At 51.1% G+C, this 70,359-nt stretch overlaps 1 protein-coding gene and 1 long non-coding RNA gene across 2 annotated transcripts; both read left to right on the top strand.

Moving 5' to 3' along the window:
• Nucleotides 1-23,284: 23,284 nt before the first annotated feature.
• LOC118143077 (uncharacterized) lies at nt 23,285-29,256 on the top strand. The gene is made up of 3 exons (XR_004727227.3): nt 23,285-23,422; nt 28,377-28,497; nt 28,765-29,256. It is a non-coding gene; the product is annotated as an uncharacterized LOC118143077 (long non-coding RNA).
• Nucleotides 29,257-37,161: 7,905 nt separating this feature from the next.
• CSF1 (colony stimulating factor 1) lies at nt 37,162-57,571 on the top strand. The gene is made up of 9 exons (XM_035252422.3): nt 37,162-37,368; nt 40,568-40,690; nt 42,364-42,426; nt 44,009-44,179; nt 48,830-48,977; nt 50,135-51,141; nt 51,728-51,780; nt 52,105-52,163; nt 55,803-57,571. The coding sequence occupies exons 1-8, from the start codon at nt 37,330-37,332 to the stop codon at nt 52,148-52,150; spliced, it is 1,650 nt and encodes a 549-aa protein (XP_035108313.1). The 5' UTR covers nt 37,162-37,329; the 3' UTR covers nt 52,151-52,163; nt 55,803-57,571.
• Nucleotides 57,572-70,359: the final 12,788 nt, after the last annotated feature.

Below are 70,359 nucleotides of genomic sequence, written 5' to 3' on the forward strand. Positions count from 1 at the left end.
GGCCAGCATACCTCTCATACCTTCAACATTTCTGGAGATTGTTATTAGTCATAGAGACCCCCAAGAGTGAAACTCACAGTACAATGATGCAGGGTTTAATGAGTACTGAAAAAGCACGAGTTTGCCAAATGAAGGTGTATGATTGCTCAACCACTAAGGGGTTATTTTCTAAACTTTCCTGACAATAAGAATTCCTTGGGATTCTTGTAATCTGTATTTTCACCAAATTTCCTAGGAGATTTCTATCATCCAACAATTTGGGGAAACTCTATTGTGAGGTAATCTGCAGGTACAAGACCGACAGGAAGTGATGTGTGAGTCACTGCAGCCTCCAGCAGGGGGATCCTTCGTACTCCCATCCTCACAAGGGGTCTTGTGGATATGGGCAAAGGGAATGTTCCTAACAGGCAAAACCTGGAGAGCCAGATTGGCCAACCAGAAAACTCACTCCTTGCCAAGGATGCAGTGATACTAATCAGTCACAGCCCTGACCTCCCTGTCCCTATCCAGCTGGATGTGGTTTAAATGTTGGACCAATGTTCACTGCATGTTGCTTCCTTGTAACCCAATTCGAATGGTAGCATTTACAATGGTTACTGTGTTTCCCACCAGCGTTGTGCCTGAGGCGTGCTGGAGTGGTTGGTGGTTGTAATAATCACATTACTAATGAGGGCAAGATCATGAGGAGCCACAAGAAGACTTGCTGACACACCCAAGAATCCTAAACATGGACTTGCCATCAAATGACCCTCTAAGTTAATGCTGACACCACTTCCATGCCCACCAAACTCATTTATTTTCTCCAAATACATAGAAATGATCCCAACATTTATTAAACATTCACTATGTGCTAGGCATGGTCTCTGTGCTTTCTATGTGTTAGCTCATTCAACTCTCCCAAAAACTATCCCATTAGGTAGGTGCTATTATTGTCCCCCAGTGTCCGCATGAGGAAATGGAAGCTCCGAGAACTGAAGAAGGCTGCCCAGGGCTGTGCAGCTATTAAATCGTGGAGATGTGAGCCCTGGCAGCACGACCCCTGAAACTGTGCTCTTCACCATCACTCGAAGCTGCCTCCTCAATGAAAAAGGGGAAAATAGAGCCGGGCGCGGTGGCTCACCCCTGTAATCCCAGCACTTTGGGAGGCCAAGGCAGGGGGATCACGAGGTCAAGAGATCGAGACCATCCTGGTCAACATGATGAAACCCTGTCTCTACTAAAAATACAAAAAATTAGCTGGGCACGTTGGCACATGCCTGTAATCCCAGCTACTCAGGAGGCTGAGGCAGGAGAATTGCCTGAGCCCAGGAGGCGGAGGTTGCGGTGAGCCAAGATCGCGCCATTGCACTCCAGCCTGGGTAACAAGAGCGAAACTCCGTCTCAAAAAAAAAAAAAAAAAAAGAAAAGGGAAAATAAAACAGTGCTGCCACATTTCAAAAGAAAGTAAACATTGCCATGAGTAAGAAACAGGAAAACTCATATGAAGAAAGGCTGCCAGCAAAAGCAGTCAGCAGGGAACAAACTCCTTCCAGATGGAAAGAAAGTAGCAGAGCAAGATGAAGATGGTTGCAAACTAAGCTGGTTTAGAATCCCCAACAGAGAAAAGAAGAGAGCCAGGCACGGTGGCTCACGCCTGCAATCCCAGCACTTTGGGAGGCCAAGGCGGGAGGATCACCTGATGTTAGGAGTTTGAGACCAGTGTGGTCTCTACTAAAAATACAAAAATTAGCCAGAAGTGGTGGTGCACACCTGTCATCGCAGCTACTCGGGAGGCTGAGGCAGGAGAATTGCCATACCCACAAGCAGCCGCCAAATTCCACAATTCTGCCTTTTAAAAATCTCTCTCAAATCCATGCACTCAGACTTTATCAATGAGAAATCCGCCTACTGACAGGGCTGCTGGCGACTCTCATTTGCTGCTGAGTGCAAACTGCAAACACTTTTCTGCAGGGAAATCGGGAAATATGTTTCAGTGACCTTAAAATAGTTATATCTTTTGACTCAACAATTGTACTACCCTATGAATAAGGAGTAGGGGAAACTAAAGTTAAGAAAAAAAAAAAACAACTAGGATGTTTAAATACTGTCATGTTTTAAAACAGTATTTAATAGAATGAAGTGCGGCTCAAGATAGAATGTTAAATATGAAAGGATATGAAACCTATAAACAGGACGGTTCTGATTTCATTAAAAATATATGTCCGATTCGACATTATTCAAAAAGGGAATGATCAGTAGTCTTTGATTCTCCCATCTTTGTTCTCTGGCAGCCAAATGCTCTTCCTTTCTGCGGATCAGGTGGGTGAGATTAGACAGTGACTGACTCATGAGCACGTGGGGCTTTTCTTAGTTCAGCATACAGAGTCCTGAGTGTGGGACAGTTTTCACCATCTTTATCTTGTGCTTGTTGTGACAATATAGACTCCCCCTTTTGTCAGATGCTGTTTTCTATTACTCTCACCATCATACAAACCCATACTTAACACGTGTTAATTTTTATCCCCAACACAGATCATGTTTTGGTTGGGTTTGACCATATTTGTCTATCTACATAAAAAATAATAAGTAAAGGAAACACTAAAATGTTCCTTCTGTGTAATGGAAGTATATTGATTTTAATACTCTCCTATTCCTTTAAATACTGTTGAGAATGAAATTGCTGATGGCCGCTTAGCATTCTCACATACAGGTCCATTCTAACTGATTTAACAAACTCTTACTCTTGAACATTTAGATAACTTGCCATTTTCCCTGGCTGTAAGCAATGCTTCGGTCAACACCTTGGTACACACATCTCTGTGCCAACTGGACCCTGCAGAATTATACAGATGTGAACCAAAAAGGTGACTGCCTTCCCCTTTTCTCCTTAGTAGGGTAGAGCAGACATGGTATAGCAATAACTATACTATGAAACATCATGTGTTAGGAGGAGGATTTCAGTCCAGGTAGGGACCAGGCTGCCTGGAGGAGGAGGCATTTGAGCCAGGCTCCTCAAGCAGAGAGCTGGGAAGAGGGAGCTCCTCTCCTTGGTAACCACAGAAAGTCCTTTCAGTGAGCGACTCGCGCTGTGGCTCCTGAGAGCTGGGAAAACAGTCCTTCGTACCAGAGCCAGAGAACCTGGGGTCCCAGTCCGCAGCCCTCTGGGGACTACGGCGGCTCTCTTCAAGGGGCAGAAACAGCACCTCTCCTCTGCAGAAGCCAGGAGATTTTCCCAACTTCCTTCCAGCTCCACCAAAATCACCCCACACTCAGAGCCCCTGCATTGGGTTGACAGCCCCCTGCAACCCCTGTCCCCCACCCTAAGCCCCCAGGGAGCAGGGCAGAGGAGCTATTTCCTGACAGCGCTGAGCCATGCGGCAGGCCCACAGGCTCCCATTCCTGCCGGCTCTCAGCGTCTCCTGCCAAACCCCAGCTCCTGAGGTAAAAGGAATGTTGAGCAATCTTTGGAATTTTTCAGTGAGCAATAAGTACTTTCGAATTCCGTTCAGGCCTCCTGAGTAGGGCACGCTGCCTGCAGCCTGGGGCCTGGAGCCTGCAGTGCCTGAATCTTCCTGAACCGGCATCAGGGAGCACTGGGGGACTTTTCAGTGTTTGTTTTCTCCTCCTGCTGGCCAGGCTGTAGGACACTATTACAATGAGGTCATGGGGCCCTGCCCCGCTGTGTCCATGGGTGGCTGAGCAGCCAGGATCTTTGCCTTCACAGGCTGGCTCGGGTGTGCACACGGGTATGCTGAAGGACGAGCGGGGTCAGAGCCCAAGCTCAGGCTGCACCCCTCAGGACCTTCCTGCCCCATCACTGCCAGGTCTTATTCCCTATCTGGGCCCTGGCCTAGGGTCTTGGCACCACACTCTGTATCTAGCCTCCTGGGGGCTGTGTGAGGAACCTAGTTTTGACTTGCTAGAAATAATCGAACAGTGCCCTGCAACATGTTCTCAGCTCAAATGGCACCTCCTCCGGGAAGACCTCTTGACACATCCTTCACAATGTCAAGGTCCTCTCTTAAAGATTCTCATGGTACCCTACGCCTCTCCATCTAAGTCCTTGCCTCTGTTACTGATGATAATAATTTGTGTATTTGCTTAATGTCTGTCTCGCCCGTAGGTGGTATGCACCATGAGGGCAGGAGTCCATCTTGTTCACTGCTGTATCCCCAATACCAACAGTAGCTCTTGACACATAGTAGGTGCTTTATGGATTGCATTATGCCAAGCAGAGTTTCTTAAGAAAGTATAAGGATTCTGCTGCTCAAGCCACTCCTGTCAGGACATGCACTCCTCGGGATTTTCTCTTCTTAAGAGTCAGGTCTCATTATTCTGCCCATGCTGCACGTGACCCACCACAGCCTCCTGTGTAGCTGGAACTACAGGTGTGCACCACCGCACCCAGAAATTCCTCTGGGATCTTGTACCAGATTTTGGTGGTACCTCCAAGCATGGACACACTGGGGGACTCAGTTGCCCTCTGTGTTCCAGCTACCCCAGTTTCTGCCTCATCTACAACCAGGTGAGCGGGAGACCAAAGGGTCACCATTTAACTGAAAGCAAATCTCCTTTGTCTGTGATCAGATTGCAAGTCCCCAGGCAAGGGATTCTGACCAGACAAGGGGTCCTGGCAAGGGCAAATTTTGCAGATAACGGTTCCGTCAGCATTCCTGGCTCTGGGGCGGGTCCTGACCCCACCCGCACACCTCCAGTTTATCTTAGCTTCGTGTAAGGTTTGAAAGTTTCCAAAGCCCGTCAGACCCGTTATTTCATCTGTACCTCCCACCAGCACTACCCTTCCCATTTTACAGAAGAGGGAACCACCCCAGAGAAGTGAGCTTCTCTAGTCATGACTAGGTAACAGCAGGGTAAGGGTTCCAGCTACAGAGGCAGGATGGGGAATGCAGGAGGCAGGTAGGAGGTGGGAGCTTGGGCTCTGGGAAGGCACAGGCCAGGCACCTAGAGAGTCGTGCCAGGACCTTGAGGAAGGAACACAGCCACCTCAGAAGGTACTGGAAGCAAAGCAGTCCCCTCTGCTTTGTAAGAAACCTGCACTTTGTAAGCCAGACAGTTTTTATGATTCTTAGGTTCTCTGTGTTAATTTCCCCGATTTCCTCCTTTAGCGGGAAGTAGGGAAAGCTCAAGAAAGTTCTAGTTGGCCTCAGCTGTGTAGAGGGGAGCCAGAGGAATGGGTCCACATTTCTGTGTTTGCCAGAGTGTTTAAAGTGGCCAGTATGCTGGGTGGAGCATTCATAAAAGGGAAGGGGCTGGGCAGACCTGGGGGCCATTGTTTTCATCATCACGCCGACCGTCACCCCAGACACTTGGAGAGAATCACAGCTTAAACATGGAAAACCTGGGGGTTCTATCATTAAAATACGTAGGCTGACTTAACAACCTCATAGGATTGTTGTGAGATTATATCACTCACACACAAACATTTTTTGAGTTCTAAGTGTCTAGGATACATCAGGGAACAAAACAGAGATTAAATCAACATATTACATGGGAGACTAGAATGTGCAAAGTGCTGTGAGCAAAAGGACCTGTGCAGCAGGCCGGGTGCGGAGGCTCACGCCTGTAATCCCAGCACTTCGGGAGGCCAAGACGGGTGGATCACCTGAGGTCAGGAGTTCAAGACCAGCCTGGCCAATATGATGAAACTCCATTTCTACTAGCCAGGCGTGGTGGCAGGCACCTATAATCCCAGCTACTTAAGAGGCTGAGGCAGGAGAATTGTTTGAACCTGGGAGGTGGAGGTTGCAGTGAGCCGAGGTTGCAGTGAGCCAAGGTTACACCACTGCACTCTAGCCTGGGCGACAGAGTGAGACTCTGCTTCAAAAAAAAAGGACCTGTGAAGTAGGTAGAGGAGTGAGGGGGTTCTGGGCTAGGGGTGGGCAGAGGTCAAGGTGCATATCATATAAAGGGGAGATTGAGTCACAGGTAATAGGGGCGTGCACCCCAAGCAAGGGGAGCCTATGCTGGTGTGCTGCGATTCAGGAGGAGGGCAGAGAGGCTGGGGCAGAGGAGCCAGGGGAGCATGGTGGGAATAGAGGTCAGGGCAGTTAGCACAAGGGGCAGATCACGAGCTGCCTTTCTGGCCATTGCATGAACTTCGGTGAAATAGGGAGCCATGGAGAGTCTGATCCCTCCGACTGCTGTGCTAAGAAAAGATCGAGGGGTCATTGGGAGACACGCCAGGACGCTGCAGCCATAACCTTGGTGAGGGACAATGGTGGCATGGACCCAGGCAGAGCAAAGGAGATGGTGAGAGCAGGTGGGGTCCTGGCCGTAGGGAGAGAAGACAGCTTTTGCTGATGGTTTTGGTGTGGGATGTGAGAGAGAGAGGAGTCAAGGATGACTCCACGGTTTTTGGCCTGAGTGGTGGAAAGATGGAGTTGCCATTAGCCTAGGTCATGTGTGTTATTCTAGCTACTGACTGCCGACTCTGGGCCAGGGCCTAGGTCAACCACATTGCACCCTGATCCCATTCAGTCCTCACAACCCCACGAGGTAGGAATTTGTCCCTTCAGCTCAGAGAAGGTAACGAGCTGACCAAGGTCACCTAGCACGTAAGTGGTGAGGCTCAGATGCCACAGGCTGGTCCGGCCCCACCAAGCAGATGTGTATAACCTGTCCCCAGGACTCGGGACACCAGTTCCCTCGCCTCACCTGACCTTGCCTGGACTTGCCCTTCACTCCCTTTTTACCCTACAGCAAGCTGTCTCAAAGCTGCAAAGCTCTCAAGGCCTGATGCTGTCCACAACGTCCTGAGGCTTCTCTCAGATGCCCTTTAAAACTCCTTATTTGGATATCTGAAATTAAGTAGAGGAAGGCCAGGACTAGGATGCCTGGGGACTTCCTCAGAGGCCTTGGGCAGACAGGTGGGCCGTGAGTCAGGGTCAACAGGTGGAGGAAACACAGGCAGCTCAGCTGCTGTAGCAGTAAAATCTGGGATTCTTGTAAATACAGTCAGCTACCCTCCCACCATTCCAGTGCCTAAGCTGGAGGCATTGCTCACCCACCCACAAGACTGATTTTGCTCTTTTAGACCACCGTATTTCCAGTTTAGAGGAGAAACGTGTGGGATCGAGGATTTGAAACTGACTTACTCAGACATGGAGGCAATGCTTGTGTGTGTGTGGTAGGGAGGGTGGCTTGGAAGAGTGGACATCCACAGGCACAGCATGACAGGCACAGCACGGTGGTGTTCAGGGGTCTGACCTCTGCCCACCCAGGACCTGGTCCTGTGCCAGTTTTAGCACCAGGCTGCTAAGAGCTGACTTAGCACCAAGCCCAGGCTAGGGGTTCCTAAATGTGTTTCTGGGCTTCTAAGTTGTGCTGAGGAGTTGGGGATACAGCCCCGCCACCTGCCTGGGTCACAGGGAGGAGGCTTTAAATATGAATAAGCACTTGCTCTGTGCCAGGCTCTCACACACAGGGCCTGCTCTAATATGCATAACTGTGAGGTCAGGACAACACTAAGTTCAGAGAGGTTAAGGGGCCACACAGCCGGGGACCCTGACTGTACCCTGACTATCTGACTTCAGGGCCCCCAGGACCCTGGGTTTTTGATGATTCTGGCACCCATAACTCAGGCTCCTCTGCACCTCCTCCTGACTAAGCCACAAGTCTGCTGAGGAACAATTCTGGGTCAACCTGGCTTTCTTACAAGAGGTCTCACCCTCGCTGGAGCCTCTTAGCCAGCCCTAGGATGTGGAGAAGCCCGCAGGGAAGGCTGAGGCCTTAGGATGGGAAGTGGGGGAGTTGTGCCGACATATCTTTGGAATTTTTCTGACTCCCTCATCCTTTGGGACAGAGAGTAGACAAGGACTGGGCATGTGGGCCAGAAAAGGGCATCCCTCTTCTTAGCAGGTGGTTCTGCGGCGGAATGGGGTAACATCTATCTCCACTGATATTCTTAGATTCATTCTCTCCTAATCCCACTCCTCAGCTGCTGCTCCAAAGCTCAGGACCGGCTTCCCAGGGCTCACCTGCAGCCAGCTGGAGACTTGATGCCTTTATTGGCCCAGATGCTGAACCCCTACCCCAGAGTGTCTCCCCTTCCCCAGGCCCTGTATTCCTACTCAGCTTTTGAGCCAGTTTCTCCCGGCTTGTTTGGTGGTTGGGACTGATGTAGCTGTCTGCATGATGAGGTCCTATAAGACAGTGCTTATCCCAAAAGAAGGAACTGCTAGAAAGGGGTTGACTGACCTCATGGAGGGATGCGTTGCATAGAGCCTGCCCCTGACGTTACCAACAGCAGGGAGATGAGCTGTCCTGGGTTCAAGGCTTCAGGACCTCAAGAGTCCAATTCAGAGGTGATTGGAGCCCTAAATTTCCAGGACTGACGGGTACTGATGAGGGCCCCCTCTGTGCCCTGGCCCTGACGTTTGGAAGGGGAGGGGTGCTGAGCTGTGATCAGAATCAGCGATCCGGGTTGTGATAGCCACAGACCTTCTCTACTTACCATGCTGCCGGGTATCCCCACGGCCAGAGTGCCCCCTTCTAAACTCCCTTCTAACCACCACTGACCACGTGTCTGGATGCTGCCTCTCCTCAGATTGCGTGTCTGAGAGCTGCTGCAGAGAAGCAAGGGACTCATACGTGCGGAAGCCCCAGTGGAGGCCAGAGACGGAGCCCGAGAGGGGGCAGGGTGGGTGCACAGATAGCCTCTGTTGGCCAGGAGGCGGGAAACAGTGGAAACTCAAATACTGTTTGAAAGGAACCACTTCAAGCCTCGAAGACAGCTCATCTTTGTTTGCCCTGGTTGGTGCTGATATGGCTTCTGCCCCGCCCCCTATCTGGGGTTCTTTTTATCTTGCCCACTGCAGCCGTGGACCCAGGGAAGTGGGGACAGGGGTGAGTTGAAGCCCAGGCCTGAGGCACCTGATCTCCAGACTCCAGGATTCGGTTCTGGCCCCACGGTCTCTCAGGTGTGACCCCTCTCACCTAAGGATCACGAGAAGCTGTGCTTAGGATCACAGGCCCCAGGCCCCTCCCTGCTGGCTTGGGCCTCTGCCTCAAGCCCGGCGGGTTCTCAAAGCCGTGTAGCAGTGAGGATGCAGCTCTGTGCCATGTCCCATCAGAATCCTAGAATATCAGGCAGCATCGGTGTGTGGATCAAGAACCTAACTCCGGAGATGTTCGGTAATTTGCCCAAAGTCGCACAGCTGGTGAGTAGCTGAGCTGGCTCTCCATGCTCTTGGAAGCACCCTCTCCCCATTTTTTCTCTGGGTTCCTCCCAGACCCCAGCCCACCCGGGAGAGCACAAGCTGGGCTGGGATGAGCTGTCTCTCCACACATGTGGTGCTTATCAAGCAAACGTGGCCTCGATGGGTTTCGCAATGAGCCTTGTGTTCTGGTCCCCCTGATGAGCTGGGAGCTCCAGGAGAGTGGAGGTCTTCCTTTGCTGTTCTCTTACTGCTTCCCAGGTTGCTGCCCCACCCACGCCCAGGGGCAGGGCCCAGCAAATCCTTACGACGGTTCAGACTCTTCTGTCTCTGAGGAAATAGAGCCGCGCGTTGTGCAGGAAGGCGGGGAGATGTTTGTAGGCTCTGGCTTAGGAACCGGACTTGTAAAACAGGGAGGTAGCCAAATTCATTCAGATTGGCCTTGGAGCAGGCCCCGAACACGGAGCCAACTGAAATATTCAGAACTGCAGGCCAGCAACCTCTCCCCAGAGGCCGAAGGAGGAAGGCCCAGCCTAGAGCCCACAGTGGCAGGATTAGGCTCAGGAGGCCCTGGGCTGGCAGAGGGTGCCAAGGGGAGGTTCTCCGCCCTCAGGGAGCAGGCAGGGGGGACTTTTCTGAGAGGCCTTCTTTCTAGGAATAATTAACCCCTCCTCCTCCCCATTCAGCCAGGTAATCAGTCGGCTTTCCCCTGAGCCCAGTGTGGCGCTAGAACCCTGCAATAGGGTGGTGGAGACGGACACTAGAAATATGAGTCAGTGTCTGCCTTCAAGGGGTCTGTAAAATCGTTGGAGAAAGTAAGCAAGCACGTGCAAATCGGACCGTGGTTAGGAGGTTAACTAGCAGCCCACAGGTGACCAAAGGCAATGGGGTGGGGACGTCCTATCCACTGTGCAGAAACACTGGCTTCTGGTCTTTTATTTTTTGTCTTTCCTTCAACAGTCCCCACCAGCCCACAGAGTCCCTTGCATAACAGGGCCAGCAGTGGAGGCTAGGGAACAATTTCCTAGTAAATCAGGGACTCTGTGAAGCCTTGGCAACATCTCGATTCTCATCTTGAATTTCTAGCCCTCACTGCCGGCCTCTAACCCCAGCGCACCACCAGTGTCTTAAGTTTATTGACTGACGGGCTGATTATCACCGGGCGGGGCGGCCAGCGCTGGTGGTTTGTAGAAAGATGGCATGCAGGCAGGAAAAAGCAGAGAGCAACTTGGCGAAATGCAACAAGCAGCCTCCCGTAGGAAGAAGGGAAGGAATTAGAACAGCTCTCCAGTGACTTTCCCAGAGCAGATTCTTTGGTTCCCACTTCTGAACCTTCACACTTTCCCCACAGCTGGAACTTCCCCACCTCTACTCATCCAAAATCTTCTCCCCAGTTTTGAAACTGACTTCTAGGGAAACCGACGGCTCTAGATCTCATGCCTGACTAAGCCCTTTGGACCTTCTCTGCTCTGTCGATTGAGCTCAGGCAGCCCAACGGTCAGTCTCTAGGGGCCAGGACTGGATTCAGGGGCTCTTATTGTGTCTACACAAGTTTTCTACTCAGTCATCCCTTCTGAGTGCCAGCTCCGTGCCTAGCCCCGGGCTACATCAGTGGGAGACAGTGGGGCAAGCCAGGCCTTGCTGCCTACAAGTTCACGGTCTCGTTAGGGAGGGAATACAGATCCTCACCTGAACAAGCTTAACCCCACAAGGCAGCCTGGGGTCAAAGTCCAATGAGCAGAAGCATCATGGCCTTCTTTGTTTTGCTTTGTTTGTTATTTATTCTGTTTGTTTATAGCAGTTCGATTTACAATCTCTAAAACTAGAAACAAACCACATATCCTTCAAAAGTCACTGCCCTTAAAAAGTTCAGGGGAGAAAGATGCTTCCGAGTGCTGGGAGATACCCTAGCCTTTTGAAGAATCTGAACTGTGAAAGGATGTGGGCAGGTGGAGAAGAGAGAAGAGCACTCCAGGAGGGGAAAGTGCCTGAGTCCAAGGGTGGAGGCTGTACGATGTGGGCATATCTATGGCACACGCCAGCGCTCTTCTAGGTCCCGTCCATGGCGGGCATTGTTGATGCACTTTTTCCCTCTGACTCACTGCGGTCATCGCCAATCCATCAGAACTGATGGGTGGGAATCAGGCTATCTGTCCTGGTGGTCCAGAGCGTTGACAATGCATAGGAAAATGGATCAGGCCGCGGGGGGAAAGGAGAAAGAACGTTTGTGCCATGGAGGAAAGGAGAAAAGCAAACTCATCGAGTTGTAGGATGACCGAGCAGGAATGGGCTGTGGAATCTAGTTTCTTTGTTTTAACTCGAGGTGTCTAATGCTAGGGAAAAAATAACTTGCCTGAGGTATGTGAAGTTATTGGCAGGAGTGTGGGAACTCAGGCCTCCTGACCCCTGAGCAACAGGTTGGGGCCAGGCGTTCAGAAGGGCCTTGAGCACTCAGCTGATGAGTTGAAACCTAATCTTCTGCAATCTGGAGTTGGCCACGCAGGAGCTAAGGCAGGACAGAAAGATCTTCTAAGCTCATTCTTTACTTCCAGACACCCTCTCTCCTTGCTGTCCAAACTCTCATTCTTCCTGTGCTGAGAGTCCAGGAGGGTGTCCTGGGAGCACCGAGGCGGATAGACAGGTAGACTCTCCTCTCAAAGGAAAGCACTTTCTCCCTCTGAGCCTACACTGAGGGACTGAAGCACCGGTGAAGAAGCCCCTCCCCTCACCAGTTGCCAGGCCACAGGCTTTGAGCGTGAAAGTGTTAAGATAAAGTGATATTTACAAAATAATAGGATAAAAGATTAATCTGTCTTGTGTCCTTTTGGGAGAAAATACCTCCTGTGGGACATTCCTGGATGACTTTGAAGCTCTGAGGAATGGGGTCCCCCTATGCATGAGGCTCCAAGGAACAGGGCACCCACTGGAGATGAGGGGGCCACTCGGAGGAGTTGAGCTACAGTGGAGAAGAGAAAGGGGCTTTACCCTCAGGAACAAATCCATGGGTCACTGAGGCCCCCAGGAGGCGACAGGATCAGGGCCGGGAGCTGTACCTAGCTACAGGAGCGTTGGATGGGTGTCAGGCTTCATCGCTCCCTCTCTGGGGTGGGCATGTTCTGCTTGTTTTGCTGTTTGTTTCCCTGAAGGAGATGTGAGTGAAGCACGTTGTGGGCTTGTCCTGGGAGGTAGAATGAATTTGGAGAGACTGGGGGCCCTCTCTGAAGGCAGGATCTGGGGATGAAAGCAGGAAGAGGTGGGAGGCAAACTCCAGGCAGAAGTGTGGGTGATGGCAAGAGGGGGCACAGAGGAGGATGCAGCCTGCAGGAGCCCTCAGGATCCAGGGGTCAGCCAGGAAGAACCCTGGTCTAAGAAGGGCAAGACCGAGCAGCAGCAATGCCTGGAGACCCCAGTCGCCCGTAAGCCTCCGAAGGGTGGGGACCAGACCCGCCTTCCTCATCACAGTCTCGGGCTCTGGAAACTGGATATATAAGCTTGATCTTGCTTGAATGGAATTGACTCTATCTGCCTTCCTGACTGTTCCCCAAATCAGAAACAGTTCTTCCACTTGTAGAAATGGGCAGGGTAGGGCAGCACGGCCCCTGCCCACAGAGGGGCTATCAGAGGGAAGGTAGAAGGAGTGGACTGGAAAGATGAGCTAATTTTTCTCTTCAAAGGTCACGACTGACGTCCTGTTTTCCAACTGCGGGCACTGCTTCTCAGCCTTCACCCCTCTGGGGCAGCTGACCGTGTTGCTCAACCTTCACTTCTTTAAACGTTACTTCCTTGGCTTCCGGCCTTTGCACCTTCATGGTTCTCCCTCGAGGGCTCCAGTTCTCCTTTCCTTACTTCTGGTTTATTTAACTCTTCTTCCTAAACCCCTTAAATCAGGTGTCCCCAAAGTTTTATCCTGAGTTCCTTCTGCTGGGACAACCCCATGCTCTCCCTAGGGACTCGCTCTGACGGTCACTTGCTTGATGGCAAATCCCAAAGCTACACCTTCAGCCTGATCAGTCCTTCAATTCTAGGCCCTCGTTTGTAACAGCCTGCTGAATAGGTGTAACTGGTCGTCCCCCACCATCCCTAAGCTCAGTACACCCGTTGTGGAGGTGCCTTCCACGGGACTTGGAAGAGCCTTGCTGGAGGCCACTCTTCAGTAGCCAGGCCTGGAGATGCAGCTTCCTGAGTTGCTGTACCTTCCCTTCTGCTCACCAGCATCAGCCCTGCCATCTCTCCACACAAGGCTGCCATCCCGCCCTCTTGTCTCTGGCCACTCCGCCTTCTGCTCTCCCCTGTTGACATTTGGGATTCAGATAACCCTGGCTGAATGATTGGTGTTGGGCCTGTAGGATTGACACCCAACTTGGGCACATCATTTGGTGCGTAAATTCTAAATCTATTTGAAAATACTCAGTTTTGATGAATGCTGTGCCCTGAGAGCTCACAGGAAGAGGGGACCTCCATGGCTGCATGGGGAGAAAGGCTACTCCCTTATTTATCCCTGAAGCATGAGCTGAGCTCCTAGTCTATGCCAGTGACTATGCAGGGGCTGAGGAAACCATGGAGCAAACAAAGTCCTGCTCTTCTGACCCCCACAGTCTAACAGAGAACCAGGCGTTGGCCAGGCCACGAGAGGGTGACGAGCGCTCCACAGGGGAAAAATACAATTGGAGGAGAGCAAAGGACAGTTCCTGAGACCCAAAGGATTATCATTAGCTAAGAGGAAAGGAGGGAGAGGTGGACAGAATTGTTTCAGGCAGCGGGAGCAGCATGCAGGAAGACCCAGGGCCGGAGTGGCACTTTCGAGGAACTGAAAGAAGCTCGGTGTGGCCGTGCAGCATTGAGAAAGGGGAAGAACGGCCCAGAAACAGGAGGGAGAGGTGAGCAAGGGCCGCATTAGGCAGGATATCGGGACCCTCGTAAGGATTTTGGATTTCTGAATTTAAACCAGTAGCAGCCATGCTAAAATATGAATTTAAATGAGACCATTGGGCTGTTTGTGGCAATCATGTGCTAGAGACCAGCAAGGACGCTGTGACAGGTAAAAGATGGAGTGGTCTTGATTAGAATGATGGCTGTTGCTGGAGAGAAGAGGTCAGATTTCAGGGATATTTTAGAGGATTTGGGAGCTAAAGAAGAGCAGGGGAGTCAAGGTCAACCTAGCATTTTTCATTGTCCAACGCAAATAAAACGGATAATTGAGTTTGTCCCATGGGAAGTGAGCTGTGGATATACTGAGTGGAACTGCTGGTGGGCCTCAAATAAAGGCGTCAAGTCATGCAGCGTTGCCAGATCAAACACAGATTCTCTGTTACAGCTGAATTTTAGATAAACAGCAGATCATGTTTTAGTATAAATCTGTCCTATTATATGGGGCATATTCATACTAAAAAAACGTCTATTGTGGCCAGGCACGGTGGCTCATGCCTGTAATCCCAGCACTCTGGGAAGCCGAGGTTGGGGTGGATCATGAGGTCAGGAGTTCGAGACCAGCCTGGCCAAGATGGTGAAACCCCATCTCTACTAAAAATATAAAAAATAGCCAGGTGCAGTGGCAGGTGCCTGTAATCCCAGCTACTCAGGAGGCTTTGGCAGGAGAATCACTTGAACCTGGGAGGCGGAGGTTGCAGTGAACCGAGATCATACCACTGTGTGAGCAAGACTCCGTCTCAGAAAAAAAAAAAAAGCATCTATTGTTTCTCCAAAATTAAATTTATCTGGGCATCCTGTGTTTTTATTCACTAAATCTGACAACCCTATGGGCAACTGAACCCATGGATTTGAAGCTCCGGAGCAGTCCAGACAGAGGGGTGCAGGGCGTGGCTTAGGGGCGATACACAGAGGAGACAGGCCTAGAGAGGTCTCAGTAACTCCGACACTTAGAGTTTGTTTGGGTAGAGGAGGACAAACAGGAAAGTGTCACGGAAGCCAAGGGTAGGAGAAAGAAGAAGTGACTCTCAGTGGAAAAATCAGACACACCAGGGTTGAAGTGTTCACTGAATGTATGGAGAAGGTCATTAGAGGTTTGGGTGCAGTTGATTTATATTTTGTGAGGGAGGAAAAATCTATCACAGTGGGTTGAGGAAATGGAAAGTATTTGAGATGTTTTCCTAGGAAGGGGAGGGTAATCCTTGGAGGAAGAGATAGAATCAAGGGAGGATCTGATTTAACATTAGAGACTTCAGTGTGTTAAATGACCAGGAGCTGACAGTAAAGTGGGAGAGGCTGAAGATAAAGGAAAAGAGGGGATGGGCAACATCCCTGAGATGGCAGCAGCAAGGGTTGGCATCCGAAAGCTAAGTGGCCAGGTTAGAGGACTGCATGCCTTCCAATGAAATCAGGAGGCAAAGTGGAGAGGACCAGTGTCGCCGGCGAATAGGAGAAGCGGCAGGATGGCCCAAGATCCACTGCCTCACACCTTCTGTTTCATCTTTGGAAGGAGTGAGTGATAACATCTGCTGAGAATTCAGATGGAAGTAAACATGTGGAAGGTTTGAGGAAAGGGATGCAGTCTACCACGGTGGTTTTTCCAGGACTAGAAAATGCATGGCAGGCAGCGCTGACCACCCAGCTGCGCTTGGTGGTCACAGCACTGGAGGACCTGGCCAGCTTGCTGCCATGGCCTAGTCCTGCAGAATCACCTGTCATGCCAGTGCAGTTCAGAGGAAAGGACAGCTGCTTCATCCACTGGTGGAATTTTGGCATGTGTTGCAACAAGGGGGAGTTGATGTTATAGGGGAGAATGAATAAAACTCTGAGCTGTGCCTCTTAGCTGTGAGAAAGGAGAGTGCAGGAGGAAGGGGGCTGCTGGACTGAAAGAAAACAAAGGAGTCTGTGGATAGAGCACCTGATGGGGGCAGAGGTCAGGTGTAGACAAAGCGATTGAGTGGAGAAGCTGAGAGGATAGAGAAGGCATCAGGATTAGTGATTTCAGTGGTGAGGGAGTTCTGGATGGTGACTAAGTCCAGGGAGTGGTGATGGGAGTGGGTGGCCAAGTCACAGTGGGGCAGAAGGTTGTCAGAGATGGGGAAAGCCAGCAGCTCAGAGGCTAGGGTGTGGGCTGCCACTCTCACGGACATAAAATCATCCCGATGATGAGGGGCTCCCTGTGCCCTCCACATCTTACCTCTCCTGGCAACACCCCACTGTGTCTCAGCCACATGGGTTGCTATGATGGTGGGTGTGTGTGGGGTGGTGGTAGTGAAAACCAGGAGGGCTCTGTGAGATCTTTCCATAATAGGAAGAGGTTTTGTCACTTGTGTAAGCTTTGAACAAAATGGATTCCTTGGAATCCTCTCATTGCTTGTTACCAAGATGAATCAGGATTGAGAAAATCTAAGATTCTTCCCCTGCTCACATGCCAGTGGCAGCCCAGAATGGAAGCACTCCTCCCCTTCCCTGACTCCTGGAGCCTGCTCCTCTCAGCCACTCTGCATGGATAATTCAGTTTTACTCCCATGTCCATTTGGTCACCAACTCTGCCTCTTTCTATTCCCGCTGTGCCTGTTCTGATCCATGCTATTGCCATCAGTCTCCTAACATTACATTCTTCTTAACTGATTTATCTGCTCCACCCTTTCCCCCCAACTTTCCCCAGCTCCCACTTCCCGGGGACAGAGACCAAGGAGAGGACACTCCTAGAAATGCACTCCAAAATATACCCTTCCCACAGCCATCAGCAGAGCCTCTGCAAAATGCGGGTTAGGTTAGATGACTCCTGGCCTGGAACTTTCTCAGAGGGTCTCTGTCTACAGAACAAAGACGAGACCCCGTGCTTAGCACAGTACCAAGACTCCTCACCGGCCACCCACATCTCCTCCCGACACTCCCAGTCCCTGCAGGCTTTTGTATGTCAGCTGTAACAAGCCATGTATGTTCCTGACTCATGCCCTCCTGTTTCACTTGCTGCCAAGAACCTGTGCATCCCGCAGGGCTTAGCCGCAATCACACCTTCTTTCTAGAGCCTTTTCTGTCCTCAGCCTTCAGAATTCATCAGCCCTTTCTCTACAAGAAAGCCAGCATGTTGCCAAATCTCTATTTAGCATACATTGTCAGCCTTGTATCGGAGTCAACTGTTTAGAAGGCATTCGTGTAACGCTTATCTATAAATACATTTAGTTGTGTGAGACTCCGAGGACACAAAGACAGAAGGCCAATCCCTGCCTTCAAAGTGCTCATGTTCTGGTGGCGGGGGGATGGGGGCATGGGGGCTGCTGCTAGGCTCCGGGCAATGACACAGCTCAGTGGTACATACGACGATGCTTGAAGGATGTCTACCCAGATGAGGGTCAGGCCAGACTTCCTAGGGGAAGGTGACATCTCAGCTGAGGCTGCAGGGAGGAGCTGCCTGGCTTTTCAGGTAATTCCACCACATAGTGGAATTACCAGTTTATTGTGGCTCTCTCTTCCCAGCTTCAGTCTAAATTTCTGGAGTTCAGAGAAGTGTTTTACTTATCGCCGAGTCCCCACGCCTCAGCCCAGAGCCTGGCACGTCTTAAAGCACAGTATGTGATGACTGTTAGGATGGGTCTCTAGACTCCTGGAAGGCGGGAGCTGTGTCTTCTCCATTCTTTCAATCTCTCCCTTCCAGTGCCTTGTAGTGATGCCTTGGCTGGTTGGGCGTTTGCTGAAATGAGTTAAGAGAGAGCTTCCTGGAAGCAGCAGGTGCTCTGGGGACCCATGAGCAAACAGTTGGCCTGGGATGTGTCCCAGATGCCAGCAAGTCGATGCTCATCCCGGCTGGGCTCTCTGAGGCTGGCTGACCGACAAGACCTCCCAGCCTAGGTCTGTTGTCCATCATTCTTTCCTACACGCAGCCAGGAAAGGGACAGGCAAGGGACACTTCCAGCAAGAAGAGACAGGGGCAAGAACTCTAGGGACCAGGCTGGAGTGACTCACCAGGACAGCGTAGAGCCACGCTGAGAGGCACCTGCGGAATGCCTCCTGCCCTGGCTGGGGATTGGACCCCAGCATGGGTTTGGAGGTGGCGGATTCAGCAGTCGTGGTGTCAGCCATGGAGACACTCATCTCAAATAAAGGATGGGGGGATTCTATTCCCTCAGTGTGATCCCCAAACAAGAAGCTGACAGGCAGCTTCTGAGCCCTGGGAAAAACTGGTTTGCTCTTGGGCTGGGTGGTAAGGGAGGGTTCTCCAGTGGAACCCCCTTCCTCCGCCCCACCCCCACCAATTTGTGTTGGGGAGGGGTTGGTATGCAGAGGGTGAAGATAGTTTCATAAAAGCAGGAAAGTGTCCTAAATTCCGGGGCTAAGGCAAGTCTCCCCGGGGCTTTACAGTTCCCACCAGGAAGTGGGGAATTCCCAGCAGCTTGCGGTGGGTGGTGGGGAGGTGGAAAGAGAGAAGTTTCCAGAGGGTCAGGACTCCCTTAGCCACGGCCCTCCCATCCTGAGGCAAGTCCCTGCTCATCCCCTGAAGGTAGAAGTGGGCTTTGGCATCCAAGGTGCCCTTTAGCTCAGGATGCAGGGCACTCGGTCTCACTCACTGGGCAGCCTCTTCCCTCAGGCCTCAGCAGGAGCCAAGACAGACATCCTCTTCTCCAGCAGCTGGCTCTTCCTCGGGCTCCTCCTCCCCCTCTCCTTCTCTCCTCCCCCTCTCCTCCCCCTCTCCTCCCCCTCTCCTCCCCCTCTCCTCCCCCTCTCCTCCCCCTCTCCTCCCCCTCTCCTCCCCCTCTCCTCCCCCTCTCTTCCCCCTCTCCTCCCCTCTCCTCCCTGCACTTCTTTATTCCCCTCATTGTCTTCTCGTCTCCCCACTGAGTCTAGGAGCAGGTGGAAGGAGGGCCTAGACTGTTCCTCTCTGAGGGGGGTCCCCGAGTTGGGTGAGAAGAGCTGGTCTGTGCTCACAGCCTGCAGTCAATGAACTCTGTCTGTGGCCCAGCTGCTCAACTGCTCCAAGTCCAGGCTTGCTTCTCTGTAAAACGGGGATGCCCCTTGCAGAGCTGTGGTGCTGAGCCATTGTATGTTAGGCTCTGTACATTTGCTTTAGAGAGTGTTGTTCATTAGGCAAACATCCATTGAGCACATTTACCGTGTGCTCAGCATGTGCTGTTGGCTGGGCTGTGGGCTAAGAACAGAGAGTGAACAAAGAAGACAAAACCCCCGTCCTCCTGCAGCTCACACTTTAGTAGGGAAGAGGAATAAGAAGTAAGCCAGCAAATAAGCAAACATGTAATACACAATAAATATAAATGTCTGCCGTGCAGAAAAATCAGCTAAGGCGGCAGAAGGTGGAGAGTTCCGTCTTAGGATGCTCCAGGTGGAGGAGCTTCTGAGGAGGTGACATTTGAACAGAGGCCTGAATGTGGTGAGGGGGAGGGCCAGGTGGCAATGTGAGGGAAGAGAGGACCTTCCAGGCAGAGGGAGCAACCAGCCAGTGCTGGGGACAGGGACCCACTTGCTCAGGGACTGGCAGGGAGTCTGAGGAGCAGGAGTGGAGTGAGCAGCACGTGGTTCTGGGGAGATGAGGTCAGAGGACACGGTAGGGCCAGGTCCCTAGGGTCTCATTTGCCACTTTAGGGAGCTTGCGTTTTATTCTAAGTAATGGTTTTGAACAAGAGAGTGAGATGATCTGATTTATGCTTTTAAAAGATGACTCTGCATGGAGAATATGCTGCCAAAGCAGGGCCAGGAGAGCAGTCAAGAGGCCATGGTCATCATTTGCCACATGCTCCCCCTCTTCTGTCTCTCCCCGGCCAAGGTCTTGTCTCTGCACTCCCTCCCTCCGGAAGCTGCCTACCCCAGGGGGCTTTGGCAGCCCCGAGCTCTCTGAGGCTCGCCTGCTCTCAGCCCGCTGTTCCTGCTGGGAATCTCCATTCCCTGGCACCTCCACCCTGCACCACACAGCCTAAAGCTCCCAGCTGGGCACAAAGCACAAACACCCATGTAAGGTCCACTCTCTGACCATCCTTTCTTTCCTCCTCTGGGGGCTCCTCTCCTCCACCTGAGGCAGAGGTGTTGCAGACCTCGGGCTCTGTCCCACACCCCTCCCACTCTGCCTGTAGTTCTGCTGTTGCCCCCACCATCCCGTTCCCTGCCCCAGGGGCAGCCATGGTGCTTCAGGTGAGTCAGATGCTCCCAGTGGCAGCCTGTCACCAGTGTCTACTGGGTGTCCACTCTGGGCACGCCTCAGGCACCTCCAAAGTGAAGGCGAAGCATGCAGACCAAACCCCTCCCCTGAGGGAGGTCTCATGCTAGTGCTGGAGATAGAAAAACACGTGCACAACCTATGACATATCCGCTGGGGAGTGATAGAGGCCAAGATGGAAATTAAAGCCAGGTAAGCACAGTGAGAGTGACAGGGGTCAGGGGCTGCTCCAGACAAAAGCCTGGATTATTTGGATGCACAAACCATGTGAGTGTCAGGGGACAGAGTGTTTCAGGCAGAGGAAAGAGCAAAAGCAAAGGCCCCGGGTGGGAAATGAGCTTGTAAAGAAGGCGAATGTGGCTGCAGGGTGAGGGGGACACAACTCACGCCACCGTGACCTCGGCCCAGACCATGGAAACTGTCCCCATCTAAAGTCTCCCTGCCTGCAGCTCACCCACCTCCAATCTGCGGTCCCCATTCCAGTCACATTGGAATAAATTTGCACAGTGCGAACTTTTGCTATAAACCATTCACTGGCTTCTGACGGCTCTTAGGATAAAGACCAAACTGTGAGGGGCCACTGGGTCATTCCCTGCCTCTTCTCACCGCCCACCTCACACCCACTACTCCAAATTTTGTGACCAACTTTCAGTTCCTAGAATGCACTGACTCTTGACTGAGGCCTTCCTATTTTCTGGTTCCTCTGGTCCACACATTCTTACCTCCAGCTTCTAGTCCTGGTTTCCTTACCCACCTACCTCCTACTCACTCCCCGGGAAATCATCAGGGGTGTAACCTCCTCCAGCCATCTTCTGTGATCTCAACATGGGTGAGGTGTCCCTCCCAGGGGCTACTTTGCAAGTGTCTGAGTATGTCTCTTACCTTCTGCAAGCCTGGCAGGCCTATGAGTACACGTCTAGCTCATTGGAGGTAGAAACTTCAGCTCATAGCACTAAATCTGGCACATAAAAGGTGCTCAATAAATACTATTTGAATAGATGGAAGGGTGAATGGGAACAAAAATGGAAATTATCCATCTGGAAAAGAAAGGGCAAGGGGAGGGGGACGATGGAGAAAGGCGTGGCGAAGGCAGAAGTCTGGAGATGGCCGTGTGTGCTGTGTCACATTCAGGAGCAAAGGATGCCAGCCTGACAGAGCAGAAGCCATGGGGAGCAGAGGGTGACGAGGTCAGAGAGGAGCTTGGGGCCGAACAAGGGCGTTTGACTTTATTCTGGAGGAAATAAGGAGCCTCTGAAGATTATAATTGAGATGTGACATGGTCACAGCTGTGTTTAAGGACATCAATATGCTGTGACTGCAGGTGAAACTGCAGGACAGAAGGGTGAGGGGAGGTATTTGGAGACCACCCCCCACTTTTGGGGGTCAACAGGCAGCCTATTCTGAGCCCCTTCTTCAGGAAGACCCTGGTGTAGCCACAAGCCTCAGTGACCCCAGACACTGAGCCTCCCCTCACGGGCTTCCTCCTCCCATCAGCAGAGGCGGATTGCCCTTCCTGGTGACTCACCCCAAAGGGGTCAGCTCCAAGCAGAAAGTCATTGTTGACAGGAAGAAGGGTCAGACTTTCCCTTCTCCAGCCAACTTCCTGGGTACCAAGATAGCAACGAGGGACAACAAAGAGTTGGGGCGGGGGAGGCCTCCCAAATGGGCTGGAGGACACACTGGCCCCTCCATGCTGCCCACCCACCCATGGGACCCCCCCTAGCCACGTGACAGCCAGCCTGACAGCATCAGTCATTGATGAGTCAGGCAGCCCTGGAAATCTTCTCACAGCCAGCTGAGGAGATGTGAGTGACACAGAGCAAGGAGGTGCCATTTCAACCACACAGGTCGGGGTGAGAAGGACACGCCAAACAAAGCTGGTTCTGAGGTTCGCTTCTGGAGGGGATGCTGGAAACAAGGGGCATCCGAGTTGGGGACACAGTCTGGGAAGGTGTCTAAAGGAAGTGAGATTTGAAGGAGGGACAGAGCGCTACCCAGAAGGGCATAACTAGAGCCTGGGGCCAGGTCAGGAAACGTGTCCCTCTGGTGTAGAAGCTGCGTGTGGGAAACTGCTGCGGTAGGAAGGTCGGCAGGCTGCCTCTGGCTCCAGAAGCTGCTGGAGTTGAGGATTTGTTCTCTGTGGAAGAGCAACATCACCGGTGCGGTCCGGTTCCCGGGCTAGGCCATCCTGCAGAATTCTGTGTGAGCCAGAATGTTCAACTAAGAGAAGGCTGCAGATTGGGGGTGGAGGGCAGGAAAGAGAGGGGTCTTGCAGCATCTGTGGGGGCCACAAACCACATGCACAAAGGTGGTTGCTCAGTCAGTAAAGAGCTTAGAAAGCATTGAATCAGAGAACAAGGGAAGCAAACCTGTGTCTGGGAGTGGCTCCAGTGAAGCCCACCTCATTCTCTCTGTACGGAATTCCAAACACCCCTGTACAGGAGGAAGCAGCTACAGAGCCTCCTATTCACCTGCTGGGTGGCACCTCTGGCTTTAAGTAGTGGGTAAACTGGCTCGAGCAAACCCGGGACTCCAAGACAGATGTGCGAAGCAGAGATGTTGCCATGCCTAGGCTGAGGGCTTTCAGCCAGTCAGTGAGGGGAATGCAGCAGAAAGGAGAGAGGGGTGGTGCCAGGCTGAGGGTCGGGATGTTGAGAAAAGGGATGTATCCTGGAGATGGGCTGAGGGTCAAAAGGATGAGGAGAAACACCCCCTCCCACAGCTGGCGCAGCACCCAGAGTTGCAAGTTCCCATGAGATGTTCCTTTCTGTCCTCTCTTTGCTGTCCCCCTCTCCTCCTGGCCCTCCTAGTACGGCAGATGCTGTCTCTGGTTCTCTGGGCTGAGAACAGAGCAGAAGTGGGCGCTTGGGCTGTTTGTCCTGCCTGGGTTCCTGCTCTTTCTGTTGCCGCAGAGCTGGCATGCCGGTCTTGGCTTGAAGGTTACATCCTCTGAGAGGCCTTTGCTGGCCACCACACTGATATAGTTCATTGTGACGTCACTATGACAGTCCCTGCTTTAGTTTTGAGAGAGCACCTACCATGACCTGGTCTTTTCTCTTGTTTCCTTGTTTATTTTTGTCTCCCCCGTCTAGAATGGAAGCTCCCTGAGGGCAGGAACCTTGTCTGTGCTCCTGGCTACGTCCCCAGCACTCACAACAGGGCCTGGCATAGAGTAGGTGCTCAAATGTTTAGTTGATTCATGAATGAATAGTAATTGCTAACATTTGTTGCGTGTTACTACATGACAAGCACTTATTTCACATATTAACTCATGGGTCAGTGAATTATAGGCCTCAGGGCAAATCCAGCTCCCTATCTGTTTTTACAAATACATTTTATCGGAACACATGCCCATCGCATACGTATTGTCCATGGCTGCTTTCAAGATACAATAGCAGAGTAGTTGTGACAGAGCCTGAGGCCTCCTAGAAGTGCTAGAAGCGTTTCCTTACCCGCCAACCCTCTGCCACTCACACTCACCACACCAAGCCTGTCTCCTCTCTCTGCTTTGCCCTTGCTGCTCCCTCTGCCTGGGACCCCCTTCCCTGCCCTGCTCTTTTCTCCTTTCCTTAGCTCACCTGCCATCGGCCCTGAAAACTGCACCTGACCTTGGACCTTCTCCATGAGGTTCCCCGAGCAACCTGGACTTTCTCCCCCGTAGCACTAACATTGAGATGCTGTCACTTGCTGCTTACCAGGCTCACCTCTTCCAGCCCTGCTAGACTGTGAGCTCGCTGACAGTAGGCTGTCTTCTACTCTGGAAATCCCAGCCCTTAACCTTGAACCAGGCACATAGTAAGCATTAGATAAAGACTTATCAGCCGGGCACTGTGGCTCATGCCTGTAATCCCAGCATTTTGGGAGGCTGAGTTACGAGGATCATTTGGGGTCAGGAGTTCCTGACCAGCCTGGCCAACATGGTGAAACCCCATCTCTACTAAAAATACAAAACCTAGGGTATGTATGCGGGTGCCTGTAGTCCCAGCTACAGGGTATGATGCGGGTGCCTGTAGTCCCAGCTACCTGGGAAACTGAGCTGCGAGAATTGCTTGAACCTGGGAGGTGGAGGCTGCAGTGAGCAGAGATCGTGCCGCTGTACTCCAGTCTGGGCAACAGAGCAAGACCCTGCCTCAAAAAAGAAAGTAAGGAAGAAAGAAAGAAGGAAAGAAAAAAGAAAGAAAGAAAGAAATAAAGAAAGAAGGAAAGAAAGAAAGAAGGAAGGAAGGAGGGAAAGAAAAGAAGGAAAGAAAGAAAGAAGGAAGGAAAGAAAGAAAAGAAAGAAAGAGAGAAAGAAAGAAGGAAAGAAAGAAAGAAGGAAGGAAGGAAAGAAAAGAAAGAAAGAAAGAAAAAGAAAGAAAGAAGGAAGGAAGGAAAGAAAGAAAGAAAGAAAGAAGGAAGGAAGGAAAGAAAAGAAAGAAAGAAGGAAGGAAGGAAAGAAAAAGAAAGAAAGAAGGAAAGAAAGAAAGAAGGAAGGAAAGAAAGAAGGAAATAAAGAAAGAAGGAAGGAAGGAAGGAAAGAAAGAAAAGAGAAAGAAGGAAGGAAGGAAAGAAAAGAAAGAAAGAGAAAGAAGGAAAGAAAGAAGGAAAGAAAGAAAGAAAGAAGGAAGGAAGGAAAGAAAAGGAAGGAAGGAAGGAAAGGAAAGAAAAAAGAAAGAAAGAAAGAAAAGAAAGAAAGAAAGAAAGAAAGAAAGAAAAAGAAAAGAAAGAAGATTTATCTTTATTCAGTGGATGGCTATCTGATTTTTGTCAAGCATAGGGGTATGTAATATCACACACTAAAAATATTTACTATCTGGCCCTTTACAGGAAAGATCTGTAGACCCCTGTTGTAACTCAGTTAATCCTCATCAGTACCCTTAAGGTCAGTGCTGTTATTATCTCCATTTTACAGATAAGGCAACTGAAGCACAGAGGGCTTGTCCAAGGTTACACAGCTAGTAAGTACAGCGGCTGCAGTTGAATCCAGGCAGTCTTGCTCCAGCCCATGTTACTAGTCAGCTACCAGCTTCGTTCCCTTTCTATGAATGATCAGGGGGTGGTAGGTGGGGCGGGAGGGATGGGCTGGCCATCAGCATCAGGGGAGCAGCACAGCAGAAAGGAAAGCTGGGAGCCCAGCAGAGCCCTGAGGGACTCAGGTTATTGTTTTTGAGGCTTGGCCTGATTCCAGGACCCAGAGCTCTCAAATTCTGTTTCCTAGAGCTGGAGTCCTACCCCCAAATATACATAAACATCCCCAACCTTCGCAATCTGAAGATTGAGTGTAGAATATTCCTTACTTAGGACCTGAGGTCTCAACATTTTCCTTAAACCTTTGAGCCCTCCTACGAGTTGTTTACATGAGAATTGTCTTAGTCTGTTTTCTGTGGCTCTAACAGAATGCTTGAGACTGGGTAATTTATAAAGAAAAGAAATTTATTTCCCCATTTCTGGAAGCAGGGAAGTCCAAGGGCATGGCCCCAGCATCTGCCTGGCATCTGGCTAGGGTCTTCTTGCTGTGTTTTAACGCAGCAGAAGGGCAAGCAAGCACGTGAGACGCACACAGAGAAGCATCAGGGGCCAGACTTGATGGGTGACAGTACACTCTCATGATAGCATTAATCCATTCATGAGGACTGCCCCTCATGTCCCAATCACCTTTTAGTAGGCCCCACCTCCCAGCATGGTCATCTTGGGGATTAAGTTTCTAACACATGAACTTTCGAGGGAAATGTTAAAACCATAGCAAGCACAAGGATCCAGTGCTCTCTGATTTAGCACAGGTAAGGTGAATTAAAGGTTGAACACACTGTTATTTAACGAGAGGTCGGGTGAGGTGGCTTACATCTGTAATCCCAGCAGTGGGTGGATCACGAGGTCAGGAGTTCAAGATCATCCTGGCCAACATGGTGAAACCCCATCCGTACTAAAAATACAAAAATTGGCTGGGCATGGTGGCTCACGCCTGTGGTCCCAGCAACTCAGGAGGCTGAGGCAGAATAATTGCTTGAACCCCGGAGGCAGAGGTTGTAGTGAGCCGAGATCGTGCTACTGCACTCCACCCTGGGCAACAGAGCAAGACTCCGTCTCAGAAAACAAACTTTTTATTTTTTTATAGTTCCAGAAAAGAATGATCTGGCTTCTATGGGCTCCACAGTTTAAACATGTTTGAGAACTTCCCATTCCTCTGATGTTGAAATTTGGATGCAGTTCAACTCAGAGGTTTAAAAAAAAAAACAACAAGAAATTAATCCTCCAGAATCAGAAGACAAATTGCAGTCTTGAAAATCGCAGCTGTACACATGCGGCCTCCTAGAAGTGCTATAAGCTTTTCCTTACTGATAAGAAATATAGAAAGAAAAAAAAAGAGGGCAGGTGTTGGGGAGGATGGGACAAGCAGCTGGAAGGTGCAGTGAGCTGAGCTGAGCAGGTCAGCCCCGTCCTGGTGCAGAGGCTTGGTCTGAGATGCTCCGCCATGGAGGCAGGTCCTGGGAGGTGTGTGCTGGTGAGAAGCAGTAGAAAGGCATCCCTGCCCCTAAGCTTCTGGCCTTTGGAGGCTGCTGGCAAACCTTCCACATTTGCCATCACATTTACTCATGACAAGGCCCTGAGGGAGGGGTTACTTCTGTCCTGATCAGAGAGGTTCTACAGTTTGCCAGAAGTCACACAGTAAGTGGCATGACATGACGGCCCTCCTTTTGACCAGATTCTTTGCTTATGGAGCAACCTCCTGATGATTCACTGGGGAGCCTGAGAGGAACAGGGTCATCTGGCTGGGGACTGAGGTATTTCAATTCACCCGTCTCACTCTCCGCTGTGTTCCAGGACCAAGACCTAGCCCAGGGTAGATGCTCACTCGGTATTTGTGCAGGATATTGAAATGCCATGTCTCTGCTCTAGGCAGGTACAGGTGTAGGGCAGGCACAGATGGAAGCTGAAAATAAGCTGGCACAGGGACAAGGGTTAGGAGATGGATGTAAAGGGCCATCGGGATTCTGAGGAGGACGAGACCATGTGCGTCAGGGAAACGGAACTCTTTTTGTGGAGAGAGCAGTTGAGGGGCCGTGGAGGGGGTTTATTTCCACAGGTAGGGATGGAGGCATAGTGACATCTCTGTGGCTCTGCCTCTGCCAGCCTTGTCAGCCTTCTTCCCCTCCAACTCTCTGCCACTCACACTCACCACATTGAGCCAGACCCCCCCTCCCCTTTGCCCTTGCTGCTCCCTCTGCCTGGGACCTCCTTCCCTGACCTGCCCCTCTCTCCTTTTCTTGGCTCACCTGTCATCACCCCTGAAAACTGCGCCTGACCCTGGACCTTCTCCATGAGGCTCCCAGAGCAGTCTGGGCTTCCTTCCCGATAGGCTTAACAATGGGATGCTGTCATCGGCTGCTTCCAGCCTCACCCCTCCAGCCTGCTGGACTGTGAGCTCACTGACAGTAGGCTTCTACTACTTTGGAAATCCCAGCACTTAACCTTGAGACACGTGCATAGAAAACATTCAAGAAGGATTTATCCAGTAGATGGCTATCCAATTTTTGTTAGGCATAGGGGTGTATAATGGAAGACAAGATGGAAGCAGAAGGTGGGGACCAACTGAGGAAGGCCTTGGCATCAGTCAAGGGTGCTAGCATTACACTGTGTGTGTGTGGAGCACTGTCAGCACTAGGTGAGGCCATAGCTGGGAGGACAATGTCCACCAGCAGGACTGCTATGCCACACAAGGGCTGGAGCAGAGCAAGGACAGACGGAGAGCAAGGAAGGCCTGACAGGTGCTGCAGCAACCTGTATGCACGAAGGTCTCTGCAGCCTCTGGAGAGCCTGGACAAGCACCCCAGTTCTGCTAGCACCTGGGTTGCATTGACAGAGCGAGTTCTGACCTGCAGCAGCTCTGGCATCTTGCCAGAGCCCATGATCTCACCCAAGTGCAGAGGGCCTATGACAAGCATGTGACCCCGCAGCCAGCACTGGGACAGGGCACAGTGGGATAAAGGGGTAGTGCTGAGCTCAGAAACAGGGGTGGGAAAAAGGTGGCCTCCAACAGGGGAAATGACCTGGATTCCCTAAAATCCATTCATTCACTCATTCATTCATTTATTCAACGAAGTATACATGGGTTCTGTGGGAGATAAAAGCTGTCTCTATTCTCATAGTTTAGTAGGATGAAGGGTGAGAAATGCACATCAACACAAGAGAGACACAGAGACCAAAGTACCATGGGCCAGAGAAGGGAGGAAGCATTCCTGTTGAGAGCAAGAAGCAAGGCTTCCCAAGGTGAGGACATTTCAGATGGGCCCTAAAGATGAGTACCGGGGGATTCCAATAAGAAGACCTGGGAAGGGCAAGCAGAGATGGCCGGAGACCATGAGCTCCTGGGGGTGGGAACCATGGCAGTCTGGTACCTAATTGCCCCTGCTCCCTGCTGGGTGCTCAGTGAGCATTTATCTTGTTTGTTGAATGAGACAGCGAATGTTTCCTGGCCCCTCCTTCTCTCTTCACCTGGACCCACCACTAATCACCTGAACTTCTCTCTCTCTACAGCACTTAGTCTCCTGAGGTCTGTTCCTTCTGCCAAACCCACATCTTGGACCTCAAAGGCAAAATGTCCCTTTCTCTGACTGCACAGACCCTGTCCTCCCGTCCTTGGTCTCACCCCTACCTATCCACAGGACCCTGCTCCTTCAGTGGCCCTGTACCTCCATCTCCTCAGCTTCTCCTCTGTGGGTTCCTTCCCTTTAGCTGATAAACCTGTGTCAGTCTCTGGCACTCCCCCAAGCCCTCACTTCCTAATGAGATGCTGCATTTGCTAAGGACAAGTCCAGGTGCGGATGTGCCTCTTCGTGGACCCCATCAGACAGTGTCCTATGCTTGGAAAACATTCACTGAATGGATGGATCTAATCCTGTCATCTCCTAGCATCCTCAGTGGTCCTCAATGTAAGGGCAAATTGTCACATGTATGACCTACAGACACCCAGTAAATGAGATTGGTCTGGCCTCTCTCTCATTCCTCTAGTCTTCCTCCCCAGCTCCAATCATTCCTGAGTAACTACCCAGAAACCACTACCCTGCCCTCACCTCTCCCGAGCTTTGTGCGTGCTGTTCTCTCTCTCTCAAATGCTCCTTCCCCACTTCCGCACGAGGTGCACTTTGGCTCTCAATGCAGCTCAAGGGTCTCCTCCTCCCAAGAGACTGTGACCCTCCTGGGAGTAAAAGGTGGTCCTGGTCAATCATTTTAGCCCTAGTGCCTAGGTAGGTGCTCAATAGATGTTCATTAAATGAGCAAGTTAAGGAATGCAGGGAGAAGTGCTAGTGATTCCAAAGGCATATGCTCAACTTTCCTCTTGAGTCCCGGCTCCCACCTACAAAAAGCGGTAAAACTCCTTAGGGGCACAGAGTGTCCAAGAAGACGTGATCCCGTAGTCCAGTTTCCCCCAGACTCAGCTGTTGGAAGAGCCTTTATTTCTGAGATGGATTTTCGCTCTTGTTGCCCAGGCTGGAGTTCAATGGTGCGATCTCGGCTCACTGCAACCTTCACATCCTAGGTTCAAGTGTTTCTCCTGCCTCAGCCTCACGAGTAGCTGGGATTACAGGCATGTGCCACCAAGCCCAGCTACTTTTTGTATTTTTAGTAGAGACAGGGTTTCTCCATGTTGATCAGGCTTGTCTCGAACTCCCGACCTCAGGTGATCCATCCGCCTCGGCACCTCACAGTGCTGATTACAGGTGTGAGCCACTGCGCCCGGCCAATCCTTCTTTTAAATTGGCTTAAAGAATTAGGCGTATGCTCCATGGTTTCTTTTTAATTCAGGGCAGAACTGGACTTCTATTGTCATGTGTGACTTCTATTGTCATGATCTAAAAATATATTTTCTATGGTTCTCTGCTTTCTTTGCTGTAAAATAGCATTGGCATGACCCTGTTTTTGCATAACTGAAAACACAATTTAATGAAATAGCTTTATGAACTTCAAGGGAAGCAAATATTTGACCTAATCAGGGGTGGAGGGAGGAGAGAGAGAGACTCTATGCCAGGCTGTTCCATCTCTGTTGCAAAAGGCCCAGGGCCAGGCAGTTTTCAGGAATGTTGGCACTGGAGTCCGGGATCAATCATCCTCAATCAATCAGCAAATATTTATTGAGTGGTTACAGCTTGGGGACCTACAGCTGAGCAGAAAATACGATGCATGTGAACCTGGTTTGCTTTCTATGATGAGCTCCTTCTGGTCATATCATTCCTGTTACTTCTATGAGTAATTGTAGCTAATAGTCACTCGGCACCCACTCTGCTTATATACAAGGACCTGGTTATATACTCTGTTGACTTTTTGTAACACTCTGAGACAGGTACTATGATTTCCACTTAGTAGATGAGGAAATTGAGGCTCATAAAAGGTTCCTACATTGCCCCTGGTCACGAAGCTAGAAAGTAGCCATCTGAGAACTGAATGTAGATGATCCAATTTCAACCCCAAAGTCCTTCACTAACGATAGCCAACATGGCATGAGTCTTCTAAGATTACTTCTTAGATTAAGAGCATTTTCCAGTAAATGTCTAATTTGATCTTGTCACTACTCATGGGAGGCCAAAATTGTGATAATTCCCATTTTACAGATGAGAGAACTGAGGCTTGGAGGGTTCAAGCAACTTGCCAAAGGTTCCTGTTGGTAAATAATATATCCAAAAAAGATCTGAGCTGAAGCCAAATTCTGCGTTTCTTCTGCTACACTTTGGCAAGGACTGGATCATCTAGTGTTGGCCCCTCAGCTGCTTCTAGCAAAGAGCTGCACACTCACTGACAGGCAGAATTCTTGACTAACAGCCCCATAGAGCACCCCGGTGCCCTGACATGGATGGCCCTGCCACGGAGGGCCTTGCCTGGACTCTTCCCCACATGCCTGCCCAAGGAGGACAGAAGAGGAGGCTGCTCCAGGCCCAGCTGCTCGGGGGACCCACAGCCCAGCGCTGGTGCTGGCAGGTGGGGGCAGTGGGAGAGGCAGAGCGCTCTTCCTGGACTCCAGCAAACAGGCTTTCTAGTGAATGGACCAATTGGCGGTTGCGGGTTATGTGGGCCAATTGTGGTTAGGGGAAGGGAGGAGCTCCTGGAGGAACAGTCATTCCTGCTCCTGTCAGTGACTCCGAAAGACTTCTGGACCAAGAAGTGGGAGCACAAGCCCTGCCCACTCCTCTGGGCTCCAGAATTAAGCCCACCCCCACATCCTCCCGGCCCCAGAGGAGGGGCTCTCCCCATGACGAGATCCAGAAGGGGCTTTTCTGAGTGAAAGCAGCCTTGTCATATGCCACCCCCACCCCCACCCCGTACTGCCACTGTTCCCTGACTGAGGCATTAGCACAGCCACTCTGGAGTCTGCCTTTAGTGACACCTGAGGTGCCATCGACAGAACAATGAATGCAGTGCCCTCGCGGCTTCACTCACCCCTCAACAATGACCACTCTACCCCTTATCTAGCACCTACTACACTCTAAGCAATGTTCTATGCATTTTATACATAATCCCCTAACTGATCCTTATACCAACCCTGTGATTAAGGCACCATTATGAGGAAACTGAGGCACAGAAAGGTTAGGTACAGGGGCTGGGCCCCTGGCCTGGGGCTCAGGACAGCCACAGAAATTAGAATTAGTGAGTATTGTTGGTTGTGGTTGGAGTCACTCATGCCTTTCCTCCCCTCACATGGGGCAACCTTAGGAAGGTGTCCTCTCCCCTCTTACTCTCCTGCTCTGTGCCCCCCGCATCTCTGCCCAGCCTGGCCTCTGTACAGAGCATCCAAGCATCACCTTGGACCTCCCAGTTGACACTGGGCAAACCAACAGAGAACTAAGACAAGGAACAGCCTTAAATCACATACATACATGGAATAGAGGGGTCTGTCTCTCTGGCTGTATCTGGGTCCTGATTTCTTCTAATTCCCAATCTCTTCTCTACTCCAGGTTTCTGATTTCCTTCAGGTGACTTCTGAAGTCAAGCTACTCTGGGCCTTTGGGGCACTGGAACATTTCTTCACTGTCACACTCACTGCCCCTTGATGTGTCTGTCCCTGGCAGTCTGTGAGGAGGGAGGCCATGTAATTCAACGAAATATGGACAAGCACAGGCCTGGCATGCAGCGGGCACTAAAAATGTCTATTGCACTAACAGATGACTACAGATGGTGTAGGTTCTCACTTCCTGTTTCTAGGTAATTCTCTCCCTTGCTTGCTCTGAAGTCACACAGGGTGACGATAGGAAGTGGGCTTACTGTGCTGCTTGGGCACCAGCTGACACATCATCCTTTTCGTGATTCTCTTTTTCCGATGAAGGTTGGAAACTTTCATTCTAGAAGGGTCCTCAGCTCAGGGGTTGTCACTTTAGGCGTTAGGGAGGGCACTTGCGAAGCCAGAATTCATTGTGGATAAATTGTTTCTCGATTTCTGGGTTCGATTTCTCAGCTCCGAGGAGTTCATGAGAGCGTCCTAAGAACCATTCTTTCTGAGGTCTAGGAGACGGTGCCAGCCCTGGCTGTGGCAGGCAGCTCCAGGAGAGGAAAGCAGACAGGCTGCCGGTACAGTCTTGCATTGCAGCAATGCCTGCCCTCCAGGGTGGCATAAGTCCTGAAGCCAGCATGTATTTCTGTGACTCTGAGACAAGGGGGACTGACTTTTCTCCAGCCATAGGATGGGGTGGTCTCAACAAATATCAATAGGTCCAAAGTACTGAAGCTTGGGTCTCTGTAGTTTGCCAAACACAAAGGCTTCATAACAGCTCTAGGAAGCTGGCAGGTAGGAGCTGCTGTTCCCATTTAATTGACGGGACAGTCAGTCCAAGATCCCTCTGTGGTGGCTGCTTGACCACCCTGCATGCTGCCTGCCCCCACTTTGAAAGTAGGAGAAAACATGACTGAAAGGGCAGGCTGCAGTGCAAAGGACATAGATGCGTGGCTGGGAGATGGGATCCTCCGGGTCTGATGTCCCATTCCCAAACCTGGCCAGCCAGGAGTCCTACATTCTGACCCTTTCCGTAGCACCGGGACAAGAAAGCAGCATTATCTCTGCAGCCCCAGTTTCCAAGGTAGCTGTTGTCCACCCCCAGTCTACTTCCTAAAGAGTCACAAGCTCACTTAGGTGGAAGAAAGAGAGACAGGAGGGAAGAAAGGAGAAAGGGAAGGGAAAAAGAAAGGAAGAGAGAAGGAATGGGAAAAAAAGAAAAGGGGAGAAAGAAAGAAGGAAGGAAGGAGAAAGAGAAAGAAATGATGAAAGGGAGAACAAAAGAAAGAAAAGTAGGAAAGAAAAAAGAAAGGAAGGAGGAAGGGAGGAATGCATGAATAAAGGGAAACAGAAACAAGAAAAGCAAGAGAAAAAGGAGGAAAGCAAGCTATTTGTGATAATAGGCAATTCCCTAGAGAAGATCTCAGGGGAAATTGGCTATCAAATAGTTTGAAGGAAATGATATTTGGACAACCAGCAAATGAGGCTTCCTCCCACTTCCTGCCATCCATCTCCATTTCCTTCTGTTCAGTCTCTCTCCTCCTCCAGCGGTTCACTCCTCTGGCAAATAGCATCTCTCTCATGCTCCCTTCCACCCTCCCCTGGGGTCAGCTGAGCACCACTTTCTTGATGATGCTACATTAAGAAATCGAAACCCCAAATCTCAGATGCTTCATTCCAATTCCCCAATGCCTGCCCAGAAGCTGGCCTGGGACATGACTCCACTGGTACTCAGCAGGGAGGCTAGCAGCTAAGCTGACCGGGGTGAGCACGCAGAGCCGAGTCCTCTTACTTCGGGACTCGTTCTGGAGGTCCCCAGCCTCAACTCTGCCAATTCACGTGTGACTCTGGAGGAGGTGGCTTATCATGCCTGGGCCTCCATTTCTTCATGTGAGGTAACGTGGTGAAATATCTATTTCTGTGGTCCCATCACTCCTTGCCCATGGATGGGCACAAACAGCTTGCATGGATGTGAAGAGCTAAGACCCCATGTGCAGACAGATACCATCCTGCTGGCTTGGCCCTAAGATGCAGCCAGGACCTGCCAGCCACAAGTCTCCCAGCCACCCACGCAGACACAGTTGGGCTGGGGGATTTCGGAGTGTGGAGGGAAGAACATCAGCCCCAGGGCAGGAACGAGCAGAGGAGACTCAGGTGAGTCACCTCAGGCTTTTTCAGCCTCAGTTTCCCCGTGTCCACATCAAGCAGATCCACAATCTCTCCTTTTAAGGTAATAGAGAAGAGACAGCTGCAAGTCTCACTGCAGAGTCGTGGTTTTCAAGGATCTTGCACATCCCTCTGCAACGTGAAGTCAGAGCCTTCCTGAGCCCCACAAGCCTACACTTCCAAAGAGCTCTTTCATAACTCAGTCCCTACTCTGCGTTGCTCATTGCCCTAGGGACTCCCATGTTAGCCCATTTGACCTCAGGACCATTCCTGGGGGAAGGTCTTAAAATTGCCACTGTACAAATGAGGAAAGAGAGGCTCAAAAGGCTCAGGGATTTGTCCAAAGTCACACAGCAAATAAATAGCAGAGCTGGGACTAAAATCTGGCCTTGGGACTACCAAGTTCATTGCACCATTGTGGTGTCATTGCTTTAGAACCCATGTGAGTAAACAGATAATTATAGCAATAGCACTTATCTTCAGGCCCTGGGCTGAATACTTCACGGGCATTGTCTTATGCAATACTCATCACACCTTGGTGAGAGAGAGAAATTGACATCTCTGTTTTATAGACATGGGTACTGAGAGAAGTTTGTTCAGTGTCACACAGCAAATGACTTGGCAGAGCTACCAAGGTCAAATCACTTGTAAGCAGTGGAGTCAGGTTCAAACCAGGGTATGTAAAGAATTTCCGTGGAGGGAAGGAGGACCTCAAGCCTTGCACCAGTGCGGAGAATGATTGTGCTCCTCCAGAGGCTGAGTGAGTTCAAACGCCAGCCTCAGTGAGCCTGGGCCAGGGCTGCACTGGTGAAGGAGGGAGCAAGTCAAACCGGACTCCTTTCTCAACAAGTCTGCGGCGTATCTTCTCAGGTTACTTCCTCTAACTTTTTATCAGTCTTAAGAACTGCGGTGTCAACATGTTATCTCAAATCATTATTGTACAGTGACCATGTCAGCACATTCATTGTCTTAACCCCAGGGCTCAGCACTGCCTAGCATCTGGTAGGCACTTAGCACATATTTGTCAAATGAACTAAATATTCTCTAATAGCCTCATTCAACTCAGCCATCATTAACTGGGTACCTATTATGTGCTAGGTACCACCGATCCAGAGGTGACTGAGCATGGGTACCACCTGGAGGAAGTCTCAGTCTAGGGTGGTGCAGAATGTCACCTTAAACACTTCAAAAATACTGTGGAGAATGAATGGTTGGCAAACGACTTATCAGAGCCACCACTGAGGAGTGAGCCAACTCCAGTGGGAACACAGGAAAAGGACCTTTTGCTCTGCTAGGAGAGTTGCAGTGGGGCTGGGGGCTTGTGGAGAGCGGAGGGAAGAACATCAGCCCCAGGGCAGGAGCAAGCAGAGGAGACTCAGGTGAGTCACCTCAGGCTAGCCATCAGCTTTTCCAGCCTCAATTTCCCTGCGTCTGGAGACAAAACGTGTCCACATCACGCAGAGCCACAACCTCTCCTTTTAAGGTTTGTCCCAGCCACAGATGAACTGCCTTTGCTCATGGACTGGGCTCCTGGCACCCAGGCGAAGGCGGTTGGAGGATGAGATGCGATCTCAGCCTGAAAGGATGAGGAGTTTGTCTCCAGCCACATGGAGAAAGGACTATTCCAAACAGAGGGACCAGTCTGAGCAAAGGCATTCGGGTGTAAAAGTATTGCCTAGGACTGGAGTGAGGGATGTGTAGTGCAACTGACAAAAGACCCCTCTTCAAGAGCAGGCCACATATTCTTTATTTCCCAGGGGGTGGAAGTGGGCAGCCTCACCGAGGAATTGAGTCATAATGAATTGAAGAAAGAAAAAGCTCCTGAAGTTGACATTATAATTAATTGGCTCATCCCACTAGTCCTCACTTAGACTCATTCTCATGTAGAGACAAAACTTGATTAATCACCTCAGCAAGTGCATTTCCAAACCATATCCAGGGAAGTCTAGGGCCCAGGTGCAGGACCTTTCCAATCTGAGTTGCATTTTGCCTCCGGGAGGGAGTATGGGTACCAGCCAGCGTTTTCATCATTTGCAGGTCAGGTGCCTTGAAGTGTCTGGTGGCACTCGGGGAAGAGCCACCCAGCTTACTGTCACAGGACACAGCTGCTCCCTTCCTGGCCAGGTAGCTGGCCTCCCTCTCATAATGGGACTAGAGGCTGGGCAGGCTGCTTGGGGGATGCTGGACAGGCTGCTTGCCGAGGAAGATGGGGTCTGCCTGAAAACCTGCTGATTCAGGCTCCACGAAGGAGCTAGTAACTCTGGACTCCTTTTGGCGCTCCGAGAATGGGGTGAGGGCGTCTTCGAAGGATTTCCTTCCCTTCCCAGTACTTTTCCGTGCTCTCAGTCCATTTTCTGCTAAGATTTAGGGATTTTCAGGCCTGGAGGGAAAGTCCCTCGGGACAGTCATAGAGCGCTAGCACCGGGTCGCCTGGAAAGCGCAGAAGTAAAGGCTGGGTCCGCAGAGGGCGCAGGGAAGGCAGGGTGGGGACGCGGTGGAGCCCGCGCTCTTTTGCTGAAGGTTCGGAAAGGCAGCGCAGAAGACAGAAGGTGACTGCGGAGACTCGAGAGCCGGCCTGGCCGACGGGTGGCGGGGGAGGGGGGAAGGTGGGGGTGGCTGCTGAGTGGGCCTCTGGAGTATGTGTGTCTGTGTCAGTGCGTGTGTGTGTCAGTGTCAGTGCGTGTGTCTGTGTCAGTCCGTGTGTGTGTGCGCGCTGGCGCCTGACCAGGGTGATTTCCCATAAACCACATGCCCCACGGCTTAAAAGGCTGTGCCGAGGGCTGGCTAGTGAAGTTCGGCCCAAGGAAAGTGAAAGTTTGCCTGGGTCCTCTCCACGCGGGAGCCGCTCTCCGCGCATCCCTGGACAGCGGCGCGGCCCTCGGCCGGGGTGCCCACTCGGCAGCGGCCAGCGAGCGAGCGAGGGCGACGACGTGCCCGGCCGGGACCCAGCTGTCCGTATGACCGCGTCGGGTGCCGCCGGGCACTGCCCTCCCACGGTAAGCGGCTGCCGCGGCGTGGGGCCCTAGACGGGCTGGGGCGGGGGCTCGGCGGCCAGGTGGCGGGGAGCGGCAGTTTGGAGCCGAGAGCCTGGGCGCACCGGCTACACCGGCTCAGCGTTCCTGCCGCGGACGAACCGCCTTTGCGCACGGACCGGGCCCCTGGCGCCTGGGCTGAGGCTGGTGGGGTCCCGGCAGCTGCACCTGGAATTGCCAGACTTTCCCGGGAAAGGGAAGGCTGCTCACCTCATTGCACGGAGGGGAACACTGAGCCACCCGCAGGCAGGAGGCCCCACTCAGCCAGGATGTCCTGCCTCTCTCCCTACCCACCACCAACAAGACAGGGGCGGAGTGGCTGTGTGCTGAGTGTGTGCCTTCCTCCGTGGGCACCTTCCTCATCGGCCACACACGTGCTTCCAAGGCCCTGCTGGGGAGTGGGTACTTCTGGACCGGAAAAGTTCAGGGGATCAACCAGCTTATAGAATGCCAGGGCCTTGCTGGCAGAGGGATGGAGAGGGGCAAACCACTGCTTGTTCCAGCCCACAGGCAGGTGACTTGGGTGGCTGTTTGGGGGTTGGCAAGGGGGCTGCTGCAGCAGCCGGCAAACAGCCCCCCTGGGGTTACTTGGGGCTAGCTCAGAATCCCTTTTTCTTGCAAATTCTGGTTTCAGCAGCTAGGGAGATCCTGGGCTTTGTGGTGGTTTGTTGTGCTGGAGGAAGATGGAGAGAGGGTTTGGTGCTGCAGAGCTGTGGCCAGGGGCAGGGTCCGCTCCTGACCGTGCAGGGGATGCCCTGTCCCAACTGTGTCAGTAGCAGCTGTGGCCATAGAAAGTGAGGGTGGCACTGTGAATGACCAGCCAGTGGGCTCATAATGGGTTTGCTTCTGGAGATCCCTGGAAGAAAATGAGAGAAGAAACCTGGGGCGGGGGGGGGGGGGGGGGGGGGGAAGAGCAGAGAATTATTTGCGGGTAGAGGAGAAAGGGTTGCAGGTGAGGTGAGAGAGAAAGGGAAGAGTGGGTCACAGGGGACTGTGCTCCACTGAGAGAGGGGAGACAGGGCCGAGGGGGAAGGAGAAGGGTTAGCCATAGGCAGCTTCAGGGCTGAAGGGGAGACCATGAGGAAAGAAGAGGAAGATAAGGGGCTGTGTTTAGACAGGGGAAGTCCAAGGGCCGGGTCCTGCCAGGTCTCTCCAGAGGCCTTGCTTTGGGGTAAGATGGAGTGGAACAGGATGGGTGGCAGAGGAGGCTGGACAGCTGGGCTGAGGTGTCCTAGCATCTCTGAATCTGCAGTGGAGATTCCTTCAGAGGGCTGCTCCCCAGGCAGAGGCCAGGGCTAGGGATGGGAGGAAGAGGCAGTCAGAGGAGAGCCTGCTCAGCCAGATGCAAGCCAGAGTGTTAACCCCCTGCTGCCTGTCCAGATCCTCCAGAGGCAGAGTGGAGGCCCAGGTCCGGGGGATCCCCACTGATCACTTTCAAAGTCAGCCTCTCATGTGGGGGCTGTGCTCTCCCCTCACTGATGCCTGAAATATCACCAAAACCAGACAGCCCTTGGGGTTAAGCATTGCCCTCACCTTGCTATCCTCAAGCATCAGTGTCTGGAAGTGCCTCCAGGGAGGCTGTCTTCCCGAGCAGTCCATTTCGTCCATACCATTCACTCCAGAGCCTCAGTGGCAGCCAGCCTGGGGCAGATGTACCCTAGTGGCCCAGTTTCATCCAATCATTACTGAACCTAAGGTTTCTGAGAACCTGGGCCATTGTTCCCACCCAGGGTAACCTCCCCAACTGAGCCTGAAGTCCCCCCAGCCCCTATGACTATCCTCCCCCTCTTCCACACTTTCCCTCCCTCAGATCAGCCAAGACCTCACAGTCCCTGTGTTGACTGGTATTAAACCAACCTGTGCCTCTTCCTTCCATGCCTCCCACCCCTCTCCTGCCATCAGCTTCTCCCCATCTTTCAAGGCCTCACTGAGGTTCCTGTTCTCTGCAGTCTCCCTGATAGCCCAGCCAGAACTGGGCTCTCCTCCTCATAACAGCTGGCCAGCATTTGGACTTTTAGTGATATGTAGCTTAGCACATTGTTGTGGGCTGTTTCATAGCGTCCTTGTGTTTTTCCAGTGAGCTACTAATCTGCAGTATTTGTCTCATCATCTGGATTATTGAGGCAAAGCCCATAGTCCAGGAAAGTGTCAAGCCTCACCCCACCCTGCCATCATTTCTGAATCTGGGGGCATTAGCTTCCAGGAGGCTTGGGAGCTCTCAGGAGGCAACCTCAAGCCGAAGAAAGAAAGCCCGAGTCCCTCTGCTTATGGCTGAAGAAGGAGAGACGTAGGGCCAGGGATAGGGATGAGGAGACCTCATTTAAGAGGAGGAAGAGAAGAAGGAAGGGGAAAGACAGAGCATCAGGAGCCAGTCCCAGCACTCTGGGGATGAGCAATCACTGGGCCAGGTGGGTGCTTGGAGAGGAGAGGGGTCTCAGAAAACTTCCCTGCCATCATAAGAGGCAGCTGGCTGGGGGAAAAGCCTGATGGTGCTCAAACAGGATGCCAGGCAAGGGATGGCCCAGAACTGGCACTGGTGCCTCTGATTAATCAGTTGGGCTCCTTTTGAAACACACATCCAGGGCTCCAAGAGGTCTCTGGCAAGGGATGAGTCTGATCCCAGTGAGACTGAGTTTGATCCCACAGTTTTTCCAGTGGCAAAGCCAGATCTGCATGAAACCAGGTGGAAGGAAGTAGTACTGAGCCCGGGGGAGCTGTCTCTGGTTTGCCATCTGAAAGCGGGTGCTTGAACGTGAACTTGAGGGCAGTTCAAAAAGTGCTTGGCTCAGTGTTGATGTTGCAGAGATGGAAAAAATGGGTAGATGCAAGTCCTCCCTTCGAGCTTCCTGTGTAATTAAAATTTAAACTGGTAGGCACACCATCTGTGTCACTATTAGTTCAATGTATAGTTAGGTTTGGCTTAATCTGGGAAGGTATCTTGGAGAAGGTGACATTTGGGTTGTTTTCATGGGAGAACAAGGTTGTGCTGTGACTGTTGGAAATCCTGGGAACGCTGAATTTGGGGGATGCTGTATCCTGGGGTAAGGGGCAGAGCTTGTAGCATTGTAGGTATGAGGCCTTTGTTTTTTCTGCTCTGAGCAGGGCATGGGGCTTAACTGGGGAGAGTGAGAGCTGGGGAGAAATGACACCCTCTCTGTCATAGACATGGCTGGGCTTCCTGCTGTTGTTGGTCTGTCTCCTGGCGAGCAGGAGTATCACCGAGGAGGTGTCGGAGTACTGTAGCCACATGATTGGGAATGGACACCTGCAGTCTCTGCAGCAGCTGGTGAGTGTGTGGCCATGCTTTATTCTACCATCTCCCCACTGGGGATGTGGAGGCAGGAGCCAGGGAGCAGGTCAAAGAGAGGGGTTGCAGGCAGGAACGTAGGGCAGTGCAGGACATTGCTTGTGCTTTCCACTAGCTCCACTGGTGATACCTTGCGCTAACCTTCCTAAAGTTAGGACCTCTGGTCTCCCCACCCCTGAAGCCCTCTCTGACTCCCCTGCAGGCAGTGAATGGGGTGGGCTTCCATCTGCTTGCCTGGATTAGTGATTGTCCAGGAACTTCAACCCCTGATTCTGAAAAGGCTTCTGAGGTCTGCTGTCCCTCAATGGGCTGCCTCCTCTGGGAAGCTAGCCCAGTCAGCCTGCTGTGTCCAGATGTTGCATCCAGCTCCTGGACGCTCATATGTGGCGCCAGTCTGGCATCAGAGCCCCACCCAGATTTGGAGAAGAGGCTCTTGCCTAACTCCCAGGCTTCCACCCTCACTTCCCTGGCTCTTGCCCATGCCCTGAGGCTGGGATGGCCTGCTCATCTGGGCCACGAAGGAGCCCGTATCTCATTCTAATCAGGCTCATACGTGGTCCAGCCAGGCAGATAGAGGTTGCTGTCATGGCTGCTGTCCTGCTCAGTGGGAATTTACTATCCCTCTGGCTAGCCAGGCAGGGTGGGGCATCACTGGCTAAGGCCAGCTGCAGGGCCTGAGCTTCTGTGGGCTGTGCCTTCTGCTTCTCTTGCCCCAACACTACTTCTCCTGCATGTAGTTGCTATAGCAACCCAAGGGAGACCAAGAGCCCCACATTCTCTGAGGCTTAAAACACAGAACTACTGCTCTGGGGCTAAAGAAGGCTTTAAGGGCATCCAGCTCCAACCCCTACAGGTATTCAACCCCCAGAGCTTATCCAGCCTCTGCTTGAATTCCTGCCATGACAGGGTGCTCACTACCTCCCAGGGAAGATTTTATCCTGTATTCTCCTATAGACATTTCTTTCCTTCCTTCTTTCTTCTTTCTTTCTTTCTTTCTTTCCTTCCTTCCTTCCTTCCTTCCTTCCTTCCTTCCTTCCTTCCTTCCTTCTTTCTTTCTTTCTTTCTTTCTTTCTTTCTTTCTTTCTTTCTTTCTTTCTTTCTTTCTTTCTTTCAGACAGAGTTTCGCTCTTGTTACCCAGGCTGGAGTGCAATGGCACAATCTTGGCTCACCACAACCTCCGCCTCCTGGGCTCAGGCAATTCTCCTGCCTCAGCCTCCTGAGTAGCTGGGATTACAGGCATGTGCCACCATGCCCAGCTAATTTTTTGTATTTTTAGTAGAGATGGGGTTTCACCATGTTGACCAGGATGGTCTCGATCTCTTGACCTCATGATCCACCCACCTCGGCCTCCCAAAGTGCTGGGATTACAGGTGTGAGCCACCCGCACCCAGCAGACATTTCTTTCTTAAAACAAACTGGCATTTGTCAGATTTCCTGGGGTGATAGGAGGAAGGAGGAGACTTGTTTTTCTACAGCCTTCCCCTGGGCATCTGGAAGGCACTGGTCTTCTAGACTTGACTCTGTCTTTCCACATGTGGTTAGCAGGGATGGTGTTGAAACCCTAATCCACCCAGAAGCTAAGGTCCCATTCTGATGAGAGCTGAGTCAAGCTATAGACATCCTGCAATCGCTGGCCTGCTCTCTCTTGCAGATTGACAGTCAGATGGAGACCTCATGCCAAATTGTCTTTCAGTTTGTAGACCAGGAACAGTTGGTAAGTGACGGCTGTTTACGGAATCCATGCACCAGCCTGCATGCCCCTCTCAGGGTGGGGGGTGTGTGGGAGCATGAAAGCAGCAGAATGCCTAGAGCTGGAAAGGGTGAATGTGAGGATCTGTGGGTGCTCAATTCTGGGGTGCCGGGATCCAGGACTCAAGTCCCCTGCCATTCCCTTCTCCTGGCCTGATACATAACAAGTGCTCACTAGGTGCCAAGCACTTTTCTGATTTAGTCCTGACAGTACCACGATGTGGTACACAAATACTGTTTATCACCCACAGAGAGGTGAAAGAGCATAGCTAGAAGGTGGTAGAGGCCTGATGTGAATCCAGGCAGGTTGGCTATAGGGCCTGAGGCAAATCAATACTTCTTCCAGGTCTCATGCTTCACTTAAGGATGTCACTTCTCTTTACCAGGCCAGTCAGCAGGCAGGGAGGCAGTCCAGCCCTTCCTAGACTTGCCCCACACCTAACCAGCCACCAAGTGTTGGTGGTTCTGCCTCCCAGCATCTCTGGGTTCTGTCTCCTCCATCCCCACCTTCAGCCCTCAATCAGTTGCTTGGACAATTTCAGAAGCCTCTTAACTGGTCTCCCTGCTTCCAGTTCACTCCTCATCTCACCACTAGGGGGAATTTTCTGAAACCACAACCTGCTGCCTTTACCTCCCTCTCCCAAAGACATCAGGGTCCCCATCACTCCAGAAGAAAGCCAAGGTTGTCTAGTCTGGGTTACACCAGGCCTAGCCATTCTCCGCCACACAAGACTGTCCACCACCTCCCCATTCCCTGCTCCTCCTGCCTCTCATCCTTTATACAAGCTCTTCCCAATGACTAATGCCTTTCCAACTGCCCCTCATCATTATTCCACATCTATTTATCTTTATGCCTCATACAAAACTGCTGTGGTACCCAGAAGTTGCCCCGGTCTCTGAGCTTCCACACACAGACCCATATGCACTCCTGTTAGGACTGGAGAGCACCTCATGGTCCAAAGAATAACCTCAGTATTTTATTCAGTCACTCGCTTGCTCCAACACTCATGCCTTAACTAGCATTTTCTAGGAACCTACTGGACTGGGTGCTGGGGGTAGAGAGCTAAAGCAGAGTCTGTCTTCAAGGCAATCACCAGCTCTTTAGGGAGACAAAACACAGAGGTTATTCTTTGGACCATGAGATAATCTTCAGCACTCCTATGTCCCAGAGGATTTGAAGGGACCAAATGGTAAAAGACTTGTGAAAGTAAGACAAGAGGGGACAGAAAAAAAGTTGGGGTGGAGGGTTCCCTGGAGTCCACCTTCCCTATGTACATCCATCCTGATTAAAGTCTCATATTCTAGAAACCCAGGGAGCTCTCTAATCAGAATGCACATTTCCTTCACTCTAGCCCAATCTCCAGTAGTGCTAGATTCCAAAGAGAGAGAGACGGGCAAGCCGAGGGCCGCATTCTCCTTGTTGCCGGTGTGGTGCAGTCCCTCCCCTGGGCGCAGGAGGGAGGCAGGCTGCAGCCTTCCACCTGCCTGGGGCTGGGGGTTCCCAGGCCACAGTGGCCAGGCCCTAAGCCCAGCTTGCTGTTTTTCAGAAAGATCAGGTATGCTACCTTAAGAAGGCATTTCTCCTGATACAAGACATAATGGAGGACACCATGCGCTTCAGAGACAACACCCCCAATGCCATCGCTGTCATGCAGCTGCAGGAACTCTCTTTGAGGCTGAACAGCTGCTTTACCACGGATTATGAGGAGCATGACAAGGTAGGAGAGCCCTGGGGCCAAGAGCACTGAGTGAGGGCAGAGGCGGCTGTGGAGGCGCTGCTCCATCCGCAGGCACAGAGTACGTTCGCTCACCTCAACTCACGCCATCGCTTGCTCACTCTCATTCATGCGTCATCCCACCAACCTTTACTGGGCAGGAGGCACGAGGCATCATGCTGGATCCTGGCGATGTCATTGTGAGCAACAAATACATGGTGTCGCCTCGTGTAGCTTATAGTCAAGCGAGGTTGGCAGCTGTTAAACAAACCAGTAAATAGAATTGCAAACTCTAAGGACTGTTCATTCCAACAGCAAGCAGTTATTGAGCGCCTACTGTGCACCAGATACGGTTCTAGACACCAGGAAACAGCTGTGATCAAAACAGACAAAAATCCCTGCATTCCTGAAGCTTACATTTGGGGGTGGTGGTAGTGCTGGTGAGACAGTTAACAAAATGTATAAGTAAAATATACAAGATGCAGCATGGCAGTAACTGCATTGGAGAAGAGTAAACCAGGGATGAGACGACCCAAAGGAGGTGGAGGAGCAAGCTGGGAACAAGAACCTTGTAGGGCTCAGGGAGCGCAACGGGAACTCGGACTTCCATGGAGTTGGGGGAAGGAGAGACAAGGAAGGCTTTGCAGGGCTCAGGGAAAGCAACAGGGAATCTGCACCTTAAACAGCTGTCCCACTGATGGTTATGACCCTCCTGGATATTCACCTGTAGACAGATGTGAATGCTGAGAGGCAGGCTCCAGGAGGGAGGGCGGGTGAGGCTGGAGGAGCTAACCCCCAGCAAGTCTCCCAAGAAGACGGACTTCCACGGAGTTGGGGAAACAGAGACAGGGAAGGCTTCTGAGTCAGCAAATATTAATCTGAGCTCCAAAGATGAGTAAGAGTTGAAAGCAACAAGGCTAGAAGAACATTCTGGAACAGGAAAAGCTATGCACAAAGCCCTAAGGTTATCAGCATGGCCAGAGTATGGGAAGTGAAGGAGGGAGAGGAGAGAAGGCAGGAGACAGATCATTTGTGGTCTTAGAGGTGTGTGATTTTGTCTTAAGTGTGAGGGAAGCCATTGTGAACAGGCACGTGGCTTCATTTCTGGTTATAAGACTGACCTGGTTGCTATGTGGAGGGTGAACCGTAGGGGGCAGGAAGGGAGGCTGGGAGACCAGCAGAAGGTGGGAGTCTAGGCCAGACATACTGGCAGCTTGGACCAGGGTGGTACAGCGAAGGTGGAGGCAAGTGGACTGGACATGGGTTTGGGGGCAGAATCAACAAGACTTGGTATGTACAGTGGATGTGAGAGGCTGAGGGAAAGGAAGAGCCAAGGATGGTTTTTGTCCTGAGCACCTGAATATTCCAATGATGCTGACACGGGGATGATCCGTGGGCAGAGCAGGTTTGAGGCAGGACGGGAGTTCAGTCTGGGGCACAGCAGACGTGAGGTGCTCATAAGATGGTGAGTGAAGACATCGAGCAGGCCGCCAGACGTGCGGGCCTTGAGTGTGACCGGTGATGCACAGACCTCCGAGGCATGGGCGTGTGGCTCCTCTGTGAAGCCATGGGGCTGGACAGCACTGCCCACTGTGAGAAGAGAAGCAAGCCCAGGAACCCAGCATTTGGAGGGCAGGCGGAGGATGGGGACCCGGCAAGGAGCAGCCTAAAGTTGGGAGGGAAAGAAGGAGAGTGCAGAGTTGGGACACTGGGTGCCAGCATGGAAAAAGTGATGGGACTTCATAAAGAAGGGCTGGGAACTCAAGCAAGGTGAGGGCTGGAATTGTCCATCGGACTTGGCAATGCATCACAGGTGCCGGATCAGCGTGAATAGAAAGAGAGGAAGTAGAGGCACCGCTGTGGAAGAACTTGAATCTGAAAGGGGGCAGAAAACGAGATGCAGCCAGAAGGAGTGTGTGATTGAAGAAGAACTTTTTTTTAAAAACAGGGTCTCATTCTGTCACCCAGGCTGAAGTTCAGAGGCACAATCATAACTCACTGCAGCCTCAACCTCCCAGGCTCAATTGATCCTCTGACCTCAGTCTCCTGCGTAGCTGGGACAACAGGCACACCCCACTATGCCTAGCTATTTTTTGTAGAGATTGTGTTTTGCCATGTTGCCCAGGCTGGTCTCAGGCTCAAGTAATCTCTCTGCCTTTGCCAAAGCGCTGGGATTACTGATGTGAGTTACTGTGCCTGGCCAGGAAAAAATTTTCATAAAAGACATATTAAATCTGCAGTTTTCCAACATTAAGATTCCTAAGAATCACTTGGGGAATGTGTTGAAATGCATATTCCCAGGACACAACCCTAGAGAGTCTGGTACACTGAATTAAGAGAGGCTGTAGGGCTGGCCACGGTGGCTCACGCCTGTAATTCCAGCACTTTGGGAGGCCGAAGCAGGTGGATCACCTGAGGTCCAGAGTTTGAAACCAGTCTGGTCAACATGGTGAAAACCCGTCTCTACTAAAAATACTAAAATTAGCCGGGCATGGTGGCACATGCCTATAATCCCAGCTACTCAGGAGGCTGAGGCAGGAGAATCGCTTGAACCCAGGAAGTGGAGTTTGCAATGAGCTGAGATTGTGCACTCCAGCCTAGCCAACAAGAGTGTAACTCTGTCTCAAAAAAAAAAAAAAACAACAACACAAAAACAGAGTGACCCCAGGAATCTGCATCTTAAGCAGCTGTCTACTGATGGTTATGACCCCTTGGATATTCACCCGCAGACAGGTGTGAATGCTGAGGGGCAGGCTCCAGGAGGGAGAGGCAGGTGAAGCTGGAGGAGCTAGCCCCCAGCAAGTCTCCCTAGAAGACAGAGGGAGGGATTTGGAGCTCCTGAGGATGAAAGGCACATCCTCCCTTGAGACAGGTGGGTATCAGGGAGGGCTTTCTGTCAGAGGACTCCTGTGTTCTCTGTGAAGTATGAGGTGAGCTGGGAGGGAGGCAGGTTTATGAAGAAAGAGGCAAGAGAGCCAACTCACCTTCCTTACAGCAGCCCTGGGGAGAGCCTGGCAGAAGTTATTGTTTTGAATTTACAGATGAGAAAATTGGCCCAAACTGGCTAGTTTATTTGGTCACTGGCACCTAGTTGGTGAGTGATGGAGCTGAGCCCAGTCTTGTCATTCATACATCTATCTGGTGAACATTTCTTAAGGGCTGACTGTGCACAGGCCAGGGGTATGCAGGGATGCCTTCAAGGACTTCACAGCCTAGCGAAGCCCATGGTTCTCCCCTGTGAAGCTCAGTTTAAGGGAAAACTTGGAATTTGTGATTCTGTGGCAGTTAGGCCCTGGATGAAGCTGTGGGCATGGGTGGCATGGCCTGGTATGAAAGGAGAGGCGGGCCTGGGAGTGAGCCCTGGGGGATGGCGGCATTTGGACATCAGGAGAAGGGGAGCTTGGTAAGGAGACAAAAGGGGCAGCTTAAGAGGTGGGAGAAGACCCAGGATGGTGCAGCTTCTCAGAGCTCTGGAGAGTGTAGGAAGCCTGGGTCTCTTGAGCAGCACAGAAGACAGGGCTGGGACCTCCTCAGCCCTCCCTCCAAGACACATCAATGCCAGCAAAGGACCCACATCCCTGGCGGCTGCCCTGTTTCCTTTGCCACACTACAGCTAGATGATTTTTCTCAAACTCAACTCTTATCATGCCACCGCCCACCTCCCTAACACCCTTTCAGGTGTTTTCCCTTTGCTCTGTGGACAATACTAAAATATCTGGGCTTGGCCCATGAGGCCCTCAAGACCTGCCCTTGCTAACTTCTCTCCACTTAAATCTCTTGTCACGCTCCTCCTTGGTGGCAGTGCTGCAGCCATGACAGCTTTCTCTTAGTCTGTGGACTTTTCCTGCACTTTGTTGCCTTGGGACGTTTGCACATTCAGCTCTTGCAGGCTGGACAGCTCTCTCCAATCCCATCTCTTTCTTGCTCATCTTTTTTGTTTGTTTTTTTGAGACGGAGTTTCACTCTTGTTACCCAGGCTGGAGTGCAATGGTGCGCTCTTGGCTCACTGCAACCTCTGCCTCCTGGGTTCAGGCAATTCTCCTGCCTCAGCCTCCCGAGTAGCTGGGATTACAGGCACGCACCACCATGCCCAGCTACATATATATATATATATTTTTAGTAGAGACGGAGTTTCACCATGTTGACCGGGATGGTCTCGATCTCTTGACCTCCTGATCCACCTGCCTCGGCCTCCCAAAGTGCTGGGATTACAGGCTTGAGCCACCGCGCCCGGCCTCTTGCTCATCTTTTAGCTGATTCCTTGGGGAAATTCTCCCTGGACCTGTTTGGTTCCCCTTGTTGCACACCATCGGATGGCCCAGTACTTTTTCAAAGGACTCACTGCACTTGTAAGAATGTGTTTAGTCCCTGCTGGACTCAATGTCCAACTCAGCCAGGAACCACCTCTCTCTTGTTCATTCCGTGATTCCCAGGTAATTACCTGGCACATAAACATGTGTTGAATGGGTCTGTGAATGAACGACATATCTCATAACCTTAGGACTCGATCTGCTGCAAACGGGAGAGGGGAGGGAGGAAACAAAAGGGAAAAAGAAGACAGATGTGAGAAAGGCCAAGGGAAATTTGGCAGACAAGTTGGAGACATGGGGCCAATGGTCATGCTCATGAAAGGGTGCCCTGATCTCCTTCCAGGCCTGCGTCCGAACTTTCTATGAGACACCTGTCCAGTTGCTGGAGAAGGTCAGGAATGTCTTTAATGAAATAAAGAATCTCCTTGACGAGGACTGGAGTATTTTCAGCAAGAACTGCAATGACACCTTTGCTGAATGCTTCAGCAAAGGTAAGCATGGAAGGCGCCGGCAAGTGTGTGGGATGGTGCATATGGGACGGGGACTGGGAGGCGAGATGTGAAGTTGGGGGGGGACCCCTGGGGAGGCAGCCTGGCTTCTACTCGTGTCCCTGTGTGCATGAACGTGCTTGTTCCGTGTACATGTGTGACTTCATGTACCTCTGGTTCTGGGCACATGTCTTTTCTGGCATGTGTGTGCATGTACACCTATAATATGTCTGCACGTGGTGGTGTCAAGAAGGAGCATGCTGGTGCCTTGAGATTAGGGAGTGGAAATGGGAGCCTGTTTTGGGAGCCCTGTAGGTATGGAAGCTTTCCCCACTGGTTCTGCAGGCTGGCTGAACGTGTGGGGGGTTCTGTGGAGACAGCTGACGCCCATCTGGGAGTCAGGGCCCTTGCACCAGGAGCTCTGCTGAGAATCACCAGGACACCCTTGCTCCAGAAGTCCCCAGGATGCCTTGGGCGTTCCCTCAAGGGACAAGGCTGGATTTGAAGTCTGAGCATCATTCGAACTCCCAGGGCTGGCTCAGCTGCATACATGTGTACACTGCGTGTCCTCGTCTCTGCGTCCCACACCACATGTGCCCTCCTACCTTCAACCTTGCTTCTCAAGGCCGGGTCTAGGGCCCTGCAACCTGCCAGTGGCCAAGTCCAGTCTCGTTGCTTCAATCCCAAGGCCTCAAGCCTTGGCTGCGTTCTAGCCCCAGCCCGTTCCTGCCTGTGGCTGTGGCTGTGTGGCTCCTGGCTGTGCATGACACCAGTGTCTTTGGGGCTTGAGGTTGTCTTGTGTTGGTCTGGAAGGCAACTGTTCAACTTCCTGGCCGGGCTGCTGCTCACCCCTAGCTTGGCCTGTGGCTGGCGGGAACCCTGGGGTGGTCTGTTCTCTTGTCTTCCTTCTCTCCCACCCCCAGTGTGTGCATCTCAACCCTGCTCTTTGTCTGTGCCCATGAGATCCTGCATACGGCACCTTCCCTGTGTCATGAGCACCCACTCTAGTCCCATCCTCTTCTCAGCCCAAGGGCTGAGCTAGGAGATGGGGCTCCCCAGACTCATATCCCCCTATTGCCCGCCTCTGGGAAAGCTGTGCTGGATGCTAGTGACTATCTTCTCCCCATCTTTCTCTCTCCCTCTCTCTATGGTTCTTTCAGATGTGGTGACCGAGCCTGATTGCAACTGCCCCAAAGCCATCCCTAGCAGTGACCCGGCCTCTGTCTCCCCTCATCAGCCCCTCGCCCCCTCTACGGCCCCTATGGCTGGCTTGACCTGGGATGACTCTGAGGGCAGCTCCCACTTGCCTGGCGAGCAGCCCCTGCACACAGTGGACCCAGACAGTGCCAAGGAGCGACCACCCAGGAACACCTGCCAGAGCCTTGAGCCACCAGAGACCCCAGTTGTCAAGGACGAGACCATCAGTGGCTCACCACAGCCTGACCCCTCTGTCAGGGCCTTCAATCCTGGGATGGAGGATATTCTTGACTCTGCATTGGGTACTAACTGGGCCTCAGAAGAAGCCTCTGGAGAGGCCAGTGAGAGTCCCGTCCCCCAAGGGACAGAGCTTTCCCCCTCCAGGCCAGGAGGGGGCAGCATGCAGGCAGAGCCCTCCAGACCCAGCAACTTCTCAGCATCTTCTCCACTCCCTGCATCAGCAAACGGCCAACAGCTGGCAGACATAACTGGTACCGCCTTGCCCAGAGTGGACCCCATCAGGCCCACTGACCAGGACTGGAGTCACACCCCCCAGAAGACAGACGGTCCATCTTCCCTGCTCAGAGACCCCCCGGAGCCAGACTCTCCCAGGATTTCATCACCACACCCCCAAGGCTCGAGCAACCCCTCCACCCTCTCTGCTCAGCCACGGCTTTCCAGAAAACATCCCTGGGGCAGTGTGCTGTCCCTTAAGGGGCTGGAGAGCAGGAGGAGCACCAGGGATCGGAGGAGCCCGGCAGAGCTGGAAGGAGGACCAGCAAGTGACAGGGCAGCCAGGCCCCTGGCCCGTTTTAACTCCGTTCCTTTGACTGACACAGGCCATGAGAGGCAGCCCGAGGGATCTTCCAGCCTGCAGCTCCTGAAGTCTGTCTTCAGCCCGCTGGTGCCCAGTGTCACCTTGGTCTTGCTGGCTGTCGGTGGCCTCTTGTTCTACAGACGGAGGCGGCGGGTGAGCAGATCTCCATAAGGAAGAAGAGGCAGTCCCTTAGGGCAGGGGCAGAGCCTGGTGGGGGTGCTGGTCGGGGGACAGCTCGGGTGTGGCCCAGGCTCTTCAGATGCAGAGAGATAGGGGCTGGCTCAGCAGAGAGGATGAGAGGTGGGAACGGAGGGCTGCTTTGAGAACTGGGAAGGCTAAGCTATAAGGTCAACAGGAAGGGCCTGGAGCAGCAGGGAGTGGGAGAGAATATTCTTGGGCTGACAGCAGGATAACAACCAGACAGTCAGGGAGCTGGAGGAGGAGAGCAATGCTATGTGAATGTGTCAGGTTGGGCCCACAGTGGGAGTTCTGCAGAGCCTGGAGCAGGAGGACCCAGAGGAAACAGCCTGCAAGGGCGTGGGGAGAGGAGAGGGGGCACCATCAGCAGAGAGACCTCACAAATCTCCCTCGGGCCTCTGACTGATCCCCACTTTCAGGTAGCTGGGAGGACTCTTGCAACTCTCTCATTAATACCTGGGGCAGCCCTTAATGGGGATGGGGCCACCCCCATCTCCATCCTTCCCCAACTCCTCAGTGAGATGCTCTTTGCTGTCCTCAGAGCCGTCTAGAGCCTCAGAGAGTGGATTCTCCCTTGGAGCAGCCAGAGGGCAGGTGAGAGCTTGCAGTGGGGCTCTGGGAGGCAGTGGGGACCTGGCTTGGGATCTGTTTCCCCTCTTGGTGGTGGTGGGGCTCTCCCACTGGCTCTGAGGAAACAGAGCTATGGAACAGGATGCGGGTAGAGAAGAAGGGCTCCCTCCTTTCCCAGATACCTGGGCTTTTTCCTGATTTCTCCTTAGAGTTAGGCAGTTCTGGGTCTTTTCAACCTGAGAGGGCCTAGAGCATGTGTGGGGCTTAGGGGGAAACTACAGGGTCCCGGGTCCCCTTACTCCCCGGCTTCTGCTGATGTCTAATGCCAGACCTGTGCTCTGCCTGCAGCCCCCTGACTCAGGATGGAGACAGACAGGTGGAGCTGCCAGTGTAGAGGGAATTCTAAGGTAAGATTCTGATTTTGATCTCCACTCTTAAAACTTAGCTATACCCTTTTCCAGTCACCCTCACCAGTTTGTGACATCAATTCCCCGGAGGCCCCCACACTGACTCCCTTTCCCCTGGGCGATCCTGTTCCCTTTCCAGCTATGTCCTCAGCTATTCCTCTGCCCCTCCATTCCATCCACCCCACTGAGGCCAGAGACTCTACCTCTGCACTGGGCTTCTGGTGTTGCTGCCACTTTTAACCCCAGAGCAACCACACCCCCCTTCTTCAAATGTAGCTTTTATGAGGTTTTTACCCTCCTGGGGAATCTTTAGTAGCTCTGCGTGGCAGCCACTGCCAGCCCTATGTTCTCAGCTTGGCTGCCAAGCCCCTCTGACAGCAGCGGCTTGGAGATCACTCCCCCATCTGGCCCTCCTCCCAAGCCCAGGTCAGTCCTGCGTCCTTGCCTTTAGGATCATGTTGACATAGAACCTGAATCTTGGAAGGGCTCTCAGGGGTCATTTGGCCCTGGGTTTCACCCCAAAGGGGCTGCCCCTCTCCATGTCCCCGACAGGGAGCCAGCCAGCTGCCTGTCACACACTCCCAGTTCCAGGCCAGCTCCGTGCTAGCCACGGCCCATGCCATCTTCCAGTCAGACTGGGAGAAACACCTTTCTCATTCGAGGCAAAACTGGCTTCCCTGCCTCCTCCACACTGGTCTTCCGTCCTTTCTCATGACAGCCCTCAGATATTTCAAGTCAGGTATCCGTGTCCCCTTTGAGAATTCTCTAAGCTAAGTGTAGCCAAGTCCCTCAAACGTTCCTTATATGATATGGTTTTCAGACCCCCTCACCATCCTGGACACACTCGTTTGTCAATGTCCCTCTGAAAATGTGGCGCCCAGCCCTGGACACAGTACTCCAGCTGTTGTCTGAGCAGCTCAGAGTACAGTGGGACTCTTACCTTCCTTGCTATGGACAGTGTTCTTCTATCTGTGCAGATTAACATTGCGTTAGTTCTTTTCTTAACATCGGCATCATACTGTTGTCATATGATGAGCTTGTAGTCTGTTACAACCCCGAGTTTCATTTCCCATAAACCTCTGTCAAGCCAGACCTTCTCTACCCTGTACTTGGGCAACTTAACTTTTTTAACCAAAGTGCAGTTTATTTCACCTTTGTTAAAGCCACCTTGTTGGTTTCTGCCATTACCCGAGCCTATTGAGGCTGTCTGAAATCCTAATTCTGTCATCTTTGTAGCCATCCCAAATGTGGCTCCCGCACATTGATGAGTGCCTGCCATTCTCCTTGCCCATGTTGTTGATGTAGCTGTGACCCTACTGTTCTTCCACCCTGGCCCCCAACCCTAGCTGGCCCACATCTTCCCCCTCCCACCCAAGCCCACAGCCACCCAACAGGAAGCCTTCCTGGCTTCACAACTTTTGACTGCTCCTTTCAGTCATGCCCCTCCTGCCTTTTAGTGTTTGGTTAATAGTATACTAATTTGCACTTATTTGGATGTTGTGTTCATATTTTTTAAATCTTATTTTATGTGTGTATGTACATTCCACATCCCTAAGATGGTAAGCCCCTTGAGGGCAGGGACCATCTTCTTTGTCCATCCTAGGTTCTACTACAGAGAAAGCCTTTCCATATTTGCCAAACATGCAATAAATATGGACTGAGTGCTTCAGGGCTGACTCACAGACTGACCCTGGCCAGCTGTCTCTAACTGACCAGTCTCTAGTTGACCAGTTAACCAGCTAACTGACTGACTCTGACTGACTGGTTGACCAGCTGGCTGCATGATTGACTAACCAACCAACTATCTGGTAACTGCCTAACTGCCCAGCTGTTGCTTGGGGAGCCCATTGACCAACTGACCGGCTGATTGCCTGACTGACTGGTTGGTTGGCCGACTAGCTGGGGTGACCCATTCAAGTTTCCAGTCACAACCTTTACCAACTGCAAGCCAGTGCCATAGGGCTATCCCATGTGTGGAGTGACAGGTCTGGGCCCCTTCTAGAGAGACAGGGAATTTGGCAAATGCTCAAAATCAGGGAACCTATTTAGACAAGAGCCAGCGGTAACAACATATCTGGAATCCTGGGGTCTGCCTTGTCAGTGCGGTGGGCTAAGATGCGTGAGTGGGTCAGCTGGGGCACTGGAAAGACTGTGAAATGACCCAGGCCTCCTCAGAACCGGTGGCTGGTGGCTCAGTGCCACACTACCCTCCCCACTGGTCGCCATCCCCCCAGACCCCCCGCCATAGTCTTGGCTCTCTGTCCCATCCCTCTACACACCCATCCTCCTTTCCCCACTTGCTTATTCTCGGGCCTGACCCAAGTTTTCCTCTTCTTCTCCTCAATATTTCACTTGGAGAGGGAACCCAGGGCAGGGGCTACATCCAGACCCCACTTGGCCCAGCAGGTCCAGCCCTGAGGTGGTCTCCAGGCCAGGCACCAGTGGTCTTGGAGAGATTGAGTGCCAGCCCCTAGACTGCTGCCCTGATGAGAGAAGTGAGAGAGGGAAGCATAGAGGCAGAGACTGAGATAGGGACTTGGAGCCACAGAAAATGCAGACAGCAGCCCCTCATCCCTAAGCAGCTGGGAGATGGGACAGTAGGCTGGAACTAACCCACTGGGTCCTTCTCTCCTCCTGGGCCTTAGCAGGGCCTGTATCCTGACTGTACCCAGAATGGCTCATGTCCAGTTTATGGCTCCCCTTCTTTCCCTCCAGAGCATGGGAATGGGCAGAGAGCCAGGGGCTGTGGTTCCATCTTTCCTCCTTACCCAGTATGGCCTATGGATGTTGGGAGGGAGGCTCCACACAAGGTCCAAAGTCAAAAACTGTTGGATGGGATCCAGGGGATTTCTGCTCTGGGAACAAAGCGTCCTGAGGATGCTGGGCAAGAGGACAAGGATGGGTGTAGAGGGGGAGAGGACAAGGCCCCGACTCCCATGGGTGATGCAGGAGGCAAAGCCCTCGGCCCATCCAGGAGGGGCTGGGTTGCTTAGGGGTCAGCATGCCAAACAGCATTGTGGGAATTTCCTTGTCCCGGCACTGTCTCCAGACTTTTCCTCTCTGGCCCTGTTCTTCCTCTTCAACTAGCTCCGCCCTGTGGTCTTGGACATCTTCTGTGATGCTCCTCTCTGACGAACAGTGTGGAGATGGGACAGTAGGCTGGAACTAACCCACCGGGTCCTTCTCTCCTCCTGGGCGTGGAGGTAGAAATGAAAGATCTTCTTCGCTAGTGTTAGCAGGAATCACCCCTTGCTCACTGGACCAAGGCCAATGAGATGACTCTGCCTGAGGAGGGTCCAAGTGCCCCATCCCTCCTTGTCACAGCTCTCTTCTTGAGCAGTAACCCTCTTCCCAGCCCTGCCCAGACCTCTCTCGGGGCTCCGTTATCTTCCGCTGGGACCCCTGGTTCCCCAGGAGGAGGTAGGAGGTGAGGCCAGTCTGGCCAGAGGCCTGGGCTGGTGCCAGAGAAAGCTGCCTGGTCTCTCTGTGGCGTCTGGAAAGGCCAGGGAAGGGAGGAAAGGAAGTCCCGCCTGCAGCACTGCCAGGAGCCCACAGGAATGCCACACCTCCCAACCCATGTCCTCAGTGACCCTCCCCGCACTCCCACTCTGCTGACTAGCCTTTCTTTCTCTCCCACAGCTGGACACACAGGACAGTCTCTCCATGGGAGGAGATATTGCGGGGCGTCTACCACCACCCCTCCCCGGCCATCCTCCTGGAATGTGGCCTGGCCTCCATCAGAGCTCCTGCCTGCCAGGACTGGACCAGAGCGGCCAGGCCGGGGCCCCTCTGCCTCAACCCACAGACCCTTGACTGAGTGAGAGAGGCCAGAGGGTTCTCCCCATGCTGCCACTATTTATTGTGGGCCCTGGAGGCTCCCATGGGCTTGAGCTGGCAGGTCCAGCTCAGGACCCTCTTCTCTCAGGGGTTGCACCCTCCTCTCACTCCCCTCTAGGCCAGCACCTGGGCCAGGGACCCACCAGCCTGTGGCTTGTGGGACAGCATGGTGGACGCTGAGGAGTGGAAGAACCCTGCACCCAGAGGGCCCGCCTAGTGCCATGGGATCCCAGCCTGGACAGGCAGGAACCTGTCTCCAGAGAGAGGATTCCGAAGTTTTTGGGGCGGGACGCGTAGGCCTGATTTCCCGTAAAGGTGTGCAGCCTGCGAGACGGGAAGAGGAGGCCCCTGGACCTGCTGGTCTGCACTGACAGCCTGAGGGGTCTACACCCTCAGCTCACCTAAGTGCCCCGTATTGGTTGTCAGGCACAGAGGGGAGGCCAGCCCTGCCCTCAGGACCTGCCTGACCTGCCGAAGATGCCAAGAGGGGGATCAAGCCCTGGCCTCTGCGTCTCCTCCCTCCAGCACCTGCCAGAGCTTCTCTGGGAGGCCAAGCAGAGGCTCCCCTCATGAAGGAAGCCATTGCACTGTGAACACTGAACCTGCCTGCTGAAGCCTGCCCCCGTCTATCCATGAGCCAGCATCCATCCATCCATCCATCCTCCACTCCCCAGCCTCTTCCCAGTCTCCGGCACTGGGCTGGTCTCACCAGTCGACTGGGGGAGCCCCTCCGCCCTGACCTTCTCCTGACCTGGCCTTTTACTCCCCGGGGTGGAGTGGGGTGGGACAGCCGCCTGGGCTGCCAGCCAGAGCCGGTCTTTAGGCTGCGTTGTTTGCCCAGGTTTCTGCATCTTGCACTTTGACATTCCCAAGAGGGAAGGGACTAGTGGGAGAGAGCCAGGGAGGGGAGGGCACCGACAGAGAGGCTGCAGGGTGAGTGCTGACTGAAGATGGTCTTTGAAATATAGGTGTACCCCTGAGGCTGGGGGAGGGTCTGCACTACCAGCCCAGGGTCCTTTCCTGCTGCCGACAGGAGCCTGGGGCCAAGCAGGTGGTCCCTGTCAGGAGCCCTGGGCTGGGCTGCATCCTGGCCCTACCTGCATGGCACCCAGCTCCCATCCTCTTCTCACCCTTCTTGCTTCCTGACCTCGGTGGGCAGTAATGACCTCCAGCCCTCATCCAGCCCCTCTACCATCACCTCTAACTTGGAAAGCCAGGGTGGGAGAGGAACCAGGAGATCCAGGCCTCAGCTTCCAGTGCTTGGAGGGCCTCCACTTTGTGGCCAGCCCATGGTGGTGGCTCTGAAATCCAGCCAACGGGTGACAGGGCTGCCAGTTGCCCCTTGGTTCCTTCGTACTGCTGTGTGCCTTCTCTCCTGCTGCCCTGGGCCCTCCACTGAGAGACCCTGCCCTACCTGGGCATGCCGCCGGGCCCATGACCTTCCCTTCCTGCCCAGGAAAGTGAGGGTCTTCTGGCCCCACCTCCCCTGCCCTGATGCTGACAACTGAGGGAAGGCAGTGAACTTGAACATGGGGCTTCTCGTCACAGCCTCTGTATTTGATGCTAGAAAACACATATTTTTAAATGGAAGAAAAAAACAAAAGGCACTCCTCCCTCATCCCTCTACCTTAAACATATAATATTTTAAAGGCCAAAAAAGCATCCAACCCATTGCAGAAGCTCTTTGTTTGCTCTTGGTGGCATTAGAGAACGGGGAGCCCCAGAGTTCCCCAGGCTACCTGCTCAGGAACCCCTTCTGTTCTCTGAGAAGCCAAGAGGGGACATTGGCTCACGTACTGTGAGATTTTGTTTTTATACTTGGAAGTGGTGAATTATTTTATATAAAGTCATTTAAATATCTATTTAAAAAAATAAAAAGCTGCTTATATATTTAATAATAAAAGAAGTGCACAAGCTGCCATGTGAGTCATTGGAAAAGTTGTTTTGGGGTGTGGGTGGCAAAAATCAGGGTGGGTAGGCAGCAGTTGCTGGATGAACCCCAGCTCAGAGACTTACTCCACGGTACACAGGGGAGGAGGAGGATTATCTCCAAGTTTCAGTCTTGTTACCAAAACCTCCTGCATATCTGCTCCCAGGAAAACGGGCAGAAAGTGGCCAAACCTCAGGCCTGGTCGCCAGCCCCCTGCTCTAGCCCAGCCTAGCCCAGCCTGGGCAAATGGCTGGTTGGGCTCTGTCCAAGGGACCCCGGGTCCTGTGAGGATGAGGGTCCTTGAGTGCTGAGCCCTGCTGGCCAGGGCAGAGGGAGCTGGCTAGGTCCTTGCAGGCTCTGAGATGAATGAGTCCTGTCTCCAGGCTGGGAAGTGAATGTGGCTAGCGGGGCTCTCCCCTGCTAGCCAGGAGTCTGTGTGAGGGCCCTCATTAGGGCTCGACCTTCCTACTGGAGCTGGAGAGGAGACTGAGGATGTGGCTTTCCACGGGGAGAGGGGTGTTAGGACCGGCCAGAGCAGTTGAAGGCCCAAACACACATCCCGGGCAAAGCTATGACAAGCGGGGCCTCCCCATCCCTGAGGGTGTGGTGGACAGCTTCAGATCAGTGGTTCCCAAAACCAGCTTACCAGAGCATCACCTGGGTTATTTGAAAAAAAAATACTGATCCCTAAGCCCCATCCTAGATCAACAAAATCAGACCTTAGGAGTGAGGTTCAGGCAGCAGGCATCAGAACTTTATTATTTTTTTATTTTTGAGACAGAATCTTTGTCACCAGGCTGGAGTGCAGTGGCATGATCTCAGCTCACTGGAACCTCCACCTCCCAGGTTCAAGTGATTCCCTGCCTCAGCCTCCTGAGTAACTGGGACTATAGGCACATGCCACCATGCCCTGCTAACTTTTTTGTTTTTTAGTAGAGATGGGGTTTCATCTCTACTAGGATGGTCTGAATCTCTTGACCTCATGATCAGCCTGCCTCAGACTCCCAAAGTGTTGAGATTACAGCCATGAGCCACCACACCCAACCCAGAACTTTTAAAAGACATCTCAAGTGATTCCAACGTGATCCAGTGTAAGAAGTATCTATAACTGCACTGTCAGGTAGGGCAGCTATTTAAGTTTAAATTAATTAGAATGAAGCAAAAGTAAACATTCAGTTCCTTAGCTATACTATCCACATTTCAAGGCCTCAGTAACTACATGTGGCTCCCGTGCTAGACGGCACAGAAATACAACATTTGCATCACTCCAGAAATGCTACTGGACAGCGCTGTCCCAAAGATTAGGTCCCTGGACTTAGGAACCAAGGTTACAGGGCCAAGATTGGCACCAAGGAAATCTGGTCAGGGCTAAGTGTTCAGGTGTCTCAGTCACCCCTTTCTGTGGCCTCACCCCTGCCACCCTGTCCCTTGTCATATCCCTTAAGATGGCTCTTCCCTTTCTATCAAAGGAGCCCAGAAAAGATTTTTGAAGAAACTTACATTTTATCCTTCAAGGCCCAACTAAAAAAAGTCCTCCTCTGAGAAGCCTTCCTAGACTGATTTGAGCTCCTGAGGCCTCCCCAGGTTCAATTCCTTCGTCCCCTGTGCTCCTACAGATTTGGAATTTGGGGCCTGTGTGTCTGTCTGTCCCATCAGCCCATGGTCAGTGGCAGACACTGCTACATCCCTCCTTTTATTCAAGGGGGATGTGCACCTAGTGCGCTCGTGCCTAAGAGTATCTGGCACACAGTAGGGCTCGGTAATTGTGTGCCAAAGGTTGTTACTGAAATCACGAGCAAAGGCATTGTAATGCAAATCCTGACCAGATGTAATGGGCTCCCTTTTCTAGAGGCCTTACTGGTGTTACCAAATGGAGATTAGTGTCTAAAAAGTACCGTTCAATGAATGGCCAAGCAGAAGGAGCCTCAGCAGAAGAGTCTTCTTGGCTTCTGACCGAGGTGGGGCTAGGTTAGAGCCCTATCTGATCCCTGGGTGTGGTAGATGGAATGTACATTTCAAAGCCTCTAAGCAAGGATTGGTGATGGGGAGAGCAAAAAACCCCTTCCCCTTAGCTGCCCTTCCAGAACCCCCAGAAAGGCCTGAGAATCTCAGCAGGCCCTTCCTGGGCTTCATGTGCTACAGGGGCTGCTTGGGAAGCATCGTACCTAGACAGCAATATTCACTTTGAATTGAGAACCAGAGAACTGGCTGGGCATGGTGGCTCACACCTGTCACCCCAGCACTTTGAGGGGGCTGGAGTGGGAGGATCACTTGAGCGCAGGAGTTTGAGATCAGCGTGGCCAACAAATGAGACCCATTTCTACACACAAATAATTGGCCAGATGCGGTGACACACACCAGTCGTCCCAGCTACGTGGGAGACTGAGGTGGAAGGAGAGCTGGAGCCAGGAGGCTGAGGCTGCAGTCAGCCCTGATCATGCCACTGCATTCCAGCCTGGGAAAGGAAGCGAGACCCTGTCTCTAAAAAAACCAAAAACCAAAAAACAACAGAACGTAGGTTCTTGGCTTGAATCTCTCACTGGTTCTTACTGTTTGGCCTCACGTTTCTCCTCATCTATGGTACTAGTCCAGGTATACCTAGACTGCAGTTCAAGTGAAATGACAAACCCAAAAGCACTTTGTGGGCTCCGAAGTTTGCCCCTGAATAAAGTGTGTACTGAGGCTGTGCCCGCCAGCTGGTCTGACAGTGCCTGAGCCAAACAGATCGCTCCCCTCTGGGCAAGCCTTGGGGGGCCAGCATGCTGCCAGGGCCTGACTGTTCTCAGAGGAAGGTGGCAGAGCTGAGTGCTTCCCACAGGGACGAAGAGTTAGAGATCCTGTGGCTCAGGGATTTCTGGCCGACGAGAAGAGCCAGGTAGAATACTGGAGTGGAAAGCGGCCTTGGGTTGCTACGGGTGCCGGTGAGCAGGGTCAGGAACTCCGGCTTGGACTGTATAATCAGAGGCCACAGCCAAACCCCAAACCACTATCCGGCCAGAGACAGGAAAGTGAATCAGAGGCGACCAGGAAGAAGCCTGAGGTTAACCTCGTGCAGACTGTGGCCCGTGGCACGGAAGGGGTTGGTGGGAGGACTAGATGTGGGTCCTGGGTGAGTGTCCAAAGACCCCTTGAATAAGGCACTAAAGTCATTTGGTAAGGGCAGTGACCAGGCAGCCCTGAAGAAAAAAGGCCACATTTCCCGGTGAGTGCATGTCCCCTGTGCCAGTGAAGGCCTCCTCTGCCAGAGCAGCACTTTCGTTTGCTGGTTTCCCTCTTCAGGCTCTAGGAGGAGTAGCAGGGTGACCAGCTTCTGCTCCTGAATGCTGGGACTGCTGAGGGAGCAAGGGGGACCACACCAGCTTGGAAAGCCCCATGGTGAAGCGGCTGCACCACAGGAAAGCCCACAGGTCGACCCCTATGGCACCATCTAGAGTCCACACTGACTCAGCTCACCGACTGGGCAGCTGAGTCAGAAGTTATGGATTGGGGCAGGGAGAAGGCTGGGTCAGGGAGTTGGCGAGTGATCTCCTGGAGGAGGGCTACTTGGACTCTAACCTCTCTGGTCCACAGGCCCCGCCCCTGCTCTGAGGTCTTGGACACCTTCCCCCAGCCACTCTGCTATTGTGTCCTCTTCATGGGCGTGCATCTAGTGCGGTCTGTGAAGGCAGGAGCCTCATCCTTATTTATTCGTTTCCCCATTGATCGCTACACACTGAGGACAAAATGGTAAATGAAAGAGTCAGTGAAGGAGATGGGTATTAGTAAAACAATCACACAAATAAATATCTAGTGATAAAGTATGAACAGAATTAGGAAGATACCTGATAGGGAAGCTGACCTAGGGATGCTGGACTCTGCAGACCTTCAGGAAGATTAAGACAAAGGAAGTCATATGAGGGTTATAAGCAGTGAGGAATGGTCTGTTTCTCTTCCTTGTCCAGCACTGTCAACAAGATCGAATGGAAGCCTATTTACTATTTACTGGTATGTGTAAGGCACTCTATACAAATGCAGTCTCATTCTAGTCCACATAGCCCTGTAAGCTAGGTACTAATATCCTCATCTATATATGTAGAAACTAAGGCTTAGAGAAACTTAACTCAGCCAAGACCACAGCTTCTGGCAAGTAGCAATGCCTGCATTTGAAGCCAGATCTGGCTGTTTTCAAATACAACATCATAACATCACACTCCAGCAGACATTTCACAAATGCTTCTTGCACAAGTGGATAGCTTGTACCAGTTTGGTGGGCTTTGAGTGTCCCCAGGGCCTTAGAATTCTCCTTCTTCTTCCCTTCAAAAGAATTGTGTAGTCTGAAACTGGGCAAAAGGTGCCTATGACAGACTCCTATTTTCTCAGTCTTGCTGCTATGCCTAAATCCAACAGGAAAGAAAGATGAACCTCTCCTGGGTGGTGTGTCCACTGCCTGGGCCTGTGAGAAAGGCCTCTCTTGACGGGCAGTCCCTCCTTCTGGTTTCTCTTGGCTTGAATCCTTTGTGACCCATGTGTTTTCTTCCTGCTCACCCTTTGGGCATATCCCAAGCCCCTGGTTAATTATTGGCCAAGGTGACATCTGAGCATTGATCTCTCCAGCTGGCAGCAGGCTTTGGCATCATTCGTTTTCTTTTCCTTTTTTTTGAGATGGAATCTCACTCGTCCCAGGCTGGAGAGCAGTGGCATGATCTTGGCTCACTGTAAATTCTGCCTCCTGGGTTTAAGCTATTTCCCCCTCAGCCTCCTGAGTAGTTGGGATTACAGGCACGTGCCGCCACATCTGGCTAATTTTTGTATTTTTAGTAGAGACGGGGTTTCACCATGTTGGCCAGGCTGGTCTCGAACTCTCGGCCTCAGGTGATCCACCTGCCTTGGCTTCCCAAAGTGCTGGGATTACAGGTGTGAGCCACTGCACCTGGCTGCATCATTCTTATTTTGCCTGATTATGACTTTCCCAGAAGAAAGGGCTAGAAATTTGCTTTCCCACAGCTAGCCAGATCTCTAGGGGAGGTTGTCCAGGCCTGGGCTGGGGTTGCATGGACAAGGCTGGATCAGGACCACCAAATGTGACATCTGCAGCTCAATATGCTCTAGTGATTCTGGGGAGACAGACCCAAGACTAGGGGCTGAAGAATCTCAGCGGTGGAAGCAGGGTCCTCACGTGGGCTGTGATATAATCCTGGCTGCTTGGGAGGCTGAGGCAGAAGAATCACCTGAACCTGAAGGGCAGAGGTTGCTGTGAGTGCCACTGCACTCCAGCCTGGGGGAAAGAGCAAAACTCCATCTCAAAAAAAGAAAAAAGGATATTTGAAGAAAACTTTCCAAATGTAATGAAAGATATTAATCTACACATCCTAGAAGTGCCATGTACTCTAAAATGGACCAACTCAAAGAGAGACACAGACACATAATAATCAAACTTTCAAAAGACAAAGAGAGACTTTAAAAAACATTTTTAATGTGTATTGGTACATAGTAAGTGTATATATTTATGGGATACATGAGATATTTTGAAACAGGCATACAATGCACAATGATCACATCAGGGTAAATGAGGTATCCATCACCTCAAGCGTTTATCATTTCTTTTTGTTACAAACATTCCAATTATACTCTTTTTGTTATTTTTTATTGTACTATATACATTATATGACTGCAGTCATCCCTTTGTGCTGTCAAATACTAGATCTTATTGATTCTATGTCTAACTACATTTTTGTACCCATCACCCATCCCTGTTCACTCCTGTCCTGACTGCCCTTCACAGCCTCTGGTGGCCATCATCAAAGAGGGATTCTTGAAAGCAGCCAGATAAAACTGACTCATCCAATGTAAACAATGCTTAATAAGGCTCGCAGCTGATTTTTCTTCAGAGACCAGAAAGGCTAGAAGACAGTGAGATGGCATAGGAAAAGCGTTGAAGGGAAAAAAATGTCAACCAAAAATTCTACATCCGGCAAAACTATTCTTCAAAAATGTTGGAGGAATTAAGACATTTCTGGGTAAACAAAAACTAAGAGAGTTAGTCACCAAGCAGATCTAATCTAAAAGAAATACCAACGAGGTCCTTCTGGAGAACTTGAAAATGAAACCCCATCAACTGTTAAACTATACTGAACAATCACAGCCAATAATCATTACCACACACTATTCCCTGCCCCACTCCATTATTTTAAAACAAATCCCACATATGCTTTTTCAAACATAACATTTTCAGTATGAATCTTTAAAAGACGAAGATTTGTTTTTAAAAACATAACTGCAATACTCATTACTAAAAAGCAATAATCTCTTAATGTCATCAAATATCTGAGTTAGTACTTTGATTTCTTTAATTTGTCTCCATTTTTTTAAAGGTTTATTTGAATACGGACCCAATATTCATACATTGCAGTTAGTCAATATGTCTCTTAATGCTTTCTCTCTCTCCTCATCTCTTTCCCTCAGGAGTTTATCTGATGAAAATCTTGTGTATTTGTCCCAGAATCTAAATGTTTCTGATTGCAGCCTCAACGTGTCCCTAACATGTTCCTCTGTCACCTATATTTTCTACAAATTTGGAAGTTCAGTCTAGATGTAATCAGGTTGTGGATCAGTTTTTTTGATAAGAATACTTCATAGGTGCTGCTGTATACTTTGGTCAGAAGGTATCTAGAATCAGTTGTCTCCTTTTGCCCTCATGATATCTTTATCTTTGAACTTGGAAACAGCTTAAATGTGTGATACTAGGAGAACAGTCACATAATGATAGTTCATCATTTACAGTGGGATTTTATGCAATCATTGCTGGTCACAGTTTTTAAAAGAATATTGAGTGATATAGGAAATGCTAATCATCTAATGTTAAGGAATAAATGAGAATAAAAAATACATATGGGGCTGGGCGCAGTGACTCATGGCTGTAATTCCAGCACTTTGGGAGGCCAAGGTGAGCAGATTACTTGAGACCACAAGTTTGAGACCAGCTTGGCCAACATGGCGAAAACCAATCTCTACTAAAAATACAAAAATTAGCCAGGCATGGTGGAGCACATCTGTAATCCCAGCTATTTGGGAGGCTGAGGCATCAGAATCACTTGAACCTGGGAGGTGGAGGCTGCAGTGAGCCAACATCACACCACTGCACTCCAACTTAGGCAACAGAGCAAGACTGTTTAAAAAAAAAAAAAAAGATAGACCATGTATCTGCACATAAAAAACAGACTAAAAGGAACCATTCATTGCAAGGAAAAACAACTGTGTTAATGGAGGCTATTACAAAGGATTGGAATTATGGGTGATTTAATTTCTTTATTCCTTCTACATTTTCCAATTTTGAATAATACATTTATATTACTTTTGTAATCTGAAAAATTATTTTATAAAGCTTGTATTTTTGTAATGAAGTTGTGATTTTTCTGAAGTCATCCACAGCCGGGCCAGGAACTGGTACCAGTCCATAGACTGTTAGGAACCAGGCCGCACAGCAGGAAGTGAGTGGTGGGCCAGCGAGCAAAGCCTCATCTGTATTTACAGCTGTTCCCTATTGCTGGCATTTCCACCTGAGCTCTGTCTCCTGTGGGATCCAGCAGTGGCATTAAATTCTCATGGGAACATGAACCCTATTGCGAATTGCACATGTGAGGGATCTAGGTTGTACACTCCTTATGAAAATCTAATGCCTGATGATCTGTCACTGTCTCCCATCACTTCCAGATGGGACTGTCTAGTTGCAGGAAAACAAGCTCAGGGTTCCCACTCCTTCTACATTATCATGAGTTGTATAATTATTTTATTATATATTACAATTTAATAATAATATAAATAAAATGCACAATAAATGTAATGCACTTGAATCATCCTGAAACCATCCCCCACTCCCTGGATCGTGGAAAAATTGTCTTCCGCGAAACTAGTCCCTGGTGCCAAAAAGGCTGGGGACTGCTGACCCACAGAATGGCAAAACGCTACCTTGAGGCAAGATCTAAACATGCTAAACAGTGTGGCCGTAGAAGAAATTGCTAGTCTGTTGCTGAGTGGTCACTGGCTGTTTGATGACTCTGAGTGTTTATTTTGGTCACAAAAATTAGTCTGCTGGTCACGGGAGCCTGGCAAGGGTGGAGAAGAGTTCATTAGGAAGGCCAGGAAAGAAGATCCTTTGGCTTAGCTCGTCTGGCCGGTAGGTTTGAGTCTTCAGAAAGCCCAGTCTCACTGCCCTGTGCCCTCCATCAAATCATTCACCATGGGACCAAATCACTCACACAGCCACAGAGGCATGATGCCTCCAGCAGCAAAGATCTCTGGGAGGGCTAGACTAGTGTAGCAGCCATGGGAGGTATGCCCAAGCGTCCTTCCACCAGGACAGCAAGGCCAGACTTGAAATTTGACCAGGACAGAGGAAGATACAAGGTTTCCATTTTTGCTTTCAAACTTCTTCTCCTTCCTGGTCTGTGTTAACTTACATCAATACCCTGAACAAAGCAGGCATCAGATACTGATCTGTAAGAAAATAAGATTAGATTTTAGGGTCTCTGAAGCCCCTTTCCAGCTCTAATACTTGAATCTTTCCTGGACTCGTTTCCTCCAAAGTCCATAGACCATTTAAACTCTATGAAGAAGAGACATTTTTTGTTTCCTCATTCATACGTCATAATTTAAATCTACATCCCCGCATATAGACGATCTAAATGCAGCAATGTGTCACATACACAAATCTACTCATCATGCATCTCCACCCTTGAGAGAACACAGATCACGAGGATGACCATTCAGTCAACCAGTCTCTTCTATGGTGTTCATGTCTTCCTTTAAGTGGATGCTTTATTTTAAAACATTTTTTTCCTTTTATAAAGTTACCATGAGCTGATAATAGATAAATAGGAAAATACAGAAAACTATAAATAGGAATATAGAAATCACTCTTGGCTGGGTTTGGAAGCTCATACTTGTAATCCCAGCACTTTGGGAGGCCAAGGCAGATCACCTGAGGTCAGGAGTTGGAGACCAACCTGGCCAACATGGTGAAACCCCATCTCTACTAAAAATATAAAAATAAGCTGGGTGTGAAGGTGCATGCCTATAATCCCAACTACTTCTTGGGAGGCTGAGGCACAGGAATCATTTGAACCCAGGAGGTGGAGGTTGCAGTGAACCAAGATCATGCCACCACACTCCAGCCTGGGCAACAGAGCCAGACTCCGTCTCAAAAAAAAAAAAAATCACTCTTAACCCCACCACTCAGGGATAACTACTGTCAGCATTCTGTTGTATTTCCTTCCAGTATTTTAATAGTATGTTTATATTTTTACATAGTTGATGTCATAATGAATGTATAGTATTATGTTGATTTTTTACATAATGTCATAATCATGAACATTTTTCTATGTCACTACAATTTTTTGTAGACAGCCTTTACCTTCTATGTTCTGTACATTCAAAGTTTCAGACAAGGCCAGGGAAGAAAGAAAGTTTGTGTGCCTCAGGACTGAAAGAGAGATGATAGGCGGTTCTATGGACCATGTATTTTTTGAGACGGAGTCTTGCTCCGTCGCCAGGCGGGAGTGCAGTGGCGCTATCTCAGCTCACTGCATCCTCCGCCTCCTGGGTTCAAGCGATTCTCCTGCCTCAGCCTCCCAAGTAGCTGGGACTGCAGGTGCATGCCACCATGTCCAGCTAATTTTTGCATTTTTGGTAAAGTTGGGGTTTCACCATGTTGGCCAGGATGGTCTCTGTCTCTTGACTTCATGAACCATCCACCTTGGCCTCCCAAAGTGCTGGGATTACAGGTGTGAGCCACCTTGCTAGGCCCTGCGGACCATATTTTCTGAGCCAAAAATTGAGCCACAAGATCTGACCAAAGTGACCTTGGGTAAATAATTTAATCTCTCTGTGACTCAGTTTCCTCATCTGTAAATTGGAGATGATGATAGTATAGTTCTTACCTCTAAACTGTCCTGGAAAATAGCACCATGCAAATTGTTGTTTTTATTATTTGGGGGACACAGGTATTTCAGAAGCTGTTGCTTGGTTGTCAAAATATTTGAATTTCATTGTAATGTAGGGATCGTGGGGTAAGATATTTGAAATCTTAACTGTCCTGGGAACTGTAGAATAAAAGATCTCTCTTACTTATAAGAAAGGGTATGGAGAAGGGAGAGACGCCAAGGGGTGGGAAAAGAGAGAGAGAGAGTCCGTCTAGCAAATTATCAGGAAAGAATATTCAGAGGAGGAAAAATTTTAAATGGGCTTTAGAGTCTTCCTTAAAAGTCATAACTCTTTGAGTTAAGTTCAGATACTGAGGTAGATGAATGTTGTGTGACAGCCCCTCATCACCAGCCTTGAACTCCATTCACAGGGCCTACCCACCACCCAGCACACAGACCGGCAGAGCGAAGGCGCTCAGTTAATGTCTGTGGAGCTAAAAGAACAAAATGAAAGGAGAAGACGAATGCAACTTCCAGACCGATTATTTCCCTTTTTTATTTTTTAACCAGGAACCAAACTCTGAACCAGAATTTTTGTTCTAGTGCAAATATTCTCCACCAATTTTTCAGCACAATGTTATTTGATATGAGGTCCAAGTACAACGTACTTTAAACAGCGTTTGGCTTTTTGACTCACAATGAATATTCATCTCTCCCAGAGACTTTTGTCTTCATCCTTTGCGTGATTTAACAATGAGCAATTTTCCTTTTTTTTTTTTTTTGAGATGGAGTTTCACTCTTGTTGCCCATGCTTGAGTGCAATGCAGTGGTCTTGGCTCACTGCAACCTTCACCTCCTGGGTTCAAGCGATTCTCCTGCCTCAGTCTCCAAAGTAGCTGAGATTACAGGTGCTCACCACCACACCTGGCTAAGTTTTGTATTTTTAGTAGAGACGGGGTTTCACCATGTTGGCCAGGCTGGTCTTGAACTCCTGACCTCGATCCACCCGCCTTGGCCTCCCAAAGTGCTGGGATGGCAGGTGTGAGCCACCGTGCCTGGCCAACAATGAGCAATTTTCTAAACAACAACAACAACAAAACAAAAAACTTCAACAGTAGTTTTTTAAAGGGAAAAACATGAATAAGTTTGAGCTCCTATTTCTGCCTGGTGTTGAAACAGAACTGATGGAGAAAGGAGTACTGACCGGAGCCACACAACCTGGGTTCTCTTCTGGGCACCTTAATGAGGAGCTGGGATGAGGTGGTGGAAGTAGGATTAAGAAGGGCTTATGGAGAAGTTAAGATTTAGCCTTGTGAAGGTGCCAACTTCCACACCACTGTAATCCCTCATCATCCAGAGGTTCAAGTCACCCACAAAGAACGCAGGTAATCCCTTCACAGTCAAGGCCCTATCTACCGTTTAACCATTTAACCTCATGTCCAGCCACTCACATTCATACCTTGTAAATGTTCTTCTTCCTTGCCCTTCCTTGGACTCTTGCTCCCCTTGAGATGCATCTACTTCCTGTCCCACCACAACCTGCTGAAACGTTTTTCCTCTAGAAAGCTGTCCTGATCCTGCTGGCTGAGTTAATCTCTTCTGTGTCATTCCATCTGAATCTCCACTATGCCATTTATGTCTTTCTCATGTGCCTCAAGCTACTTAGGTTCGTGTCTTGTTATTTTATACCTAATTACAATAACACCTTTTATTTCTATAATGCCTTACAGATTACAAAGAAAGCTGGCATATATTTTATCACTTGGTCCTCACATCTGGTGAATCAGCTCTTTCTATGGTTTGCACAGAAGGCCCTAAACCCAGAGGTTAAATCACTGGCCCAAAGTCATGACAACCCAGAGCTTTTATGCCAAGTCTCCCCTGCTCAACTGTAAGTTCCCTGAGGGCAAGAAGCCTGCCTTAATTATTTTCCCATTTCATCAAAACCAACACAGGACCTGATTCAGAGCAGATGCTCAGTAAATGAACATGCCCAGACAATCCCTTTACATCTCCACACCTCACAGTGCTAGGTAAAGATGGTCTTAACGTCCTTCCCACTTCCCTCATGGCGAGAGTCAATAGCACCACTTCTCTGAATTCCCTTCTGACACCTGGATGAGCTGCATATCAACAGGGCAATTAGGATGTCCATTCCATTCTGCGCCTCTTATTTCACTAAACACTAATATATTAGTTTCCTGTTGCCAGTGTAACTCAGTCACTTAAAACAACACAAATTGGCCTGGTGTGGTGGCTCACTCCTGTAATCCTAGTGCTTTGGGAGGCTGAGGAGGGTGGATCACCTGAGGTCAGGAGTTCAAGACCAGCCTGGCCAACATGGCAAAACCCCATCTCTACTAAATAATACAAAAATTAGCTGGGCGAGGTGGCAGGTGCCTGTAATCCCAGCTACTCGGGAGGCTGAGGCAGGAAAATTGCTTGAACACAGGAGGTGGAAGTTGCAGTGAGCTGAGATTGTACCATTACATTCCAGCTTGGGATACAGAGCAAAACTCTGTCTCAGAAAAAA

Source organism: Callithrix jacchus, chromosome 7 (genome assembly GCF_049354715.1).
Source record: "Callithrix jacchus isolate 240 chromosome 7, calJac240_pri, whole genome shotgun sequence".
In the NCBI taxonomy this organism is placed as follows: Eukaryota; Metazoa; Chordata; class Mammalia; order Primates; family Cebidae; genus Callithrix; species Callithrix jacchus.

Bases quoted from the DNA above. Each gene is read 5' to 3' on its own strand.
- CSF1 (XM_035252422.3), top strand. From the start codon at position 37,330: ATGACCGCGTCGGGTGCCGCCGGGCACTGCCCTCCCACG. The intron at 37,369-40,567 runs GTAAGCGGCTGC...TCTCTGTCATAG, and splicing joins CCGGGCACTGCCCTCCCACG to ACATGGCTGGGCTTCCTGCT. The intron at 40,691-42,363 runs GTGAGTGTGTGG...TCTCTCTTGCAG, and splicing joins TGCAGTCTCTGCAGCAGCTG to ATTGACAGTCAGATGGAGAC.